This window comes from Cherax quadricarinatus, unplaced genomic scaffold, assembly GCF_038502225.1.
Source record: "Cherax quadricarinatus isolate ZL_2023a unplaced genomic scaffold, ASM3850222v1 Contig1197, whole genome shotgun sequence".
NCBI classification, from domain to species: Eukaryota; Metazoa; Arthropoda; class Malacostraca; order Decapoda; family Parastacidae; genus Cherax; species Cherax quadricarinatus.
This window is the reverse complement of record NW_027196223.1, coordinates 39,271-101,725: the sequence shown is the minus strand read 5'-3', so window position 1 is coordinate 101,725 and position 62,455 is coordinate 39,271. Positions and strand designations below refer to the sequence as shown.

Sequence of the window (62,455 nt, the reverse complement as noted above, 5' to 3'; positions counted from 1 at the left end):
ATGAATGGGAGTGAGATTTGATCTGAGGAAGGGAAGAGTACTCTAATTCCTTGTATCAAGAGCCTTTCACCAGTATCAAAGGCAGGATTTCTGTACTAGAGGGCTGAAGAGTGGCTATCTGACTGGTAGAAGGGGCTGGGGGACTTGTTTTGAAACAGTTATTATTTCTATTTTTATTGGGGGAGGGCTAGGAAGGCTAAGGGAATTTTGAGGGGTTGAGGCGCCCGTAATCTCTGTCCCCCTTGTCCACCCATGATAAAGGGACCCTTTCGTCCTTGTTGCAACTAGATTCCTCGAATATCGCACGGTCAAGCAAGATAGTTCCAGTCCTGTATAACTTACATCGTGCTCATTATCACAGCGTTTGTCAGCATAAGCAAATTTGGAATTGCTACCATTTACTAAATTCCATTGCTATCACCGAGTGTGAGTATTTGTTGGAGTATAAGGGGTTTGGAAGTTGAAGGAGTGTGGGAGTTAGTTCAAATAGTTTAAGAGAGAGTTGGATGGAGGCTGGGTATAGTTTTGAAGATTATAAGCTCAAGATGGAGGAGTGTAAGTTGATTTAGAGCTGTAAAACAATATGACCAATCGTGAGCTGCGCCCACGAGCATTTGCTAAGTATCATCACACAAATAATATTTTTTACCAAAGTATCATTAAAAAAATCACTGAGGATAATCATAAACAAACTAGCAAAGGGCACAAAGTTACAGTGTTTCTTACGCAGGAGGCGGTACTGACCCATGGTAAGGCAGTAGGCGGCTCGACCATAATAAACGGGTTGGTAGTGAGCCGCGGCAACAGACGTGACTATGATCTATGGGCAGCCATGGGTAACATCGGCTGGGACTACGTTTCTGTCCTTCCTTACTTTATCAAGTCTGAGAGCTACAGAGGTCCACCGCTGCCTGACACTGGTCCGTTGTCTTACTGTCTACTGACATTATATTCAACATCTATACACCCATCCACTTAAATTGTCTTGATTTTTTTGTTTTGTCTATAATTAATCGTACTTGCAACATAATTTTAGAATTATTAAATCTCATTCATGGGAGAAATATGGTTTAAGTATTTTTTTTTTTTTTTATGATGACAGAGAAGTACCACGGAAAGGATGGTCCCCTGGGGGTCACTGCCAACAACATGGTGCCACTTAACAAAGCTTTCGTGGAAGCAGGTCGTGAGCTGGGCTACCCCTCCCTCGACCCCAGCGGACCGGAGCAAATAGGTAACACACTTACACTTGCCGTTATCATTATTATCGTCATCATCATCACCATCATTGTATTCACAACAGCTAAACCCGAGTGGGCGCGTGTATCATTAAGGTTGCAGTTCAACTGAAGATTAGCATCAAGAATATTTTAACCCATAAACTTGGAATTAAAATCAACTCTCGGTGTCTATACATAAAACATGGTGGATATACGTCAAACATGGTGGATATACGTCAAACATGGTGGATATACGTCAAACATGGTGGATATATTTAAAACTTGGTGAATATGCATCAAATTTAGTGGACATAAACTGTTTAAAGATATTGTTTACATGTACTAGTATCAGGTCAGTAACAGTTATATGGTAAAACAACTGTTGTTACCTTCCATTTCGGTTATATATTGTTAAACATTGCGTACTTAAACTGTGTATTGTGTCTTGGATTATTTGTGATAGTATCTTTTAACGTAAAGAATATGCGAACATTATGCATACATACTTACATATGCTGTAGCATTAACAGTAATGTATATCTGAGGATGCTGAGGTTTCAGGGTAATGTATATTTGAGGATGCTGAGGCTTCACTTCAATGTATATATGAGGATGCTGAGGCTTCACTGTAATGTATATTGGAGGATGCTGAGGCTTCACTGTAATGTATATTTGAGGATGCTGAGGCTTCACTTCAATGTATATATGAGGATGCTGAGGCTTCACTGTAATGTATATTTGAGGATGCTGAGGCTTCACTTCAATGTATATATGAGGATGCTGAGGCTTCACTGTAATGTATATTGGAGGATGCTGAGGCTTCACTGTAATGTATATTTGAGGATGCTGAGGCTTCACTTCAATGTATATATGAGGATGCTGAGGCTTCACTTCAATGTATATATGAGGATGCTGAGGCTTCGCTGTAATGTATATTGGAGGATGCTGAGGCTTCACTGTAATGTATATTTGAGGATGCTGAGGCTTCACTTCAATGTATATTTGTATATATTTGAGGACTCACGGTAACGTATACTTATGTATACCTGGGGGAACCGTAATATGTATTTGTTGATGCTTCAGGATTTCCTATAAATGGCATGTATACCATTCGTGACGGTGTGCGGAGCTCCACCTCCGAGGCCTACCTCAGACCCGCCTCTTCCAGACCCAACCTCCACATCCTCCACAGTGCCACCGTCCTCCAGGTCAGTCACTGAGGCCGCTAACCTCCTTCATCCTCCTGGTCATTATTTGTAATCAATGACTTCCTCCCTCATTTCTGAAATCACTGACCTCCCTCAACCTCCATGTCAATCCTGAAGCCACCTCCCGCCCGCCCTCAATCACAAGGTCAATGACCAACAACCTTCTTCGTTATTTTAATGTCATACAATACAGACAAGTAGATGAGGCTGACACATGTGCAAAGGTTAGGTATCTTTTTTTACGAAATATTTCGCCTACACAGTGGGCTTCTTCAGTCAGATACAGAGGTTATTAAATATTTTGACAAAAGAGGCAGTGGGGAAGATAGTGTGATCAGTCTATCATGCTTGAAGACAATTACGAGGTGGTCAGTCCCTCAACACGAAGAGTTCAGCTCCATAGGGAGGGACTGACCACTGCAGAACTTCGTCTTCAAATACGATGGATTCAACTGATTAAGCCTACTATGTAGGCGAAACGTTTCGGAAATAAAGCGTACCTGTTACACATGTGTCACTCATCTATCCAAAGCTTCCTCGTTGTTTGTCAGTCCTCTTAACAGTATTAATTATACAACTTAAAACATTGTTGCCCCAAGATGTACTTTAACCAAGTGAGTATAGCAACTTATTAAAATTATTCCCTAATTTTGTCTAATTAAAAAGCGATTACTTCAATCGGAACTGAAAGATTATGAGATATGCTTAATGTAAAGTTAATTAAAATCAAGCATATAAGTCTTCAATTATTAATAATAATAATAATAATAATAATAATAATAATAATATTATTATTATTATTATTATTATTATTGTTGTTGTCATTATTATATGGAAATAATTCAAATAGCTATATTTTCCCTTTCTCATTATCTCATTTCCACTCTTCCCATCACCACCCCTCCCATCACCACCCTTCCCATCACCACCCTTCCCATCACCACCCTTCCCATCACCACCCTTCCCATCACCACCCTTCCCATCACCACCCTTCCCATCACCACCCTTCCCATCACCACCCTTCCCATCACCACCCTTAGCATCACCACCCTTCCCATCACCACCCTTCCCATCACCACCCTTCCCATCAACACCCTTCCCATCACCACTCCTCCGATCACAACTCCTCCCATCACCACTCCTCCCATCACCACTCCCTCATCACCACTCCTCCCATCACCACTCCTTCCATCACCACTCCTCCCATCACAACTCTTCCCATCACCACTCCTCCCATCACCACTCCTCCAATCACCACTCCTCCCATCACCACTCCTCCCATCACCACTCCTCCCATCACCCCTCCTGCCATCATCACTCCCATCACCACTCCTCCCATCACCACCCTTCCCATCACCACCCTTCCCATCACCACCCTTCCCATCACCACCCTTCCCATCACCACCCTTCCCATCGCCACCCTGACCATCGCCACCCTTCCCATCACCACCCTTCCCATCACCACCCCTCCCATCACCACCCTTCCCATCACCACCCATCCCATCACCACCCATCCCATCACCACCCTTAGCATCACCACCCTTCCCATCGCCACCCTTCCCATCACCACACTTCCCATCGCCACCCTGACCATCGCCACCCTGACCATCACCACCCTTCATATCACCACCCTTCCCATCGCCACCCTGACCATCGCCACCCTTCCCATCACCACCCCTCCCATCACCACCCTGACCATCGCCACCCTTCCCATCACCACCCTTCCCATCACCACCCCTCCCATCACCACCCCTCCCATCACCACCCTTCCCATCACCACCCTGACCATCGCCACCCTTCCCATCACCACCCTTCACATCTCCACCGTTCCCATCACTACCCTTCCCATCGCCACCCTTCCCATCACCACCCTTCCCATCGCCACCCTTCCCATCACCACCCTTCCCATCGCCACCCTTACCATCACCACCCTTCCCATCGTTACCCTTCCCATCGCCACACTTCCCATCACCACCCTTCCCATCGCCACCCTTCCCATCACCACCCTTCCCATCACCACCCCATCGTTACCCTTCCCATCGCCACCCTTCCCATCACCACCCTTCCCATCGCCACCCTTCCCATCACCACCCTTCCCATCACCACCCTTCCCATCGCCACCCGTCCCATCACCATCCTTCCCATCACCACCCTTCCCATCACCACCCTTCCCACCACCACCCTTCCCATCACCACCTTTCCCATCACCACCCTTCCCATCACCACCCTTCCCATCACCACCCTGACCATCACCACCCTGACCATCACAACCCTGACCATCACCACCCTTCCCATCACCACTCTGACCATCACCACCCTGACCATCACCACCCGGACCATCACCACCCTTCCCATCACCACCCTTCCTATCACCACCCTTCCCATCACCACCCTTCCCATCACCACTCTTCCCATCAACACCCTGACCACCACCACCACCCTTCCCATCACCACCCTGACCATCACCACCCTGACCATCACCACCTTGACCATCACCACCCTGACCATCACCACCCTGACCTAATATCACTACCCTTCCCATCACCACCCTTCCCATCGTTACCCTTCCCATCGCCACCCTTCCCATCACCACCCTTCCCATCGCCACCCTTCCCATCGCCACCCTTCCCATCACCACCTTTCCCATCACCACCCTTCCCATCACCACCCTTCCCATCACCTCCCTGACCATCACCACCCTGACCATCACCACCCTGACCATCACCACTCTGACCATCACCACCCTGACCATCACCACCCTGACCATCACCACCCTTCCCATCACCACCCTTCCCATCACCACCCTTCCCATCACCACCCTTACCATCACCACCCTTCCCCTCACCACCCTTCCCATCACCACCCTTCCCATCACCACCACCCTTCCCATCACCACCCTGACCATCACCCTGACCTAATATCACTACCCTTCCCATCACCACCCTTCCCATCATTACCCTTCCCATCGCCACCCTTCCCATCAGCACCTTTCCCATCACCACCCTTCCCACCACCACCCTTCCCATCACCACCTTTCCCTTCACCACTCTTCCCATCACCACTCTTCCCAATACCACTGCTCCCAGTACCACTCTTCCAGTCACCACTCGTCCCATCACCACTTCCATCACCACTCCTCCCATCACCACCACTTCCATCACCACTCCTCCCATCACCACTCCTCCGATCACCCCTCTTCCCATCACCACTCTTCCCATCACCACCCTGACCACCACCACCACCCTTCCCATCACCACCCTGACCATCACCACCCTGACCTAATATCACCACCCTTCCCATCACCACCCTTCCCATCACCACCCTGACCATCCCCACCCTGACCATCACCACCCTGACCATCACCACCCTGACCGTCACCACCCTGACCATCACCACCCTTCCCACACCACCCTCATCACACCCTGATCCCATCACCACCCTGACCATCACCACCCTGACCATCACCACCCTGACCATCACCACCCTGACCGTCACCACCCTGACCATCACCACCCTGACCATCACCACCCTGACCATCACCACCCTGACCATCACCACCCTGACCATCACCACCCTGACTGTCACCACCCTGACCGTCACCACCCTGACCGTCACCACCCTGACCATCACCACCCTGACCATCACCACCCTGATCATCACCACCCTGACCATCACCACCCTGACCGTCACCACCCTGACCATCACCACCCTGACCATCACCACCCTGACTGTCACCACCCTGACTGTCACCACCCTGACCGTCACCACCCTGACCAGCACCCTGACCATCACCACCCTGACCATCACCACCCTGACCATCACCACCCTGACCATCACCACCCTGACCATCACCACCCTGACCATCACCACCCTGACCGTCACCACCCTGACCGTCACCACCCTGACCATCACCACCCTGACCATCACCACCCTGACCATCACCACCCTGACCGTCACCACCCTGACCACCACCCTGACCATCACCACCCTGACCATCACCACCCTGACCATCACCACCCTGACCGTCACCACCCTGACCGTCACCACCCTGACCATCACCACCCTGACCATCACCACCCTGACCATCACCACCCTGACCATCACCACCCTGACCATCACCACCCTGACCATCACCACCCTGACCATCACCACCCTGACCGTCACCACCCTGACCATCACCACCCTGACCATCACCACCCTGACCATCACCACCCTGACCATCACAACCCTGACCATCACCACCCTGACCATCACCCTGACCATCACCACCCTGACCGTCACCACCCTGACCATCACCACCCTGACCATCACCACCCTGACCATCACCACCCTGACCATCACCACCCTGACCATCGCCACCCTTCCCATCACCACCCTGCCCATCGCCACCCTTCCCATCACCACCCTTACCATCGCTACCCATTCCATCACCACCCTTACCATCACCACCCTTCCCATCGTTACCCTTCCCATCGCCACCCTTCCCATCACCACCCTTCCCATCACCACTCTGACCATCACCACCCTGACCATCACCACCCTGACCATCGTTACCCTTCCCATCGCCACCCTTCCCATCACCACCCTTCCCATCGCCACCCTTCCCATCACCACCCTTCCCATCACCACCCTTCCCATCACCATCCTTCCCATCACCACCCTTCCCACCACCACCCTTCCCATCACCACCATTCCCATCACCACCCTTCCCATCACCACCCTGACCATCACCACCCTTCTCATCACCACCCTTCTCATCACCACCCTTCTCATCACCACCCTTCCCATCACCACTCTGACCATCACCACCCTGACCATCACCACCCTGACCATCACCACCCTGATCATCACCACCCGGACCATCACCACCCTTCCCATCACCACCCTTCCCATCACCACCCTTCCCATCAACACCCTGACCACCACCACCACCCTTCCCATCACCACCCTGACCATCACCACCCTGACCTAATATCACTACCCTTCCCATCACCACCCTTCCCATCGTTACCCTTCCCATCGCCACCCTTCCCATCACCACCCTTCCCATCACCACCCTTCCCATCACCACCTTTCCCATCACCACCCTTCCCACCACCACCCTTCCCATCACCACCTTTCCCATCACCACCCTTCCCATCACCACCCTTCCCATCACCACCCTTCCCATCACCACCCTTCCCATCACCACTCTGACCATCACCACCCTGACCATCACCACCCTGACCATCACCACCCTGACCATCACCACCCGGACCATCACCACCCTTCCCATCACCACTCTTCCCATCAACACTCTTCCCATCAACACCCTGACCACCACCACCACCCTTCCCATCACCACCTTGACCATCACCACCCTGACCATCACCACCTTGACCATCACCACCCTGACCATCACCACCCTGACCTAATATCACTACCCTTCCCATCACCACCCTTCCCATCGTTACCCTTCCCATCGCCACCCTTCCCATCACCACCCTTCCCATCACCACCCTTCCCATCACCTCCCTGACCATCACCACCCTGACCATCACCACCCTGACCATCACCACTCTGACCATCACCACCCTGACCATCACCACCCTGACCATCACCACCCTGACCAACACCACCCTTCCCATCACCACCCTGACCATCACCACCCTTCCCATCACCACCCTTCCCATCACCACTCTTCCCATCACCACCCTGACCACCACCACCACCACCACCACCACCCTTCCCATCACCACCCTGACCATCACCACCTTGACCATCACCACCCTGACCTAATATCACTACCCTTCCCATCACCACCCTTCCCATCGTTACCCTTCCCATCACCACCTTTCCCATCACCACCCTTCCCACCACCACCCTTCCCATCACCACCTTTCCCATCACCACCCTTCCCATCACCACCCTTCCCATCACCACTCTTCCCATCACCACCCTGACCACCACCACCACCCTTCCCATCACCACCCTTCCCATCACCACTCTTCCCATCACCACCCTGACCACCATATTACAACCCAGGATACTAAATGGCCTGTTATCCTGGGTGTAATGGGAGCAAAATAAACACAGCAGAAAAAGTTTAGACTTATATTATCCTTCACCAATTTAGAACAGGAATATGTTCACTATGTACAGTGATAAGTATAGTGCACTCCATGGTAAGCAAGGCAGAAATAGAAGCCACAAGATAGCAGACCGGGCTTCAACCAGTTCTAGAATGGAAATGACAAGGGCAGACAGGAGAGTGGTACCCACATAACCTCTGTGATTGCCAAAACCATCTTCTTATTGGCTAGAACCTGGTCACTAGTTGAACGACGGGGCCCCATCATCAACTCTTAGCAACCTGGTTCGCTGGTTGGGGGAGATAGCCTGTAAATGAGGGTGTGTACATGCGCCGAATAAAGGTTACGTACTCTTTGCATGCCACACCTCCACCCCAAGAAGGCTCAGGATTAGGCTGCCACCTCCCAGTGGTAACCGTGCCACCATGGAACAATATAATGGGACCGCCTTTCCTCTCCACCATCCAACTCTTAGATAGAGCTCAGCTTTTCTCGTGACCAAAAGCCAAACCCTAAACTTAAGAGTGAGACAGCAGTCAGTCAGGCTAGCATAGGTCCAAGATACAGGCGGACGGTAGCCCGCATCCCCTCACTAAAAAAAAAAAACCCACACCAGTGGATAAAAAAAAAGAGCATGAAAAGGGGTTACCACAAATAACATCCTAACCTAAATAAATAAAAATATTAGACTCTAGATAAAGAGTCTGCCAACATATTTTCTTTGCTTGCAATATATTTAATGGAAATACTATAGGCCTGCAGCCTTAGTGTCCAGCTTATAAGCCTTGTGTTGTGATTCTTCATGGCTTGGAGATATACTAGAGGATTGTGATCACTGTAGACTGTGACCACCTGCGATGTCTGGCCCACATAAACATCGAAATGCTCCAAAGCCAGTACCAGCGCGAGGGCTTCTTTTTCAATGGTAGAATAAGCTCTCTGATGTTGCTGGAACTTGGCTGAAAAGTATGCTACAGGCTGCAACTTCTTGTTCCCGATTTGTAATAGTACTGCCCCAACACCAGACTCACAAGCATCAACCTGTAATGAAAAAGGTTTGGAGAAGTCTGGAGACAAGAGAATGGGTGCATTACACAATAATCTTTTTGCTTTATTAAAAGCAGTGTTACAGTCTGAGGTCCAATTAAAGAGAACTTTGTGACTGGTAAGAGAGGTAAGAGGGGCTACAATATCTGAGAAATTCTTACAGAATCTTCTGTAAAATCCTATCATGCCTAGGAAACGTTGAAGAGATTTCCTATCATGAGGAACTGGATAATCTTTAATAGCAAGAACTTTAGCAAGTTTAGGTGCAACTTTACCACTACATACTTCATGGCCTAGAAAAGTGACAGTGGCCTGGCCAAAGGAAGATTTAGATAAATTAACTGTTAAATGGGAACTCTTAAAGGTCTCAAAAAGAGCCTTAAGTCTAAGTAGGTGTTGATCCCAAGTATCAGACACCACAACAATATCATCTAGGTATGCTGCCGTGCCTTCAAGTCCGTTAATAGCCTGATGGATAAGTTTCTGGAATGAAGAGGGGGAATTTTTCATTCCGAAGGGGGTAACTGTGTATTGATAATGACCTCCTGGAATTACGAAGGCAGAGATTTCTTTCGCCTTATCCGTCAAAGGTACCTGAGAGTAGCCTTTAAGGAGATCTAACTTGGATACAAAAGTAGCCTTACCCACAAAGTCAATTACGTCATCCAGACGAGGAAGAGGGTAACCATCTGTAATTGTGACCTCATTCACCTTATGGTAGTCTGTACACATACGAAACCCTCCATCAGCCTTCTTCACAAGGATGCACGGTGAAGCCCATGGACTACATGACTCCTCCACTAAACCATGCTTCAACAAAAATTCTACTTCCTGCTGAAGTAGCCTTTGCTTTTCAGGATTAGCTCTGTAGGGGGAGAGTTTAATTGGTTTAGAGTTTCCCACATCTACATCATGATAACCTAACGTACATTTTTTCGGCATATCCGAAAAAATATTAGGATATGACTGTAGAAGCTCCATTAAATTTGTTGCTTGCGTTTCAGATAATCCCTCCATTAAAGGGCTAGGATCCTTGAGGAGGACAGAATTTGAAAGTTTAATATTAATTTCAGAGATAGAGTGCAAAGAATCAGAGTCGTCCTCAGAGGTAGAGGACAGAGTCATTACTGGGACTTTTTCTGGTGTGGTAAATTTTAGTTTTTGAGGTCTTATCAATGGGAGCTACCACATAATTTACATCAGATAATCTACTTACAATCTGCATAGGTCCCGTAAATCTAGCTTTCAAGGTGTGGCCAGGTATAGGTTCCTGCACCAACACCTTGTCTCCTGGATGGAAGGAGCGGAATTTTGCACTTCTGTCATACCTCTGTTTCATCTTACTTTGAACTGTCTTTAGGTTAGCCTTGGCTAACTGACGTGCCACCTGCAACCTTGAAGACGGGTTGTAGAGTGTTGAGCTAACGTCTTCTCCCATCCATCCTTCTTTGAGTATGGGGTGCATAATAAACATATTAAACTAAACCTTCTTTGAGCACCCGAAGAGGACCTCGTACATTGTGCCCAAAGATCAGCTCAAACGGACTATACCCTATAGACTCTTGCACCATCTCTCGTACTGAGAACAGCAACAAAGGTAGTGATTCATCCCAGTCTGTAGGAAAGTGCATGCAAAAAGTTCTCATCATAGTTTTTAACGTCTGATGGAATCTTTCCAAGGCGCCTTGGGACTGAGGATGATAGGCAGTGGATAAGTTGTGGATTATCCCTAACCTAGTTAATACTTCCCTAAATGCTTTGGCAGTAAAGTTACTACCTTGATCACTTTGAATAGTTTTAGGAATGCCAAAACAAGAAATGAATTTTGTTAAAGCTTTGAGAATAGCTTTAGTATTAATACTATGCATGGGAATTGCTTCAGGGTATCTGGTTACTTTATCCATAATCGTACATAAATATTGATTTCCAGACCTTGACCTAGGTAGTGGACCTACACAATCTATAATTAAATCTGCAAAAGGTTCTCCATCAGCAGGTATAGGTTGGAGAGGTGCAGGTTTAATGGAATGTCCAGGTTTCCCTACTTGCTGACATTCTCGGCAACACCTAATATGATTCTTCACATCTTTCTTTAATTTTGGCCAATAAAATTCTTTTGTGATTCTATACAAGGTTTTTGTAATTCCTAAGTGTCCTCCTAATGACGTATTATGAGCTATATTTAATATTTGAGGTCTATACTTTGTTGGAACTACTAACCTGTTAAACAATTGCCGGCCCTCTATCTCCTTACCAGTCTCAGTGCAGATCAAATAATTGTTTTTAACTTCATACTTGACTGGATGACCCAAAGAGAATTTACCCATGGCTGCCTGAAAAGCGAATTTTAAAGAAGGGTCCTTTCGTTGTTCCTCCCGTAAGGACAGTCCCTCGGGCATGGAAACAGAGACATCTGGCAATCCTGCAACCTCGGAATAGGAAGGATGATCGGGGTCTGTTCACTTGATTTACGAGGCTCCGGCCGGTGTGCCTCATAAAACAACGTGGCTATTCCGAGATCGGAGTCGTCCAAGGATAGGTCAACATTCTCTCCAGACCCACTGATCAGATCAGATAGACTGGTCCGAACCCTTGACTGGTCCGAACCCTTGACTGGTCCGAACCCTTGACTGGTCCGAACCCTTAACTGGTCCGAACCCTTGACTGGTCCGAACCCTTGACTGGTCCGAACCCTTGACTGGTCCGAACCCTGGACTGGTTTCAAACGGTTTCGTTGTGCACTACCTAGCAGGTTATTAATAGAATATTCAAGAGGTTGCTAGTAGAATTGCAGTAAATCAACCATTCAAATCATTATGAAGCTGTGTGTAGTCTGTGGTCAGTCAAACAAACGGGCTTCCACATGCATAAATTGTCATTTTTGTGGAAATTGGTGTCACGCCCCTTGTGCAGATATCCAAGAACTAGCTACAAGCAGTATTAAAACAGGGAAGTGTTTTTGGGTATGCCCAAATGAGATAAATCTGTGGACTAAAATCACAAGGGTATTAAAAGAGGTCAACATCAAAGCTGCTTTCATAGAAAACCTGGAAGCTTTCTACAACAGATGGGAACATAAAAAGTCTGGGCTGAATGGTACTGCCCTTGATACTGGCCATGTAGTCAGAAACTGTAAGGCTGGAGATGATGTCCTGGTAGTCAGTAAATGGGGGGTTGATAGTGCTGTCCTGGGAGACAGTAATGGTGAAGCTGGAGGTGCTGTCCTGGGAGACAGTAATGGTGAAGCTGGAGGTGCTGTCCTGGGAGACAGTAATGGTGAAGCTGGAGATTTTGTCCAGGTAGTCGGGAATTATACGCAGGAAGGAATACATATAAATGACCTCATAGGGGACAGGAGCCATAGTAGGGAAACAAGTGTAGTCAAAGATAAGATAAAACCAATATTGCAAACTAGAAATACCGCAGGAAATAGCAAACAAGAGGACTCCACTAGCAATAGTGAGGATATATTACCAAAAACAACTGGTGGGAGCTCCATTGTTGGTGCTAGGGAGGATAGAAGTAAGACAGGGAAACATGCACCAACAGGGAATACAGTCACAGAAACCCAAGGCAAACGGAAACCAAGCCTGTGCACATACTATGCACTCGGTATCTGCTGGCATGGGAAATCTGGAAAAACAGATGGGACGTGCAACTATGACCACCCTAGAAAATGCCATGCCCATATGACAACAGGAAAATGCAAACTCCCTTCCTGTAAGCTTTTTCACCCTGAACTGTGTACCTCCTCAGTACAGGAAAGACTGTGCTATAACTTAAATTGCCAGGCATACCATCTAAAGGGGACAAAAAGATACAAAACATCCAGGCCATGGGAAAACCTGGGTAGCCACAGCCACTCAAGAGGGAGAGGTTTTTTAGTGCCAGGAAGGAAAAAAAACTGGCAGGAAATGGCAGAAATCGTACACCAAATCCAGTCATTCCTGGAGTGGAACCACAGTCGATGGCCTCCACTCCAAACCAACAGATACAGATACTAATGCCGGAAAAAAATCCCCCCCCCCAGTACCAACAATACCACCAGTCCGATAACATTCTTCTTTGCAAATATACAGGGTCTAAAGCCAGCAACAAACAACAAAATACCTTTCATCCGTGGACTGCTTGCAGAGGCAAAGGCAATGTTCGCGGCTTTCACTGAGACCCACATAAAGGATCACTTGGACAACGAAATATGGATCCCAGGTTACAACCTATACAGATGTGACAGAGTGAACAGGCAAAGGGGGGGGGGGGGGCCGGTACATTGCAGAGTTGGCCTGTACATTGCAGAGTCACTTGTTTGCACAGAACTGCTAAATGCCTCAAATGATGTAGTGGAAGTTTTAGCAGTAAAGGTCGAGAACCAAAACCTAGTCATTGTGGTAGTCTACAAGCCTCCGGATGCAACATCCCAGCAATTCCAGGAACAGCTGTTAAAAATTGACCACTGTCTGGAAAACCTTCCAGCTCCTGCACCCAACATCTTGCTCCTGGGGGATTTCAACTTAAGGCACCTAAAATGGAGGAATATAGCAAATAATATTGTTGCAGTAATAACACCAGGAGGCAGCTCTGATGAAAACTCACACTCACACGAGCTTTTAAATCTCTGCACAAAATTCAATTTAAACCAGCAAATAATAGAGCCTACTAGACTGGAGAATACACTAGACCTCATCTTCACTAACAATGATGATCTGATAAGAAATGTCACCATATCAAAAACAATATACTCAGATCACAACATAATTGAGGTTCAGTCATGTATGCGCGGAGCCCCAGACCGACATAATGAGATTAGTCACGAGGGAGCATTCACCAAATTCAACTTCAATAACAAAAACATAAAGTGGGACCAAGTAAACCAAGTCCTAACCGATATAAGCTGGGAAGATATACTAAGCAACACAGACCCCAACTTATGCCTAGAACAGATTAACTCGGTGGCACTCGATGTATGCACAAGGCTTATTCCTCTAAGAAAAAGGAGGAGTAGATGTAAAACAGAAAGAGACAGGCGCTCCCTTTACAGGCGACGGAAAAGAATAACAGAGCGGCTAAAAGAGGTCAATATATCTGAAATGCGTAGGGAGACACTGGTCAGAGAAATAGCAAGCATCGAACTTAAGCTAAAAGAATCCTTTAGGAGTCAAGAATCGCGGGAAGAACTAAAAGCCATAAATGAAATCGAAAGAAACCCAAAGTATTTCTTCACCTATGCCAAATCAAAATCGAGAACAACGTCCAGTATTGGGCCCCTACTTAAACAAGATGGGTCCTACACAGATGACAGCAAGGAAATGAGTGAGCTACTCAAGTCCCAATATGACTCAGTTTTTAGCAAGCCGCTAACCAGACTGAGAGTCGAAGATCAAAATGAATTTTTTATGAGAGAGCCACAAAATTTGATTAACACATGCCTATCCGATGTTATCCTGACGCCAAATGACTTCGAACAGGCGATAAATGACATGCCCATGCACTCTGCCCCAGGGCCAGACTCATGGAACTCTGTGTTCATCAAGAACTGCAAGAAGCCCCTATCACGAGCCTTTTCCATCCTATGGAGAGGGAGCATGGACACGGGGGTCGTCCCACAGTTACTAAAAACAACAGACATAGCCCCACTCCACAAAGGGGGCAGTAAAGCAACAGCAAAGAACTACAGACCAATAGCACTAACATCCCATATCATAAAAATCTTTGAAAGGGTCCTAAGAAGCAAGATCACCACCCATCTAGAAACCCATCAGTTACACAACCCAGGGCAACATGGGTTTAGAACAGGTCGCTCCTGTCTGTCTCAACTATTGGATCACTACGACAAGGTCCTAAATGCACTAGAAGACAAAAAGAATGCAGATGTAATATATACAGACTTTGCAAAAGCCTTCGACAAGTGTGACCATGGCGTAATAGCGCACAAAATGCGTGCTAAAGGAATAACAGGAAAAGTCGGTCGATGGATCTATAATTTCCTCACTAACAGAACACAGAGAGTAGTCGTCAACAGAGTAAAGTCCGAGGCAGCTACGGTGAAAAGCTCTGTTCCACAAGGCACAGTACTCGCTCCCATCTTGTTCCTCATCCTCATATCCGACATAGACAAGGATGTCAGCCACAGCACCGTGTCTTCCTTTGCAGATGACACCCGAATCTGCATGACAGTGTCTTCCATTGCAGACACTGCAAAGCTCCAGGCGGACATCAACCAAATCTTTCAGTGGGCTGCAGAAAACAATATGAAGTTCAACGATGAGAAATTTCAATTACTCAGATATGGTAAACATGAGGAAATTAAATCTTCATCAGAGTACAAAACAAATTCTGGCCACAAAATAGAGCGAAACACCAACGTCAAAGACCTGGGAGTGATCATGTCGGAGGATCTCACCTTCAAGGACCATAACATTGTATCAATCGCATCTGCTAGAAAAATGACAGGATGGATAATGAGAACCTTCAAAACTAGGGAGGCCAAGCCCATGATGACACTCTTCAGGTCACTTGTTCTATCTAGGCTGGAATATTGCTGCACACTAACAGCACCTTTCAAGGCAGGTGAAATTGCCGACCTAGAAAATGTACAGAGAACTTTCACGGCGCGCATAACGGAGATAAAACACCTCAATTATTGGGAGCGCTTGAGGTTCCTAAACCTGTATTCCCTGGAACGCAGGAGGGAGAGATACATGATTATATACACCTGGAAAATCCTAGAGGGACTAGTACCGAACTTGCACACGAAAATCACTCACTACGAAAGCAAAAGACTTGGCAGACGATGCTCCATCCCCCCAATGAAAAGCAGGGGTGTCACTAGCACGTTAAGAGACCATACAATAAGTGTCAGGGGCCCGAGACTGTTCAACTGCCTCCCAGCACACATAAGGGGGATTACCAACAGACCCCTGGCAGTCTTCAAGCTGGCACTGGACAAGCACCTAAAGTCAGTTCCGATCAGCCGGGCTGTGGCTCGTACGTTGGTTTGCGTGCAGCCAGCAGCAACAGCCTGGTTGATCAGGCTCTGATCCACCAGGAGGCCTGGTCACAGACCGGGCCGCGGGGGCGTTGACCCCCGGAACTCTCTCCAGGTAAACTCCAGGTAAACTGTACATAAATTTTATGCAAAGGGACAGAATATATAGCTCCTCCAAATGCTTCCAATAAAACAGAGGAATTCAAGGAAGTGTTCTCTGAAAGGGGTAACATTCCTTCTCTTACAAGTGAGCAATATGCTCCAGTATCTCTAAAGGTATTTACTTCAGTTGTTTCTGAGTTTTCCTGAAGGGAAATAAGACTCGTGCAATAATAAGGGGCCATACCTTTTTCTACTTCTCTAGGGGACATGTTACTAGGGATATTAGAGACTTTCCCAATGGGTTGGGGTTTATGGGGGCAGTTGGGACGGATATGACCTACTTTATTGCACAGGAAGCAGACGACAGGCTTGCCATTTACTCCCTGCTGACGTTGCAAATGGTGTCGTTCTGGCTGGTGTCTCTCTGGATACTGTTGTCGAGATGCACCATGAGTAGTTTGCCTCTCCGCAGGTGGACCACATGTTGAGAAGCGTGGCTCACCAGGTGACTTAGTTGGCTGACGTAGACGTTTCCCTCAGGCTGGCACTTCATTCTCCAAGGTTGACGATCTCTGCTAATGCCAGGCTGTTGAAAAGAGAGACGGGACCCCTCGGACAAGGAGCGGTTAGTTTCGAAGGTATCAGCCAACCTGGCTGCCTCCAATGCAGTGGTTAAGTCACGATCCTGCAGAAAGACTCGAACCTCTGGTCCCACAGACTCCAGCAGGTTATCAATCAGAACAAGCTGTACCAGCTCCTCAAAGGTAGACACACCACTTGCTTTATACCAGCTGGTAAAAGCTTTGGTTTGCTGTCTCACAAAGTCCACTAGGGATTGACCAAGCTGTCGTCTGCTCAGCTTGAAAATCTTTCTATATTTGGCTGGGATACATGTATATGCTCCCAACACTGTGGTCTTTACTACTTAATAATCAGAAAATTCAGCGTCATTTAATACTGACGTAAATTCCTGTGCCTTACCCAATAATGCTGTATGAACCAACGATGCCCAATGCTGTTCTGGCCACCTCAAGGCTCGAGCCTGATTTTCGAAGCTTTCGAAAAATTGTTCTGGTTCGGCGTCATTGAAGCGGGGAACAAGCTGTACTGCTTTTTGCAAACTAAAATCATTTACAGAATGCGAAAACTGCCTCCTTTCTCTTTCCCTATCAAATTCTTCCCTTGCGAATACTCTCTGTTCCCTAGTTTGCTCAAGATTAATTTTTGCCAGCTCAAGTGCCAACGACACTGATTCACCTTGAGACAACCCAGCTGCACTATACTGACCATTTTGTTCCGTAGGTGTATCATCTTCCTCCTGCGAAAACATAGTTTTTGCCCTAGCTCCCGTAGAGGGAGGAGTCTGATGTGCCATCTCTTCTTCTATAAGTTTGTCAGCAATCAGTGAACGCAGTTGCACAGCTGTGAGAGCGCGTTTGTATTTAATGCCAATGGAACGAGCAATTTGCCAACAACACTGTAGGGACAATTTAGGTAGGTTATGCAAAGTATATGCCGACACCAGACGTCTGACTCGTCTAGGTGGCATAAGTTATTCGCTATGCACAGTACGATTGCAGAATACCCCAACGTAACACGTTAATTTGCAGAACACGCTTAGCTATGCACAGTACGATTGCAGAATACGCATACAAGCAAAGCTGACTGCAAAATTCTCCACACCGAACAGGCTAGTAACAACTGACACGCAAAATTTGTAAAGCAATGCCAGACAGCTACACTGTTCTAGAAGATTGACCGTAGCGAAGCGAGCACACCGAACAAGCTAGTAGTGAGCTGTTGAACGATCACACAATAGCAAGGCTGACCATAACAAAACTGACACGCAAAATCTGTAAAGCATAGGCAAAGCTAATGCAATGCCAGACAGCAAGCTGCACAATGTTCCTGCTACGAGCTTCACCCTAAGCTCAACCATTTCTCTAAGTCCAGCTTCAGCTCTCGGACAGGCTACCCATATTACAACCCAGGATTCCAAATGGCCTGTTATCCCGGGTGTAATGGGAGCAAAATAAACACAGCAGAAAAAGTTTAGACTTATATTATCCTTCACCAATTTAGAACAGCAATATGTACACTATGTACAGTGATAAGTATAGTGCACTCCACGGTAAGCAAGGCAGAAACAGAAGCCACAAGATAGCAGACTGTGCTTCAACCAGCTCTAGAATGGGAATGACAAGGGCAGACAGGAGAGTGGTACCCACATAACCTCTGCGATTGCCAAAACCATCTTCTTATTGGCTAGAACCTGGTCACTAGTTGAACGATGGGGCCCCAACATCAACTCTTAGCAACCTGGCTCGCTGGTTGGGGGAGATAACCTGTAAATGAGGGTGTGTACATGCGCCGAATAAAGGTTACGTACTCTTTGCATGCCACACCACCCTGACCATCACCACCCAGACCATCACCATCCTGACCATCACCACCCTGACCATCACCACCCTGACTGTCACCACCCTGACCAACACCACCCTGACCATCACCACCCTGACCATCACCACCCTGACCATCACCACCCTGACCATCACCACCCTGACCATCACCACCCTGACCATCACCACCCTGACTGTCACCACCCTGACCATCTCCACCCTGACCATCACCACCCTGACTGTCACCACCCTGACTGTCACCACCCTGACCGTCACCACCCTGACCATCACCACCCTGACCATCACCACCCTGACTTTCACCACCCTGACCATCATCACCCTGACCATCACCACCCTGACTGTCACCACCCTGACCATCACCACCCTGACCATCACCACCCTGACCATCACCACCCTGACTGTCACCACCCTGACCAACACCACCCTGACCATCACCACCCTGACCATCACCACCCTGACCATCACCACCCTGACCATCACCACCCTGACCATCACCACCCTGACCATCACCACCCTGACCATCACCACCCTGACCATCACCTCCCTGACCATCACCACCCTGACCATCACCACCCTGACCATCACCACCCTGACCATCACCACCCTGACCATCACCACCCTGACTGTCACCACCCTGACTGTCACCACCCTGACCATCACCACCCTGACCATCACCACCCTGACCATCACCTCCCTGACCATCACCACCCTGACCATCACCACCCTGACCCTGACCATCACCACCCTGACCATCACCACCCTGACCATCACCACCCTGACCATCACCACCCTGACCATCACCACCCTGACCATCACCACCCTGACCATCACCACCCTGACCATCACCACCCTGACTGTCACCACCCTGACCATGACCGTCACCACCCTGACCGTCACCACCCTGACCATCACCACCCTGACCATCACCACCCTGACCATCACCACCCTGACCATCACCACCCTGACCATCACCACCCTGACCATCACCACCCTGACTGTCACCACCCTGACCAACACCACCCTGACCATCACCACCCCATCACCACCCTGACCATCACCACCCTGACTTTCACCACTCTGACCACACCACCCTGACCATCACCACCCTGACCATCACCACCCTGACCATCACCACCCTGACCATCACCACCCTGACCATCACCACCCTGACCATCACCACCCTGACACCACCCTGACCATCACCACCCTGACCATCACCACCCTGACCATCACCACCCTGACCATCACCACCCTGACCATCACCACCCTGACCATCACCACCCTGACCATCACCACCCTGACCGTCACCACCCTGACCATCACCACCCTGACCATCACCACCCTGACCAACACCACCCTGACTGTCACCACCCTGACTGTCACAACCCTGACCATCACCACCCTGACCATCACCACCCTGACCATGACCATCACCACCCTCACCACCCTGACCATCACCACCCTGACCATCACCACCCTGACCATCACCACCCTGACCATCACCACCCTGACCATCACCACCCTGACTTTCACCACTCTGACCATCACCACCCTGACCATCACCACCCTGACCATCACCACCCTGACCATCACCACCCTGACTGTCACCACCCTGACTGTCACCACCCTGACCATCACCACCCTGACCATCACCACCCTGACCATCACCACCCTGACCATCACCACCCTGACCATCACCACCCTGACCATCACCACCCTGACCATCACCACCCTGACTGTCACCACTCTGACCAACCTTGCAGAGAGAAAAAATAACCAAGCGTAACTAATATAATCCTCACTCATTTTTTTGTTTTTTTTTTTGCCATTTTCTTCCTCAGGTCGTATTTGACGAGCACAAGCGAGCCTCCGGCGTCAAATTGGAACACAAGGGAAAGGTAACTTATTTTTTTTTTTATTTACTGAGATCAGTTTTCCAGGATAAAAGATATTATCCAACCTCAGCTCATTTCAAAAGCCAGCCCCTCAAGGAAGGTTCCTTGATGCTGGTGAGGGGCTCTTGATCTAGAGAATTGGATCTGTGCTCCAGTTTTCTGAATTAAACCTGAATACCTTCCACATCCTCCCTCAGGCGCTGTATAATCCTACGGGTTTAGCGCTTCCCCCTTGATTATAATAATAATAATAATCAAAGCCCAGCCCTGTCTAAGGTACAATACCATTCTTGCTCGATAGTTTGACTCGTTACAGCCGCTCCAGCGTTGATGAGAAAAATATATGAAGCATTAAGAGGCACATCAGTTCCCCCGTCTTCTAATAATATATTTTTTCCCCTGTAATCTACCTTGTCCATAATTACTATCGCATTTGCTTTGCCTGCTTTTGTAAGGTGAAGTCCAGGATCTTTCCTTAATTCATGGTATAACTTAACAAATCTTTGATGACAATTTTGTTGCAGAAATCTGAACTTCGCTCAGACCCCTGCAACACTATTGTTCTTAAAGATTTGTTAAGTTATACCATGAATTAAGGAAAGATCCTGGACTTCACCTTACGAAAGCAGACAAAGTAAATGGGATATTAATTATGGACAAGGTAGATTATAGGGGGAAAATAAATATGATATTAGGATACAGGGTTAATGGGTTATTGCAAGTTTCTTATGAATGTTTTTTTTTGTAATAATCGTGGGTGTAGCACTAAATTCGTGTGAGTCATTCAGTGCGTGTGGAATAGCGGGTAACCAGTTTTGATCCAAAAAAAGAGGATGGCATCTCCAATTCCTCGGATCACTGAGCTTTCCCTAAAGTATGTAAAGTCTCCTAGATTCATAGTTTTTGCGTATTTCTTTGAGATTACTGTATATAACTGACATCTGGCACTATAACAACTTTTTACACATACTGAGAAGTATATCTCTCTTGATGACGGAGTATATACACCGAGAAGTATGTATCTCTCATTGCATATATGTTGAGAGTTTACTTTAATCCTTATATGCTGGACATAGCTTATAGGGGTCCAAGAGCTAGCACAGTCTCATACTATTATGTTAGAGCACACACACACACACACCCCAGGAGCTGTGACTCGACCCCTGAAACCACAATTAGGTGAGTACACAATCGGCCAATAACTCAGTACAAATCATTGTAAAGTAACTTGTGTTGTGACAGGTGATGACAATTGGAGCCCGGAAGGAGGTAGTGTTGTCTGCCGGAGCAATACGGTCGCCCCATCTGCTGTTGGTGTCAGGGGTCGGACCACAAGACCATCTGCAGCGTCACGAGGTAAGGAACCACAACACCTGAAGCAGTGCCGGATGTAAGTGGTGAGGGGTCCAGTTTGGTGGGGGGCCCCTTGCATTAAAAAGATGTAACTCTAATGGATAGAAGACTTAAAGTTTCTCCTTGGAAAACTTTCGCCATTCTCATTATACGTACTATCCTCTTAGATGAAGAAATGAAACAATAAATTTGGTTCATTTGCAAGTGTAACTCAAAGGTAATGTACAGACTTATGAGGTGTTATCTTCAATCAGATAAAATATTATAAGCCAGGTACATCCCATGTTTTTCTGAGGGAGAAGTCTCTGATGACTCCATCAAAATCCAACGAGCGCAGGATATCAGATTCTATCCTCATGACCGTTAGGTTCAAAAGCCGCTCTTGTTTCATGCTCGTTCGTAGCCGTTTCTCATTACCACACTGTTGTTCACATACTGACCATGATCAAGCAGTCATACTGCAGTGCCCTGCACACCCAGGATGATGTGCTGTGAGTCATCCTCGCGTCATGCAGCTGACGACACGCTCGCACCGATGATGTAACATCTACTCAACTTGACAATCCCACCACAATTCAAACTCTTGCATACACTTTCTCTTTTTGCGATCTAGTCAGTTCTCAGTATAATGTATGTCATAATATTTTTCACCATTTGGTGGGGAAGGGGGCCTTCTGGTTGAGGCCTTGGGGGTCCCTCCCTTAAATCCGGCCCTGACCTGAGGTGCTACAAGGTAAGACCAGCTCATCCTGCAATGATATTTTTATGGTGCACACTGTGTGCACTACAGAATTTATATATGAAAGTGAAGATATTTACATAAGTTTTCCTTAATCTTCTCTCCGTTTCTTGAAACTGGATAACTGCAAAACCTGGATTCAGTTCTCATCAGCTTTACAAAACAACTTACATATCTTGACTGACTGTGGACTTAACAAGGCTATCCATTTACAGGCATGTTAAATTAAAGACGATACTTCTTGATCTATAGCCACTCTTTATATACGGGCGGTGTTGCATAGAGATAATGTGTTCAAATACTCCAGTCTGTGATATACCTTAGTCTTTTTTACGTGGGATGGAATTCCTACCATCCCATGATGTGACCATTAATATTTTAAGAGGGGCAGAGCTAGAAGAAGGCCTCGGTCATATGACCAATGGTTCTGACCCGCGCCAGAAGATATTTTCGGAATTTCCCCACCCCACTTGTTCTATCTAGGCTGGAATATTGCTTCACTCTAACAGCACCTTTCAAGGCAGGTGAAATTGCCGACCTAGAAAATGTACAGAGAACTTTCACGGCGCGCATAACGGAGATAAAACACCTCAATTACTGGGAGCGCTTGAGGTTTCTAAACCTGTATTCCCTGGAACGCAGGAGGGAGAGATACATGATTATATACACCTGGAAAATCCTAGAGGGACTAGTACCGAACTTGCACACGAAAATCACTCACTACGAAAGCAAAAGACTTGGCAGACGATGCACCATCCCCCCAATGAAAAGCAGGGGTGTCACTAGCACGTTAAGAGACCATACAATAAGTGTCAGGGGCCCGAGACTGTTCAACTGCCTCCCAGCACACATAAGGGGGATTACCAACAGACCCCTGGCAGTCTTCAAGCTGGCACTGGACAAGCACCTAAAGTCAGTTCCTGATCAGCCGGGCTGTGGCTCGTACGTTGGTTTGCGTGCAGCCAGCAGCAACAGCCTGGTTGATCAGGCGCTGATCCACCAGGAGGCCTGGTCACAGACCGGGCCGCGGGGGCGTTGACCCCCGAAACTCTCTCCAGGTAAACCCCAGTTAAACAGCACTAAGAGGTAGAAGACTAATTATATTGATGTCATTAAAAGTGGCACTGGTAGTGTCATGATGATATGAGAGTAAAATTTGACTACCAGCGCTTATGTGTTTTGTCAAACATTTGTTATATACACTAGTGAACAATGAACAGGTAAATATTTGTGAAGATAATTATGTTAGCACAAGTAAGGTAAGCCTGAGTGCAGAACTAAGGGACAGGTTACACTAATAAGTTACTTGTGGTACACGCAGGTAGAGATTGTGGCAGATGTACCGGGAGTGGGCCAGAATCTGCATGACCACGTCTGTGTGCACGGCCTCAGCTGGACCACCAGGAAGGGTGTCACGTCTAGCACACTCTGGAACACCCTCAACTTTGCTTCCATCAAGCAGTACGTTAACAACAGGGGAGGTGAGTTCTCATTTTCACTATTACATCATGGTCCCACCTGTCGAAAGCTTTCGGAAAGTCTATGTATACTACATCTGCATTTTATTTATCCTCTAGAGCATCCAGGACCTTGTCATTGTGGTCCAATAGTTGGGACAGGCAGGAGCGACCTGCTCTAAACCCATGTTGCCCTGGGTCGTGTAACTGATGAGTGGCAATCTTGCTAGCGCTATCGGTCTGTAGTTATTTACAATTGCTAAGCTACCACCTTTGTGGAGTGGGGCTATGTCTGTTGTTTTTAGTGACTGTGGGACGACCCCTGTGTCCATGCTCCCTCTCCATAGAATGCTTAAAGCATGTGACAGGGACTTCTTTCAGTTCCTGATGAGCTCGGAGTTCCACGAGTCTAGGCCTGGGGTAGAGTCATATTGCCCTTTCGAAGTTTATGGTGCTAGGATAATATCAGAGATTTTTGAAATGACCGAATTTTGAGTCTTGGTCATAAAAAATCATTTAGATTGTCAACCCTTAGTCTGATTAATGATTCACTAAACACTGAGTCATATTGGGACTTTAGCATCTCATTTCTTTGCTGTCATCTGTTTTTAAGTCCCATCTCGTTTAAGCAGGGGTCCAATACTGGAAGTTGTTTTCACCTTAAATTTGGCATAAGAAAAGAAGTATTTCGGGTTTCTTTCTGTTTCATTTATGGCTTTAAGTTCTTCCTGAGATCCTTGTCTCCTGTAAAATTCCTTAAGCTTATGTTCAATATTTGCTATTTCCCTGACCAGTGCCTCCCTTCGTACTCAATATATATTGGCCCCTCTCAGCAGCTCTGCGATTCTTTGCCTTCGCCTGTATAGAGAGCGTCTCTCTCTCTAGTTTAGAGGAATATGCCTTGAGCATATCTCAAGTGCCACATAGTTAATTCTTTCTAGGCAAAGGTTCGGATCCATGTTGTTTAGGATATCTTAACAGCACATTTCATTTAGGACATGGTTGACTTGTTCCCACTATATGTTTTTGTTACTGAAGTTGAATTTGGTGAACGCTCTCTCATAACTGATCACATTTTGCTGGTGGAAGCCCTGCACATACGTTTGTACCTCTATTATTATTTCGTATTAGATCATCATTGTTAGTAAAGATGAGGTCCAGTGTATTTTCTAGTCTTGTAGGCTCTATTATTTGCTGGTTTAAAGTGAATTTGGTGCAGAGATTTAATAGACCGTGTGTGTGTGAATTTTCATCTGAGCTGCCTCCTGGGGTAATCTCTGCTAAAACATTATTTGCTACATTTCTCCATTTTAGGTGTCTCAAGTTGAAATCCCCCATTAGCAAGATGTTTGGGGCAGGAGTTGGGAGAGTTTCCAGACAGTGGTCAATTTTCACAAGCTGTTCCTGGAATTGCTAGGAAGTTGCATCTGGAGGCATATATACAACCACAATGACAAGGTTTTGGTTTCCGATCTTTACTGCTAAAATTTCAAATACATCATTTGAGGTGTTTAGTACTTCTGAGCAAATGAGCCACTCTGTGACGTACAGGCCAACCCCTCCTTGTTGCCCGTTTAATCTGTCGCATCTGAATAGGTTATAACCTGGAATCCATATTTCGTTGTCAAAGTGATCCTTTATGTTGGTCTCTGTGAAATCCGCAAACAATGCGTTTCACTCTGCGAACAGTCCCTTGATGAAAGGTATTTTGTTGTTTGTTGATGTTTACGAAGATAAATGTCGTTATATTGATGGAATGTAGGGGGGCTTTGTTTGCTGGCATTAGTATCTGTTATCCTGGAGTGGAGACCAATGACTGCTCCTTCACTCGAGAAGTGTTTTCAGTTGTTATAAGATTTGTCATTTCTTGCCAATCTTTTTTCTTCCTGGAACTAAAAAAAACCTTCCGTCTCTGGAGTGGTTTTGGCTCCCCTCTTTTGAGTCCCATGGTCTGGTTGATCTGTATCTTCTAGTTCCCTTTAGATGATGTGCTTGACAATATATGTTGCATCTTTGTCTTTCTTGGACTGACAAGTGACATTTCCGGGTGAAATAAGTTACATGAAGAGGAGCTGCACCCTCTTGTTGTCAAGTGGGCGCGGCATTTTTGGGGATGACCAAAAATGCACGTCCCACCTGTTTTTCCTGATATTCCATGTCTGCAGATACCCAAGGTATAGAATTTGCATAAATTGGATTTCTGTTTGCCAGGATTTTTTGTGGCTGTGTTCCCTACTGGTGCATTTTTCTGTCTCCTTACTGCCTAGAGCCCTTGTACTAACTTCAGTGTTTCCACCAGTTTTTACTAGTGTGTCAACACTATTAACAGAAGCATCAACCCCTTTTATTCCATCTCCATCGGTATTGCTACTTTGTACCTCTGGACATTGAATAATGTTGTCTTTACCTGTTTCATCACCAGGGCCACTGTCTCCTTCTGGTGCACTGTCCTCCAAGACAGCCCCATACGACCCACTCCTTTTATTTTCCCAGCTGTTATACAAGATTGTCATGTTTTCTAGGAAGGATATTTGTTGCTGGTGGTCCTGTCTTTTAGTATAGATGTAATTTTCTCCCACAGGTGTCTCTCACTTGGGCAGACCCATATGCATTTTCCTGATTTTATATCAATAGTGGTTGATATAAACGACCCATTGGGACATTTACCACAGAGATTGCATGCAATCCAAGCGTGACTTCGTTTGTTACTCTTGCTGCAGATTACACAGATTTTCATGATGGTAGTAGTTTTGTATCCCAATCTTTTTGTCTGCAAGCCTGCAAGAGTGACAAAAAAATCCAAATGTTATCCTTCTACACAATAGGTAAACTACTGCTAAAACTTCCCGTATTTTGCATTAACAGGTGGTTTAGGAGACACACTAGCAGGTGTGCACGATGCCTGGGTGAAGGTGTCTAATGAAGGAGACCCTCTCTGGCCAGACATACAGCTGCTCTTCACACCTGTCTCACACGCCTTCGATTTTGGTATTTTCACTCCTGGAATTCACGGTGCTGATCAAATCGTGAGTGAATTTTTTAAATAGTTTATTTTGCAGGCTAAGAGATATTACCCTGCCTCAATTTATTTCAGAACAGAGGTCAACTATCTCTTCATAGATCTAAACTTACTCCCTGTTCAGTACATCCACATTTACTTACTACTGTTAAACTCCAATATTAACCTTGCAAAACGCTCTACATCTACAGGAAAGCCTTCAAACTCGATTCAATATTTCCTTACACCTTGACCTAGCAAAATAGGTACGGGTGTTAGTCGACTTTCGCATTGATAGGACCCCAATTGTGACAGTCCTCGATGACGCACTGACTTTCTTGGGTTATCCTGGGTGGCTAACCCTCCGGGGTTAAAAATCCGAACAAAATCTTATCTTATCTTATCTAACACCAGACACAAACATCTCTACGACATTCCCCGTGTCCGACTAAACCTTTACAAAAATACAATGTATGTCAAAGGCCCTAAAATCTGGAACACCGTACCTGAAAACTCTAGAACTGCAGACACATTCATCACCTTCAAAACTACCATTAGAAAACATCTTATCTCCCTGATACACCCCGTCAACTAACTACACGAATACTACCTGGTGGTTCACACTTACACTCACTCACCCATTTGACTATAAACAGAAATATTAATCTCAATCTTAAAATAATGAATCCTAACTAGTCATAAGTTGGCCTGTGATACTCCAATACTGAAACTATGTACTGTGCCAAAACAAAAGCATTCACATTGCTAAACTCACAAACTAGTATTTAGTCACTTAGCCATAATACCAACTTACCTCATAATTTGTAATATTTTAAAATTAAGAATTAAACTAAGTCTGCCCGAAATGCCTAGCCATGCTAGGTGTTCTAGTGGTACACTCTGTAATTATTATTTTACATGTAAACCACACAATAACCAAATTCTGTAAACTCAGCATTGTAATCCTTATAGAGAATAAACTTTGAATTTGAATTTGAATTTGAATTTGAAGGTATTCTACTGTTCACCCTCAGGATGCAACCTGCAACAATCAAATAAAATCCTGGTACTTATTTACCGAAGATGTTAGGAAACTTTCCTTTTGTCTTGGTCCGCCGGAAATCAAACCCAGAACCTTCCAGTTGAGCCTAAAGCTCCACCTAATTGTTATTGCAGAGAGCGAGTCTCAGCACCAGGCCATGCCTCTCGGCTCGCTTCTACTGGGTTCACTGCCCTAGCTGTGTGATCCCTGTCATATCTAATGTTAAAACTATGCATGGATTCTGCCTCTACTTCTCTATCTAGGCCGTTCCACTTCTTGGCCACTCTAATATAGATATCAGAGAAGTTTTGTGGCATTGTATTAATAATCTAGATATTGTCTATCACTTGACTTTCTTCACAGTGATGAGAACAAAATTCTGAACTAATTACAGTGTCTTAAAATTTAGTCGACGACAACAACTTAAGCATCGGCATAGTTTTAAGATGCTCTTTATAAGCCACTGACTGGGGCATATTTCCAAGACACACAGTGAAAAACGACAGTTAAAATTTATTTTATTTAAAATAAAACCGATCTGACAAATTAACTAGCAAGAACCACCCTCTCTGGTTACCAGCGTCACTTGATTTCACATTACAGAGGTGGAAAGGGTATATGCAGGAAATCTACGGCATGGACGGGTTCGGCATGAGACCTATCCTTCTCCGTCCTAAGAGTCGAGGGACCATCACCCTTAAATCTGGAGATCCCAGACAACTACCCAAAATTGACCCAAACTACCTCCATCACCCGGATGACCTCCAAACCCTTGCTGATGGTTAGTACTTAAGTCAGATTCAGATTATTTATTTAATTTAAAGTAAATATAACATATGGTGGGGACGAGGTAACAGATTCGTGAAGGAAAAGATGATATTAAAAAAAATCTGATATTCATTATGTATAATTATTTCTTGTAACAATATGGATAGTGTAATTAGTACTGTTTGCGGCAGTTCCCAGTAAATGTACAGTATATAAAAAACTTATCACCAGCCTTACCTTAAAAAATATAATACAGGAATTAGTATTCATTATGCACAGCGACTGATTACTGTTAAAGTTAATTAAAACCTTTCGAATGCACGTGACTCATTAAGAACACAGTTCACCTCTATACTAATTTAAAAAATATTTTAATCACTAAAATAACGATTTAACTTAGTGCATGTACACTAAGGAAAAAACTTACAGGGTTCAGCGTCCATACCACTGCAGTGACTGCAGTATATTTAGGGTCTGATCCAGCGCATTAACTGTCCATTACAAAAGTGAGCAGGTATTGTGTTTGTTAAAACAATGCTTAGTTCATATCTCCTGAAGATTGCCTCTTTCTTCCCAAAGAAAAACGATTAACGAAATTTATGCATCTTTCAAACGCCAATTTTTAATTCTGCACCAATACTAACCTAGCCTAACTTTGCTAAAATTTACGTACTAGTTATAATATTTAAACCTTTTTAAAACATTACACAACTTTAGTTAATGACTTTCCTTTGGAAGAAAAGGATGGGGGATTATAAGGTTTGAGAATCTTTCGGTTACCTTTAGGTACTAAATTGTTCTATGAAAGATTATGATAATAGTTACTTACTAATACTCAGTGGAACTCGGTCATTATGTTCTAGTTTACAACACACACACCTAACCTATTCACATAAGCACAGGAACAGGAGCTGATTGAGACGCTTGTGCAATTATTTCTTGTAGCCAGTGGCTTTTTTTTCGATTTAGACCTGGAGACATAAGGAAAATGAGTACTTCTATTGTGGTAGTACAGGACACAGGAGCTGATTAATGAGACGCTTGTGCAACATTTGGGTATTCTTTATTCTGGAAATGTTTCGCCAGCCAGTGGCTTCTTCGGTGCAATGCAGAGAAAGGTGACAAGTCGATTAGACACTAGGCCTGTTGTATGTGTGTTTGTGTTTATAACTCATTACAATTGTGACCAGGTGTGGACGTATCAGTGGCTCATTACTTCGTAATTTGTTCATGATTGTAACCATGTATAGGAGTGAGGATGATTCATTACCTTTGTAACTTGCCATGACTGTGACCAGATCTACCTGGAGTTCATTACCTTTGTAACTAGTTTAGCTGTCATACCTTTGGGGTCCAGTTCCTGGACCCATTATGTACCTCTGTAATCTTTTGACTACCGCCCACAGGATGGGTATGGGGTGCATAATAAAGATATTAAACTTAACTCCCTATCGTGGGAGTGTCACAAACCAATGTCTGCCATGGAAGCAGGTACAAGTACCTCCCTATCTTCTGGGACTAGCTGTCCCCAGGCCTAGCTTCATTCCCCGCCCCCACGGGTCTCGGAGGGAGAAGCTGGGCACCTTGGGCTGCCACAAACCCCGCCCACACTGGGCTCGAAGGGTGTGGCAGCTGCATAGAAACAGACGATGTCAAGAGGTTTGGGGTCCAGTCCCTGGACCCATTATGTACCTCTGTAATCTGTTGACTACCCACAGGATGGGTATGGAGTACATAATAAAGATATTAAACTAACTGTGCGTGTTGCTGCTACTTCTACTTCACTTGTCCGTTGCACTCTGAGTCCATCAATCTTCTCACTCCTGCCCTAATGTAAAAAAAAAAAAAATAATTTCTAGTGATGGAATTTCAAGGCTAAGTTGCGAAACTTAACCAAACATAACCTATTCTAACATTAGCAAAACATAACCTAACCTAACATTAGCTAAACATAACCTATCCTAACATTAGCTAAACATAACCTAACCTAACATTAGCTAAACAACCTATCCTAACATTAGCCAAACATAACCTAACCTAACATTAGCTAAACATAACCTATCCTAACATTAGCTAAACATAACCTATCCTAACATTAGCTAAACATAACCTAAGCTAACATTAGCTAAACATAACCTAACCTAACATTAGCTAAACATAACCTATCCTAACATTAGCTAAACATAACCTATCCTAACATTAGCTAAACATAACCTAACCTAACATTAGCTAAACATAACCTATCCTAACATTAGCTAAACATAACCTACTCTAACATTAGCTAAACATAACATAACCTACCGTTAGCTGAACCTAACCTAAGGAGTTTACCTGGAGAGAGTTCCGGGGGTCAACGCCCCCGCGGCCCGGTCTGTGACCAGGCCTCCTGGTGGATCAGAGCCTGATCAACCAGGCTGTTGCTGCTGGCTGCACGCAAACCAACGTACGAGCCACAGCCCGGCTGGTCAGGAACCGACTTTAGGTGCTTGTCCAGTGCCAGCTTGAAGACTGCCAGGGGTCTGTTGGTAATCCCCCTTATGTATGCTGGGAGGCAGTTGAACAGTCTCGGGCCCCTGACACTTATTGTATGGTCTCTTAACGTGCTAGTGACACCCCTGCTTTTCATTGGGGGGATGTTGCATCGTCTGCCAAGTCTTTTGCTTTCGTAGTGAGTGATTTTCGTGTGCAAGTTCGGTACTAGTCCCTCTAGGATTTTCCAGGTGTATATAATCATGTATCTCTCCCGCCTGCGTTCCAGGGAATACAGGTTCAGGAACCTCAAGCGCTCCCAGTAATTGAGGTGTTTTATCTCCGTTATGCGCGCCGTGAAGGTTCTCTGTACATTTTCTAGGTCAGCAATTTCACCTGCCTTGAAAGGTGCTGTTAGTGTGCAGCAATATTCCAGCCTAGATAGAACAAGTGACCTGAAGAGTGTCATCATGGGCTTGGCCTCCCTAGTTTTGAAGGTTCTCATTATCCATCCTGTCATTTTTCTAGCAGATGCGATTGATACAATGTTATGGTCCTTGAAGGTGAGATCCTCCGACATGATCACTCCCAGGTCTTTGACGTTGGTGTTTCGCTCTATTTTGTGGCCAGAATTTGTTTTGTACTCTGATGAAGATTTAATTTCCTCGTGTTTACCATATCTGAGTAATTGAAATTTCTCATCGTTGAACTTCATATTGTTTTCTGCAGCCCACTGAAAGATTCGGTTGATGTCCGCCTGGAGCCTTGCAGTGTCTGCAATGGAAGACACTGTCATGCAGATTCGGGTGTCATCTGCAAAGGAAGACACGGTGCTGTGGCTGACATCCTTGTCTATGTCGGATATGAGGATGAGGAACAAGATGGGAGCGAGTACTGTGCCTTGTGGAACAGAGCTTTTCACCGTAGCTGCCTCGGACTTTACTCTGTTGACGACTACTCTCTGTGTTCTGTTAGTGAGGAAATTATAGATCCATCGACCGACTTTTCCTGTTATCCCTTTAGCACGCATTTTGTGCGCTATTACGCCATGGTCACACTTGTCGAAGGCTTTTGCAAAGTCTGTATATATTACATCTGCATTCTTTTTATCTTCTAGTGCATTTAGGACCTTGTCGTAGTGATCCAATAGTTGAGACAGACAGGAGCGACCTGTTCTAAACCCATGTTGCCCTGGGTTGTGTAACTGATGGGTTTCTAGATGGGTGGTGATCTTGCTTCTTAGGACCCTTTCAAAGATTTTTATGATATGGGATGTTAGTGCTATCGGTCTGTAGTTCTTTGCTGTTGCTTTACTGCCCCCTTTGTGGAGTGGGGCTATGTCTGTTGTTTTTAGTAACTGTGGGACGACCCCCGTGTCCATGCTCCCTCTCCATAGGATGGAAAAGGCTCGTGATAGGGGCTTCTTGCAGTTCTTGATGAACACGGAGTTCCATGAGTCTGGCCCTGGGGCAGAGTGCATGGGCATGTCATTTATCGCCTGTTCGAAGTCATTTGGCGTCAGGATAACATCGGATAGGCTTGTGTTAACCAAATTTTGTGGCTCTCTCATAAAAAATTCGTTTTGATCTTCGACTCTCAGTCTGGTTAGCGGCTTGCTAAAAACTGAGTCATATTGGGACTTGAGTAGCTCACTCATTTCCTTGCTGTCATCTGTGTAGGACCCATCTTGTTTAAGTAGGGGCCCAATACTGGATGTTGTTCTCGACTTTGATTTGGCATAGGAGAAGAAATACTTTGGGTTTCTTTCGATTTCATTTATGGCTTTTAGTTCTTCCCGCGATTCCTGACTCCTATAAGATTCCTTTAGCTTGAGTTCGATGCTTGCTATTTCTCTGACCAGTGTCTCCCTACGCATTTCAGATATATTGACCTCTTTTAGCCGCTCTGTTATTCTTTTCCGTCGCCTGTAAAGGGAGCGCCTGTCTCTTTCTATTTTACATCTACTCCTCCTTTTTCTTAGAGGAATAAGCCTTGTGCATACATCGAGTGCCACCAAGTTAATCTGTTCTAGGCATACGTTGGGGTCTGTGTTGCTTAGTATATCTTCCCAGCTTATATCGGTTAGGACTTGGTTTACTTGGTCCCACTTTATGTTTTTGTTATTGAAGTTGAATTTGGTGAATGCTCCCTCGTGACTAGTCTCATTATGTCGGTCTGGGGCTCCACGCATACATGTCTGAACCTCAATTATGTTGTGATCTGAGTATATTGTTTTTGATATGGTGACATTTCTTATCAGATCATCATTGTTAGTGAAGATGAGGTCTAGTGTATTCTCCAGTCTAGTAGGCTCTATTATTTGCTGGTTTAAATTGAATTTTGTGCAGAGATTTAAAAGCTCGTGTGAGTGTGAGTTTTCATCAGAGCTGCCTCCTGGTGTTATTACTGCAACAATATTATTTGCTATATTCCTCCATTTTAGGTGCCTTAAGTTGAAATCCCCCAGGAGCAAGATGTTGGGTGCAGGAGCTGGAAGATTTTCCAGACAGTGGTCAATTTTTAACAGCTGTTCCTGGAATTGCTGGGATGTTGCATCCGGAGGCTTGTAGACTACCACAATGACTAGGTTTTGGTTCTCGACCTTTACTGCTAAAACTTCCACTACATCATTTGAGGCATTTAGCAGTTCTGTGCAAACAAGTGACTCTGCAATGTACAGGCCAACCCCCCCCCCCCCTTTTGCCTGTTCACTCTGTCACATCTGTATAGGTTGTAACCTGGGATCCATATTTCGTTGTCCAAGTGATCCTTTATGTGGGTCTCAGTGAAAGCCGCGAACATTGCCTTTGCCTCTGCAAGCAGTCCACGGATGAAAGGTATTTTGTTGTTTAAATCTTAAATGGGCTATAAAATCGACCAGAGGGGGCACCTGCACGTGCCAATAGCTGGTTGAATCTTTCCCCTGGTTACTGTAAACTACCACTCAAAATTTGAAACTTATAGGATCAGGCATTCTCAAGTTATAAATGATAAACCATACCACGGGCGGGGATAGAACCTGCGATCAGAGTCTCAGAACTCCAGACAGTCGCGTTAGCCACTGGACCAGCTAGCCACAATAAGATTCGTCCAACTAGGTATATTTCTACACCATAGGAAGGTTAGCATAGGCGGGTTCTATCCCCGCCCGTGGTATGGTTTGTTTGCAATCGTGTCATTACGATTTCGTGAGTCAAGTTATAAATGATAACCCTGGAGAAAACTGTCAACTAATTAAAGGTATTCCTTCGGGGATACTTAATGAGTTTTCAGTCGAGATATGAATGGTCGCTTCAAAAGGGTGCAGCTAGAGTGAAACCACTGATGGCGGCTGCCCGTCTTGTGGTTTAATAAATACCTCTGAAGTTTTTCTAGTTCGGAATCTTGAGCATATAGGCTATTGTACGTATACGTATTAATGTAAGTTTCAGAACAGCCCCTGTTTTATTTTGCATGCGCATATTTGTCTACACTGTACGAGGACAGCCACTGCCGCAGTGTGCAGGGGAAGTACCTAACAGCAACGCCTACTGGACTTGCTTAGTTACTCACCTGTCATCCACCTACCTTCACCTGGCTGGCAGTTGCAAGATGGCTCCTCCCTCTGATCCCCTAGGCGTGCTCGACTCCCACCTGAGGTAGGTATACTGGATGCTACGTTACTAGGTGCAGCATGAATTGAAAGAGAAGTTGAGGCTGAAATTGTCGTATTTGTGGGGAAGCGCTAAACCAATAGAGATCATACAGAGCCTGGGGAATGAGAAACAATAATTTTAGATCCAAGGAACCGTGAAACAGGTCTAATTTCTTGAATTAAGCGCCTCTCCCCAACATCTAAGAGCTTCCCTTGAGACCTCATAGGGGACAGGAGCCGTAGTGGGGAAACAAGTGTAGTCAAAGATAAGATAAAACCAATATTGCAAACTAGAAATACCACAGGAAATAGCAAACAAGAGGACTCCACTAGCAATAGTGAGGATATATTACCAAAAACAACTGGTGGGAGCTCCATTGTTGGTGCTAGGGAGGATAGGAATAAGACAGGGAAACATGCACCAACAGGGAATACAGTCACAGAAACCCAAGGCAAACGGAAACCAAGCCTGTGCACATACTATGCACTTGGTATCTGCAGACATGGGAAATCTGGAAAAACAGACGGGACGTGCAACTATGACCACCCTAGAAAATGCCATGCCCATATGACAACAGGAAAATGCAAACTCCCTTCCTGTAAGCTTTTTCACCCTGAAATGTGTACCTCTTCAGTACAGGAAAGACTGTGCTATAACTTAAATTGCCAGGCACACCATCTAAAGGGGACAAAAAGATACAAAACATCCAGGCCATGGGAAAACCTGGGTAGCCACAGCCACTCAAGAGGGAGAGGTTTTTTAGTGCCAGGAAGGAAAAAAAACTGGCAGGAAATGGCAGAAATCGTACACCAAATCCAGTCATTCCTGGAGTGGAACCACAGTCGATGGCCTCCACTCCAAACCAACAGATACAGATACTAATGCCGGAAAAAAAATCCCCCCCCCCCAGTACCAACAATACCACCAGTCCGATGACATTCTTCTTTGCAAATATACAGGGTCTAAAGCCAGCAACAAACAACAAAATACCTTTCATCCGTGGACTGCTTGCAGAGGCAAAGGCAATGTTCGCGGCTTTCACTGAGACCCACATAAAGGATCACTTGGACAACGAAATATGGATCCCAGGTTACAACCTATACAGATGTGACAGAGTGAACAGGCAAAAGGGGGGGGGGGGGGTTGGCCTGTACATTGCAGAGTCACTTGTTTGCACAGAACTGCTAAATGCCTCAAATGATGTAGTGGAAGTTTTAGCAGTAAAGGTCGAGAACCAAAACCTAGTCATTGTGGTAGTCTACAAGCCTCCGGATGCAACATCCCAGCAATTCCAGGAACAGCTGTTAAAAATTGACCACTGTCTGGAAAATCTTCCAGCTCCTGCACCCAACATCTTGCTCCTGGGGGATTTCAACTTAAGGCACCTAAAATGGAGGAATATAGCAAATAATATTGTTGCAGTAATAACACCAGGAGGCAGCTCTGATGAAAACTCACACTCACACGAGCTTTTAAATCTCTGCACAAAATTCAATTTAAACCAGCAAATAATAGAGCCTACTAGACTGGAGAATACACTAGACCTCATCTTCACTAACAATGATGATCTGATAAGAAATGTCACCATATCAAAAACAATATACTCAGATCACAACATAATTGAGGTTCAGACATGTATGCGTGGAGCCCCAGACCGACATAATGAGACTAGTCACGAGGGAGCATTCACCAAATTCAACTTCAATAACAAAAACATAAAGTGGGACCAAGTAAACCAAGTCCTAACCGATATAAGCTGGGAAGATATACTAAGCAACACAGACCCCAACTTATGCCTAGAACAGATTAACTTGGTGGCACTCGATGTATGCACAAGGCTTATTCCTCTAAGAAAAAGGAGGAGTAGATGTAAAATAGAAAGAGACAGGCGCTCCCTTTACAGGCGACGGAAAAGAATAACAGAGCGGCTAAAAGAGGTCAATATATCTGAAATGCGTAGGGAGACACTGGTCAGAGAAATAGCAAGCATCGAACTTAAGCTAAAGGAATCTTATAGGAGTCAGGAATCGCGGGAAGAACTAAAAGCCATAAATGAAATCGAAAGAAACCCAAAGTATTTCTTCTCCTATGCCAAATCAAAGTCGAGAACAACGTCCAGTATTGGGCCCCTACTTAAACAAGATGGGTCCTACACAGATGACAGCAAGGAAATGAGTGAGCTACTCAAGTCCCAATATGACTCAGTTTTTAGCAAGCCGCTAACCAGACTGAGAGTCGAAGATCAAAATGAATTTTTTATGAGAGAGCCACAAAATTTGGTTAACACAAGCCTATCCGATGTTATCCTGACGCCAAATGACTTCGAACAGGCGATAAATGACATGCCCATGCACTCTGCCCCAGGGCCAGACTCATGGAACTCCGTGTTCATCAAGAACTGCAAGAAGCCCCTATCACGAGCCTTTTCCATCCTATGGAGAGGGAGCATGGACACGGGGGTCGTCCCACAGTTACTAAAAACAACAGACATAGCCCCACTCCACAAAGGGGGCAGTAAAGCAACAGCAAAGAACTACAGACCGATAGCACTAACATCCCATATCATAAAAATCTTTGAAAGGGTCCTAAGAAGCAAGATCACCACCCATCTAGAAACCCATCAGTTACACAACCCAGGGCAACATGGGTTTAGAACAGGTCGCTCCTGTCTGTCTCAACTATTGGATCACTACGACAAGGTCCTAAATGCACTAGAAGATAAAAAGAATGCAGATGTAATATATACAGACTTTGCAAAAGCCTTCGACAAGTGTGACCATGGCGTAATAGCGCACAAAATGCGTGCTAAAGGAATAACAGGAAAAGTCGGTCGATGGATCTATAATTTCCTCACTAACAGAACACAGAGAGTAGTCGTCAACAGAGTAAAGTCCGAGGCAGCTACGGTGAAAAGCTCTGTTCCACAAGGCACAGTACTCGCTCCCATCTTGTTCCTCATCCTCATATCCGACATAGACAAGGATGTCAGCCACAGCACCGTGTCTTCCTTTGCAGATGACACCCGAATCTGCATGACAGTGTCTTCCATTGCAGACACTGCAAGGCTCCAGGCGGACATCAACCGAATCTTTCAGTGGGCTGCAGAAAACAATATGAAGTTCAACGATGAGAAATTTCAATTACTCAGATATGGTAAACACGAGGAAATTAAATCTTCATCAGAGTACAAAACAAATTCTGGCCACAAAATAGAGCGAAACACCAACGTCAAAGACCTGGGAGTGATCATGTCGGAGGATCTCACCTTCAAGGACCATAACATTGTATCAATCGCATCTGCTAGAAAAATGACAGGATGGATAATGAGAACCTTCAAAACTAGGGAGGCCAAGCCCATGATGACACTCTTCAGGTCACTTGTTCTATCTAGGCTGGAATATTGCTGCACACTAACAGCACCTTTCAAGGCAGGTGAAATTGCTGACCTAGAAAATGTACAGAGAACCTTCACGGCGCGCATAACGGAGATAAAACACCTCAATTACTGGGAGCGCTTGAGGTTCCTAAACCTGTATTCCCTGGAACGCAGGCGGGAGAGATACATGATTATATACACCTGGAAAATCCTAGAGGGACTAGTACCGAACTTGCACACGAAAATCACTCACTACGAAAGCAAAAGACTTGGCAGACGATGCAACATCCCCCCAATGAAAAGCAGGGGTGTCACTAGCACGTTAAGAGACCATACAATAAGTGTCAGGGGCCCGAGACTGTTCAACTGCCTCCCAGCATACATAAGGGGGATTACCAACAGACCCCTGGCAGTCTTCAAGCTGGCACTGGACAAGCACCTAAAGTCGGTTCCTGACCAGCCGGGCTGTGGCTCGTACGTTGGTTTGCGTGCAGCCAGCAGCAACAGCCTGGTTGATCAGGCTCTGATCCACCAGGAGGCCTGGTCACAGACCGGGCCGCGGGGGCGTTGACCCCCGGAACTCTCTCCAGGTAAACTCCAGGTAATATCCAGAAGAGAACCCTTGCTACAGCTTGATACCCAGCCAAAAGGGAGCCCCGATCACTAACAGCCAACAATACCTAGAGCCTAGCAAACCGCCCCGACGGGATCACCATCTATCCTCGGAAGAATGGCAAGCTCTTAGCATGGGACTATACATGTGTGTCCACACTGGCTGACACCTATATCCATCACAGTGTTGAGCGACAGGGAGGAGCTGCTGACCACAGGGAGGAGTACAAGATCAGCAAGTACAGGGACATAAGGCAACAGTATCAATTTGTCCCAATGGGATCAGAGACCTTGGGATCATGGGGAAAACATGCCATATGTTTCCTTAAAGAATTGGGTTCCAGACTCATCAACACCACCAAGGAGTCAAGGGCAGCCACTTTCATGTTCCAGCGCCTCAGCATAGTAGCCATCCAGAGGGGAAATGCTTGCTGCATACTTGGCTCGCGTCTGGCTTCGGAGGAGCTGGAGGAAATTCATAATCTTTAATATATTGTACCACTGTATTCATGTTTGTGTTTTCTGTAAATGTATTCTTTCTATTAATAAATTTTCCCATAGAATATAAAATATAGGGGGTGGTAGGAGAAGAAAATATTCATACAGCTCTGGGGAGAACCTTGAGTTTTCCCTGAGGTACGTTTATTGTCTTCTCTGAGGATGAGGGTCCCCAGTCCAGCTATAGAGGTGGTACCTCCCTCTATTATATTAATATATATATATATATATATATATATATATATATATATATATATATATATATATATATATATATATATATATATGTCGTGCCGAATATGTAAAACTGGTCAATTAGCAAGAACTCATTTAAAATTAAGTCCTTTCTGAAATTTTCTCTTATACGTTTAAAGATATATTTTTTTCATTAATGTTAATGTATTTTTTTTTAAATTTGCACCAAAAGAATCTTAGAAAACTTACCTAACCTTATTATAACAAGAGCAATTTATTTTAGCCTAACCAAACTAAATATATTTTAGATTTGTTTACATGATTATATACACCTGGAAAATCCTTGAGGGACTAGTACCGAACTTGCACACGAAAATCACTCACTACGAAAGCAAAAGACTTGGCAGACGATGCACCATCCCCCCAATGAAAAGCAGGGGTGTCACTAGCACGTTAAGAGACCATACAATAAGTGTCAGGGGCCCGAGACTGTTCAACTGCCTCCCAGCACACATAAGGGGGATTACCAACAGACCCCTGGCAGTCTTCAAGCTGGCACTGGACAAGCACCTAAAGTCAGTTCCTGATCAGCCGGGTTGTGGCTCGTACGTTGGTTTGCGTGCAGCCAGCAGCAACAGCCTGGTTGATCAGGCGCTGATCCACCAGGAGGCCTGGTCACAGACCGGGCCGCGGGGGCATTGACCCCCGAAACTCTCTCCAGGTAAACACTGATTTAATACTGAACAAACACATTGAAATATATTTTTTTCGTTAAGTTCAGAATGATTTTTGCGAAATTATTGCATACACAAATTTTCGCTTGTCCTATATGGCAAGATGAGCGTTGCTATTTAAGCCAAGATTGCTTAAATAGCAACGTTCATCTTGCCATATAGAACAAGTGAAAATTTGTGTATGCAATAATTTCGCAAAAATCATTCTGAACTTAACGAAAAAAATATATTTCAATGTGTTTGTTCAGTATTAAATCAGTGTAAACAAATCTAAAATATATTTAGTTTGGTTAGGCTAAAATAAATTGCTCTTGTTATAATAAGGTTAGGTAAGTTTTCTAAGATTCTTTTGGTGCAAATTTAAAAAAAAATACATTAACATTAATGAAAAAAATATATCTTTAAACGTATAAGAAAAAATTTCAGAAAGGACTTAATTTTAAATGAGTTCTTGCTAATTGACCAGTTTTACATATTCGGCACGACATATATATATATATATATATATATATATATATATATATATATATATATATATATATATCTATATATATCTATATATATATATATATATATATCTATATGTATATATATATATATATATATATATATATATATATATATATATATGTATATATATACACACACACAAGAGAGAGAGAACGCAGTAAGGTACATCGTATAAAATACATGCAAGAACTCTGTCTAACCCGTGTAGAACCATACTAGCAGTGACAAGTGAAGTGTGGCTAGATATGTCCCAGGCCAGCAGTTCGTGCACGTTACTACAAAACCAAGTACGTACATGTATATTATAGGTTGACTACATCTTTGATACTTCCAGTCGACTGTTCATGTACTCGAAAGTACAACTTGCAAAATAGATGGTATGAACCTAAATATATTCACTTAAAATCAGCTAAATAATTCACAAAAGAGATTTTTATATACACTATTCCGTTGAGATATTAAGTCATTATAGACAGTGACAAAGAACCTAGACCAGCATGAAAAAAGCAAACTGTTGAATTACACTTGGATATCCCTATATATTGTTAAAAACTATTATTCTTAATACGTAATATCTAGCAGTTAGTTTAATATGTTTATTATGCACCCCATACCCATGGTGTGGGTGGTAATCAAAAGATTACAGAGGTACATAATGGGTCCAGGGACTGGACTCCAAAGTTATGATAGCTGAACTAGTTACAAAGGTAATGAATATATGAATGCATTTTAATTTTAACCATAGGGAAACGTTAAACCCGTAAGGGTCCCATAGTGCCTGGGGGATGGGATGATTTAGGTTCGATCCAAGGGACGACATAAGTCCAGCTCTTTTGATCGATAACCCCTCGCACGTAACTGTCAGTATTAGAGTAGCATATTTTATTTACGGTAAACAGCCAAACTCTTAATTAAGATGTAAACTGTTAAATCTTGCAAAGGATAAAAATATACAAGTATTAGAGATTTCACAAACTATTGCCATGAAAGCTTAACATTAGCCTGGTGGCTAATGCTCCCGTTTCACACACTGAGAGCCCGGGTTCGATTCCCGGCGGGTGGAAAGATTCGACGCGTTTCCTTACACCTGTTGTCCTGTTCACCTAGCAGCAAATAGGTACCTGAGTATTAAGTCGACTGGTGTGGGTCACATCCTGTGGGACAAGATTTAGGACCACATAAGAAATAAGTTAGACAGTCCTCGATGACGCACTGACTTTCTTGGGTTATCCTGGGTGGCTAACCCTCTGGGGTTAAAAATCAGAACGAAATCTTATCTCTCTTATCTCACGGAATCAGTGATTATTCTAAAACACCACAAACCTATGGATGGCGAACCAACCACTAACTTCTCACATAAGTTATGACAGTTCCTGAACAATGGTGTAAACCTTTCTGGAGACTGTACTAGGTTCATTACAAAAAAAAAAAAAGTAAAATAAACTAACTAGAAAGATACTACAGGAATTAATGCACCGAGATCAATTCTATTTAAGGATATTAACACAGACAATGTTAATACTATTGTTGAATGGTCCATACGTGCAAGCTTCAAGCCATCAATTTTATCCCTCTATCAAAAGCTTGAGTGTTGTTTGGACACTTAGGCAGCTCCAGAGTTATTCTAGAACATAATCAGTAATGCTGAGTATAGATTATGCATTTTTAACATATTGTCTGCTACATCAATAAAGTATTATACAATGAAATCCTCTGAAGGGAGGAGTGTTGATTCACGTGAGGGGCTTTTGTTCTGAGGAATTGGACTGTACTCCAGTTCCTTGAATTGAGCCTGAATGCCTTTCATTTCCCCTGGTGCTATATGACCCCTATGGGTTTAGTGCTCCCGTGAATGTAATAATGATAAATCAGACACGCGTGCAACTTGTCAGTCCTCTGAACCACTAATCTACAATACAAAGGTGCTACTTTGGCTTGTTATCTACGTGTCATGAATCTACTTTGGGATGATATCTACACTTACATTGCGATCTACATATCATGAATCTACTTTGTTATGCGATCTACACCTTATATTGCAATCAACACCGTATATAACCTAACCTAACCTAGGTTAGGTTAGGTACAGTCTTGATTGCAATATAAGGTGTAGATCGCAATGTAAGTGTAGATATCATTTTCCTTGTAGATAACAAGCCAAAGCAACACCGATTTGCCTTCAGCATTCCCTCCGGTATCTTCGATGTATACCAGGAGATGGTGTCGGGGGTCAACGCCCCCGCGGCTCGGTCTGTGACCAAATATCCTTAACCTACCTCTCGACTGTCTCCAGAATTACAATCCATCGCTGTATTTGACTGGTGAAGTCCGCAGCGCAAGCAAAACGTTACATCAGTAAAGACATCTAGTGTTGCACATGTCTTACTTACCTAGCCTGATCTAACACAGTAATAATATGACACGTATCTACCGGAATTTGTATTAATATTGGTAGAATTACCTACAATATGTTAGGTAAGAGGACACATGTGCAGTAAAAGTGGCATTTTATTGTGGCAACATTTCGTTCTCCAGGAGCTTTATGCACAAACTACTGGAATCTAAGTTTTCTACAATAACGAGTTTCCCGTTTTCATAACCTAATGAGTTAGTAACCTTTTTTTCTAAGAAACTAAAAAAAAAAATCTGCCTTTACGGAGATACCATATACAAAATCACTTTAAACAGCTTCCATTTTGTGTATATCAATGAGAAAGTCTGCAATTTAGATTCTAAATTAACACAACATGGGGGATCAGCAAGATACGCCTAGGAAATTTTAGCTGTCTTGTAACATAAAGATCTTGGCTGAAGTATTGTATAGTGTTAGTAAGTTTATTCAAATATACACAAATACACAAATATACACAAGTACAGAAATTGTACACCAAATCCAGTCATCCAGTGCTGTCCTGGGAGACAGTAATGGTCAAGCTGGAGGTGCTGTCCTGGGAGACAGTAATGGTGAAGCTGGAGGTGCTGTCCTGGGAGACAGTAATGGTGAAGCTGGAGATGCTGTCCTGGGAGACAGAAATGGTGAAGCTGAAGATTTTGTCCAGGTAGTCGGGAACTATACGCAGGAAGGAATACATATAAATGACCTCATAGGGGACAGGAGCACTAGAAATACCACAGGAAATAGCAAACAAGAGGACTCCACTAGCAATAGTGAGGATATATTACCAAAAACAAATGGTGGGAGCTCCATTGTTGGTGCTAGGGAGGATAGAAGTAAGACAGGGAAACATGCACCAACAGGGAATACAGTCACAGAAACCCAAGGCAAACGGAAACCAAGCCTGTGCACATACTATGCACTTGGTATCTGCTGGCATGGGAAATCTGGAAAAACAGACGGGACGTGCAACTATGACCACCCTAGAAAATGCCATGCCCATATGACAACAGGAAAATGCAAACTCCCTTCCTGTAAGCTTTTTCACCCTGAACTGTGTACCTCTTCAGTACAGGAAAGACTGTGCTATAACTTAAATTGCCAGGCATACCATCTAAAGGGGACAAAAAGATACAAAACATCCAGGCCATGGGAAAACCTGGGTAGCCACAGCCACTCAAGAGGGAGAGGTTTTTTAGTGCCAGGAAGGAAAAAAAACTGGCAGGAAATGGCAGAAATCGTACACCAAATCCAGGCATTCCTGGAGTGGAACCACAGTCGATGGCCTCCACTCCAAACCAACAGATACAGATACTAATGCCGGAAAAAAAATCCCCCCCCAGTACCAACAATACCACCAGTCCGATAACATTCTTCTTTGCAAATATACAGGGTCTAAAGCCAGCAACAAACAACAAAATACCTTTCATCCGTGGACTGCTTGCAGAGGCAAAGGCAATGTTCACGGCTTTCACTGAGACCCACATAAAGGATCACTTGGACAACGAAATATGGATCCCAGGTTACAACCTATACAGATGTGACAGAGTGAACAGGCAAAAGGGGGGGGGGTTGGCCTGTACATTGCAGAGTCACTTGTTTGCACAGAACTGCTTAATGCCTCAAATGATGTAGTGGAAGTTTTAGCAGTAAAGGTCGAGAACCAAAACCTAGTCATTGTGGTAGTCTACAAGCCTCCGGATGCAACATCCCAGCAATTCCAGGAACAGCTGTTAAAAATTGACCACTGTCTGGAAAATCTTCCAGCTCCTGCACCCAACATCTTGCTCCTGGGGGATTTCAACTTAAGGCACCTAAAATGGAGGAATATAGCAAATAATATTGTTGCAGTAATATTCCCGGCGGGTGGAAATTCACACGTTTCCTTAGGAGGCAGCTCTGATGAAAGATTAAGGACTCAGTCACTCATCCTGGGTGGCTAACGAGAACTTTATCTTAACCAGGAGGCAGCTCTCTGCACAAATCTCTGCACAAAATTCAATTTAAACCAGCAAATAATAGAGCCTACTAGACTGGAGAATACACTAGACCTCATCTTCACTAACAATGATGATCTGATAAGAAATGTCACCATATCAAAAACAATATACTCAGATCACAACATAATTGAGGTTCAGACATGTATGCGTGGAGCCCCAGACCGACATAATGAGACTAGTCACGAGGGAGCATTCACCAAATTCAACTTCAATAACAAAAACATAAAGTGGGACCAAGTAAACCAAGTCCTAACCGATATAAGCTGGGAAGATATACTAAGCAACACAGACCCCAACTTATGCCTAGAACAGATTAACTAGGTGGCACTCGATGTATGCACAAGACTTATTCCTCTAAGAAAAAGGAGGAGTAGATGTAAAATAGAAAGAGACAGGCGCTCTCTTTACAGGCGACGGAAAAGAATAACAGAGCGGCTAAAAGAGGTCAATATATCTGAAATGCGTAGGGAGACACTGGTCAGAGAAATAGCAAACATCGAACTTAAGCTAAAGGAATCTTATAGGAGTCAGGAATCGCGGGAAGAACTAAAAGCCATAAATGAAATCGAAAGAAACCCAAAGTATTTCTTCTCCTATGCCAAATCAAAGTCGAGAACAACGTCCAGTATTGGGCCCCTACTTAAACAAGATGGGTCCTACACAGATGACAGCAAGGAAATGAGTGAGCTACTCAAGTCCCAATATGACTCAGTTTTTAGCAAGCCGCTAACCAGACTGAGAGTCGAAGATCAAAATTAATTTTTTATGAGAGAGCCACAAAATTTGGTTAACACAAGCCTATCTGATGTTATCCTGACGCCAAATGACTTCGAACAGGCGATAAATGACATGCCCATGCACTCTGCCCCAGGGCCAGACTCATGGAACTCTGTGTTCATCAAGAACTGCAAGAAGCCCCTATCACGAGCCTTTACCATCCTATGGAGAGGGAGCATGGACACGGGGGTCGTCCCTCAGTTACTAAAAACAACAGACATAGCCCCACTCCACAAAGGGGGCAGTAAAGCAACAGCAAAGAACTACAGACCAATAGCACTAACATCCCATATCATAAAAATCTTTGAAAGGGTCCTAAGAAGCAAGATCACCACCCATCTAGAAACCCATCAGTTACACAACCCAGGGCAACATGGGTTTAGAACAGGTCGCTCCTGTCTGTCTCAACTATTGGATCACTACGACAAGGTCCTAGATGCACTAGAAGACAAAAAGAATGCAGATGTAATATATACAGACTTTGCAAAAGCCTTCGACAAGTGTGACCATGGCGTAATAGCGCACAAAATGCGTGCTAAAGGAATAACAGGAAAAGTCGGTCGATGGATCTATAATTTCCTCACTAACAGAACACAGAGAGTAGTCGTCAACAGAGTAAAGTCCGAGGCAGCTACGGTGAAAAGCTCTGTTCCACAAGGCACAGTACTCGCTCCCATCTTGTTCCTCATCCTCATATCCGACATAGACAAGGATGTCAGCCACAGCACCGTGTCTTCCTTTGCAGATGACACCCGAATCTGCATGACAGTGTCTTCCATTGCAGACACTGCAAGGCTCCAGGCAGGACATCAACCAAATCTTTCAGTGGGCTGCAGAAAACAATATGAAGTTCAACGATGAGAAATTTCAATTACTCAGATATGGTAAACACGAGGAAATTAAATCTTCATCAGAGTACAAAACAAATTCTGGCCACAAAATAGAGCGAAACACCAACGTCAAAGACCTGGGAGTGATCATGTCGGAGGATCTCACCTTCAAGGACCATAACATTGTATCAATCGCATCTGCTAGAAAAATGACAGGATGGATAATGAGAACCTTCAAAACTAGGGAGGCCAAGCCCATGATGACACTCTTCAGGTCACTTGTTCTATCTAGGCTGGAATATTGCTGCACACTAACAGCACCTTTCAAGGCAGGTGAAATTGCTGACCTAGAAAATGTACAGAGAACTTTCACGGCGCGCATAACGGAGATAAAACACCTCAATTACTGGGAGCGCTTGAGGTTCCTAAACCTGTATTCCCTGGAACGCAGGAGGGAGAGATACATGATTATATACACCTGGAAAATCCTAGAGGGACTAGTACCGAACTTGCACACGAAAATCACTCACTACGAAAGCAAAAGACTTGGCAGACGATGCAACATCCCCCCAATGAAAAGCAGGGGTGTCACTAGCACGTTAAGAGACCATACAATAAGTGTCAGGGGCCCGAGACTGTTCAACTGCCTCCCAGCATACATAAGGGGGATTACCAACAGACCCCTGGCAGTCTTCAAGCTGGCACTGGACAAGCACCTAAAGTCGGTTCCTGATCAGCCGGGCTGTGGCTCGTACGTTGGTTTGCGTGCAGCCAGCAGCAACAGCCTGGTTGATCAGGCTCTGATCCACCAGTAGGCCTGGTCACAGACCGGGCCGCGGGGGCGTTGACCCCCGGAACTCTAGCAGTGACAAGTGAAGTGTGGCTAGATATGTCCCAGGCCAGCAGTTCGTGCACGTTACTACAAAACCAAGTACGTACATGTATATTATAGGTTGACTACATGTTTGATACTTCCAGTCGTCTGTTCATGTACTCGAAAGTACAACTTGCAAAATAGATGGTATGAACCTAAATATATTCACTTAAAATCAGCTAAATAATTCACAAAAGAGATTTTTATATACACTATTCCGTTGAGATATTAAGTCATTATAGACAGTGACAAAGAACCTAGACCAGCATGAAAAAAGCAAACTGTTGAATTACACTTGGATATCCCTATATATTGTTAAAAACTATTATTCTTAATACGTAATATCTAGCAGTTAGTTTAATATGTTTATTATGCACCCCATACCCATGGTGTGGGTGGTAGTCAAAAGATTACAGAGGTACATAATGGGTCCAGGGACTGGACTCCAAAGTTATGATAGCTGAACTAGTTACAAAGGCATTTTAATTTTAACCATAGGGAAACGTTAAACCCGTAAGGGTCCCATAGTGCCTGGGGGATGGGATGATTTAGGTTCGATCCAAGGGACGACATAAGTCCAGCTCTTTTGATCGATAACCCCTCGCACGTAACTGTCAGTATTAGAGTAGCATATTTTATTTACGGTAAACAGCCAAACTCTTAATTAAGATGTAAACTGTTAAATCTTGCAAAGGATAAAAATATACAAGTATTAGAGATTTCACAAACTATTGCCATGAAAGCTTAACATTAGCCTGGTGGCTAATGCTCCCGTTTCACACACTGAGAGCCCGGGTTCGATTCCCGGCGGGTGGAAAGATTCGACGCGTTTCCTTACACCTGTTGTCCTGTTCACCTAGCAGCAAATAGGTACCTGAGTATTAAGTCGACTGGTGTGGGTCACATCCTGTGGGACAAGATTGAGGACCACATAAGAAATAAGTTAGACAGTCCTCGATGACGCACTGACTTTCTTGGGTTATCCTGGGTGGCTAACCCTCTGGGGTTAAAAATCAGAACGAAATCTTATCTCTCTTATCTCACGGAATCAGTGATTATTCTAAAACACCACAAACCTATGGATGGCGAACCAACCACTAACTTCTCACATAAGTTATGACAGTTCCTGAACAATGGTGTAAACCTTTCTGGAGACTGTACTAGGTTCATTACAAAAAAAAAAAAAGTAAAATAAACTAACTAGAAAGATACTACAGGAATTAATGCACCGAGATCAATTCTATTTAAGGATATTAACACAGACAATGTTAATACTATTGTTGAATGGTCCATACGTGCAAGCTTCAAGCCATCAATTTTATCCCTCTATCAAAAGCTTGAGTGTTGTTTGGACACTTAGGCAGCTCCAGAGTTATTCTAGAACATAATCAGTAATGCTGAGTATAGATTATGCATTTTTAACATATTGTCTGCTACATCAATAAAGTATTATACAATGAAATCCTCTGAAGGGAGGAGTGTTGATTCACGTGAGGGGCTTTTGTTCTGAGGAATTGGACTGTACTCCAGTTCCTTGAATTGAGCCTGAATGCCTTTCATTTCCCCTGGTGCTATATGACCCCTATGGGTTTAGTGCTCCCGTGAATGTAATAATGATAAATCAGACACGCGTGCAACTTGTCAGTCCTCTGAACCACTAATCTACAATACAAAGGTGCTACTTTGGCTTGTTATCTACGTGTCATGAATCTACTTTGGGATGATATCTACACTTACATTGCGATCTACATATCATGAATCTACTTTGTTATGCGATCTACACCTTATATTGCAATCAACACCGTATATAACCTAACCTAACCTAGGTTAGGTTAGGTACAGTCTTGATTGCAATATAAGGTGTAGATCGCAATGTAAGTGTAGATATCATTTTCCTTGTAGATAACAAGCCAAAGCAACACCGATTTGCCTTCAGCATTCCCTCCGGTATCTTCGATGTATACCAGGAGATGGTGTCGGGGGTCAACGCCCCCGCGGCTCGGTCTGTGACCAAATATCCTTAACCTACCTCTCGACTGTCTCCAGAATTACAATCCATCGCTGTATTTGACTGGTGAAGTCCGCAGCGCAAGCAAAACGTTACATCAGTAAAGACATCTAGTGTTGCACATGTCTTACTTACCTAGCCTGATCTAACACAGTAATAATATGACACGTATCTACCGGAATTTGTATTAATATTGGTAGAATTACCTACAATATGTTAGGTAAGAGGACACATGTGCAGTAAAAGTGGCATTTTATTGTGGCAACATTTCGTTCTCCAGGAGCTTTATGCACAAACTACTGGAATCTAAGTTTTCTACAATAACGAGTTTCCCGTTTTCATAACCTAATGAGTTAGTAACCTTTTTTTCTAAGAAACTAAAAAAAAAATCTGCCTTTACGGAGATACCATATACAAAATCACTTTAAACAGCTTCCATTTTGTGTATATCAATGAGAAAGTCTGCAATTTAGATTCTAAATTAACACAACATGGGGGATCAGCAAGATACGCCTAGGAAATTTTAGCTGTCTTGTAACATAAAGATCTTGGCTGAAGTATTGTATAGTGTTAGTAAGTTTATTCAAATATACACAAATACACAAATATACACAAGTACAGAAATTGTACACCAAATCCAGTCATCCAGTGCTGTCCTGGGAGACAGTAATGGTGAAGCTGGAGGTGCTGTCCTGGGAGACAGTAATGGTGAAGCTGGAGGTGCTGTCCTGGGAGACAGTAATGGTGAAGCTGGAGATGCTGTCCTGGGAGACAGAAATGGTGAAGCTGAAGATTTTGTCCAGGTAGTCGGGAACTATACGCAGGAAGGAATACATATAAATGACCTCATAGGGGACAGGAGCCATAGTAGGGAAACAAGTGTAGTCAAAGATAAGATAAAACCAATATTGCAAACTAGAAATACCGCAGGAAATAGCAAACAAGAGGACTCCACTAGCAATAGTGAGGATATATTACCAAAAACAACTGGTGGGAGCTCCATTGTTGGTGCTAGGGAGGATAGAAGTAAGACAGGGAAACATGCACCAACAGGGAATACAGTCACAGAAACCCAAGGCAAACGGAAACCAAGCCTGTGCACATACTATGCACGTGGTATCTGCTGGCATGGGAAATCTGGAAAAACAGATGGGACGTGCAACTATGACCACCCTAGAAAATGCCATGCCCATATGACAACAGGAAAATGCAAACTCCCTTCCTGTAAGCTTTTTCACCCTGAACTGTGTACCTCTTCAGTACAGGAAAGACTGTGCTATAACTTAAATTGCCAGGCATACCATCTAAAGTGGACAAAAAGATACAAAACATTCAGGCCATAGGAAAACCTGGGTAGCCACAGCCACTCAAGAGGGAGAGGTTTTTTAGTGCCAGGAAGGAAAAAAAACTGGCAGGAAATGGCAGAAATCGTACACCAAATCCAGTCATTCCTGGAGTGGAACCACAGTCGATGGCCTCCACTCCAAACCAACAGATACAGATACTAATGCCGGAAAAAAAATCCCCCCCCCCCCAGTACCAACAATACCACCAGTCCGATAACATTCTTCTTTGCAAATATACAGGGTCTAAAGCCAGCAACAAACAACAAAATACCTTTCATCCGTGGACTGCTTGCAGAGGCAAAGGCAATGTTCGCGGCTTTCACTGAGACCCACATAAAGGATCACTTGGACAACGAAATATGGATCCCAGGTTACAACCTATACAGATGTGACAGAGTGAACAGGCAAAAGGGGGGGGGGTTGGCCTGTACATTGCAGAGTCACTTGTTTGCACAGAACTGCTAAATGCCTCAAATGATGTAGTGGAAGTTTTAGCAGTAAAGGTCGAGAACCAAAACCTAGTCATTGTGGTAGTCTACAAGCCTCCGGATGCAACATCCCAGCAATTCCAGGAACAGCTGTTAAAAATTGACCACTGTCTGGAAAATCTTCCAGCTCCTGCACCCAACATCTTGCTCCTGGGGGATTTCAACTTAAGGCACCTAAAATGGAGGAATATAGCAAATAATATTGTTGCAGTAATAACACCAGGAGGCAGCTCTGATGAAAACTCACACTCACACGAGCTTTTAAATCTCTGCACAAAAGTCAATTTAAACCAGCAAATAATAGAGCCTACTAGACTGGAGAATACACTAGACCTCATCTTCACTAACAATGATGATCTGATAAGAAATGTCACCATATCAAAAACAATATACTCAGATCACAACATAATTGAGGTTCAAACATGTATGCGCAGAGCCCCAGACCGACAAAATGAGATTAGTCACGAGGGAGCATTCACCAAATTCAACTTCAATAACAAAAACATAAAGTGGGACCAAGTAAACCAAGTCCTAACCGATATAAGCTGGGAAGATATACTAAGCAACACTGACCCCAACTTATGCCTAGAACAGATTAACTTGGTGGCACTCGATGTATGCACAAGACTTATTCCTCTAAGAAAAAGGAGGAGTAGATGTAAAATAGAAAGAGACAGGCGCTCTCTTTACAGGCGACGGAAAAGAATAACAGAGCGGCTAAAAGAGGTCAATATATCTGAAAAACGTAGAGAGACACTGGTCAGAGAAATAGCAAACATCGAACTTAAGCTAAAGGAATCTTATAGGAGTCAGGAATCGCGGGAAGAACTAAAAGCCATAAATGAAATCGAAAGAAACCCAAAGTATTTCTTCTCCTATGCCAAATCAAAGTCGAGAACAACGTCCAGTATTGGGCCCCTACTTAAACAAGATGGGTCCTACACAGATGACAGCAAGGAAATGAGTGAGCTACTCAATTCCCAATATGACTCAGTTTTTAGTAAGCCACTAACCAGACTGAGAGTCGAAGATCAAAATGAATTTTTTATGAGAGAACCACAAAATTTGGTTAACACAAGCCTATCTGATGTTATCCTGACGCCAAATGACTTCGAACAGGCGATAAATGACATGCCCATGCACTCTGCCCCAGGGCCAGACTCATGGAACTCCGTGTTCATCAAGAACTGCAAGAAGCCCCTATCACGAGCCTTTACCATCCTATGGAGAGGGAGCATGGACACGGGGGTCGTCCCTCAGTTACTAAAAACAACAGACATAGCCCCACTCCACAAAGGGGGCAGTAAAGCAACAGCAAAGAACTACAGACCGATAGCACTAACATCCCATATAAAAATCTTTGAAAGAGTCCTAAGAAGCAAGATCACCACCCATCTAGAAACCCATCAGTTACACAACCCAGGGCAACATGGGTTTAGAGCAGGTCGCTCCTGTCTGTCTCAACTATTGGATCACTACGACAAGGTCCTAGATGCACTAGAAGATAAAAAGAATGCAGATGTAATATATACAGACTTTGCAAAAGCCTTCGACAAGTGTGACCATGGCGTAATAGCGCACAAAATGCGTGCTAAAGGAATAACAGGAAAAGTCGGTCGATGGATCTATAATTTTCTCACTAACAGAACACAGAGAGTAGTAGTCAACAGAGTAAAGTCCGAGGCAGCTACGGTGAAAAGCTCTGTTCCACAAGGCACAGTACTCGCTCCCATCTTGTTCCTCATCCTCATATCTGACATAGACAAGGATGTCAGCCACAGCACCGTGTCTTCCTTTGCAGATGACACCCGAATCTGCATGACAGTGTCTTCCATTGCAGACACTGCAAGGCTCCAGGCGGACATCAACCAAATCTTTCAGTGGGCTGCAGAAAACAATATGAAGTTCAACGATGAGAAATTTCAATTACTCAGATATGGTAAACACGAGGAAATTAAATCTTCATCAGAGTACAAAACAAATTCTGGCCACAAAATAGAGCGAAACACCAACGTCAAAGACCTGGGAGTGATCATGTCGGAGGATCTCACCTTCAAGGACCATAACATTGTATCAATCGCATCTGCTAGAAAAATGACAGGATGGATAATGAGAACCTTCAAAACGAGGGATGCCATGCCCATGATGACACTCTTCAGGTCACTTGTTCTATCTAGGCTGGAATATTGCTGCACACTAACAGCACCTTTCAAGGCAGGTGAAATTGCTGACCTAGAAAATGTACAGAGAACCTTCACGGCGCGCATAACGGAGATAAAGCACCTCAATTACTGGGAGCGCTTGAGGTTCCTGAACCTGTATTCCCTGGAACGCAGGAGGGAGAGATACATGATTATATACACCTGGAAAATCCTAGAGGGACTAGTACCGAACTTGCACACGAAAATCACTCACTACGAAAGCAAAAGACTTGGCAGACGATGCAACATCCCCCCAATGAAAAGCAGGGGTGTCACTAGCACGTTAAGAGACCATACAATAAGTGTCAGGGGCCCGAGACTGTTCAACTGCCTCCCAGCATACATAAGGGGGATTACCAACAGACCCCTGGCAGTCTTCAAGCTGGCACTGGACAAGCACCTATAGTCGGTTCCTGATCAGCCGGGCTGTGGCTCGTACGTTGGTTTGCGTGCAGCAAGCAGTGCCTGGTTGATCAGGCTCTGATCCACCAGGAGGGTCAGACCTTCCACTAGGGAGCGGCGGATTTGAGAGGGACCTGACCTAACAGCCTGGTTGATCAGGCTCTGATCCACCAGGAGTCCTGATACCTAACTGTCACAGTCGGTACCATTTTAATGGGCTGCAACACAAGGGTATCTTGGTACAGACCTGCAGTCAACTTCGACAACTTCCACTAGTGAGAGCGGCTGGATTTGAGAGGGACCTGACCTCTCAACATCTGAGTTCTTACCTCTTCTAGTGACCTACGTCTCACCTCTTGGCAATATATAAGGCTCCATCCTGTCACTTCATCTCCATATTGTTTCATACTATGGAACAATGCTCTTCTCCAGACTGAGGGACTGACCACCTCAAAACTTTAAGGGTGATGGACTGATTACATCGTCTTCAAGTATCTTCTGCTTCTATCAACTTTTCTGTACTCGACTGAAGAAGCCTACTGTGTAGGCGAAACGTTTCATAATAAAGATACCTAACTGTTGCATATGTGTCTTACCTAACTTGGGTATCTTTACTGAGGAAACTTTTCGCCACACAGTAATACTGGTGATTTCTTTTACATGCACATCTCATAACAGGGAAGCAACAGAGACAGGGATTATGTCAGCCAGTCTTTTTTTTTTTTTTATCATTTTACATAAATACAGAATATTAATTTGAAGGGCTCATAATATGCAAATACTGCCAAAGGTAAATATTTCCCTTGCAAACACTTGGAGAAAGAATATGTAGGAGAAACAGAAAGAAGTTTGATAAATGCATGTTTGGACACAGGTAATGTAAGTACAAAACAGCAATGAATTACCCCATGGGTTTAATGTATTTTTTATATAAATATGAAGATAATTATTACCGTATGCCCTGTACATATATGACCAGTAATTTTACAATGGAGTTATTTGGAAATCACATTTCTTCTCTTCAACCGCCCACAGGATGGGTATGGGATGCATAATAGAGATATTAAACAACTAAACATTGGGTTATCCCAAGTTTAATTTTGCCTAATTTACTATATATAAGCATTGTAAAAGCTTAAAATAATCTTATGCTTACATAAAAAAAAACTTCCTTCAGGGGAGGTTCCACCAGAGAGGTGCTCTTGATGCAAGGAATTAGGTTTGATTTCTCCTTTTAATCGAACCTGAGTGCCTCTCATCTTCCCACCAGGCGCCTTATTATCCCTATGGGGGTTCCCTCTCCCCTAAACATAACAATAATAACAAATTTTAAACATATTTTAAAGGGAAAGCGAGTCAAGGAACCAGAAGAGCAATATTCGGTGTTAAGACGACAAAGGACGTTTCGCGAGGTCAGACGCCACAACAAAACAATTTTGGGAAGGTGTGGGATATCTTTTCCAGCTGATTACTCTAGACTGTTCACCATGGCACGAGAAGGAGCATTATGGATGGGTGATGTAAGCTCTCTTAAATCTTGTTAGTAGAACTGAAGCCAGTATATCGCGTAATGACTATTAACGTGTTGATTCCTGTGTGCAATATTGACAAATCATGGAGGTGCTTATGAAAACGGATTTTTGTATATTGTATCAGTTATTAACTAATTACAATGTATGTGACAGTTAAGGTTCAAAGTGGGACTATTTAGTTGAAATATTCATTACCATGCTTTATTTCCATATACACTCGTATGTTTTCTTGCTTTTTATTGTTTTCTCTATTCAACATAAAATAACATGTAACATGTTTTGATACTTTCTTAAGTAAGTATGGCTGCTGATAGAAAACTTTCCATGTATGTATGTATCACTATGTGGCAAAATGTTTCCTCATTAAAGATACCCAAGTGTTGGACATGTATCTAATTTATCAACTTGTCGGTTGTAAGAACATAAGAACATAAGAACGAAGGAACACTGCAGAAGGCCTACTGGCCCATGCGAGGCAGGTCCAAGTCTCCTACCGGCTTAAGCCAATGCACCCAACCTAGACAGGTCAGGTCACATTGACTTAAGGGAGGAACACGGCAATCGACCTGTTAGCACAAGCTATCAGGTCTAACTCACACCCACCCACATCTACTCATGTATTTATCCAACCTATTCTTAAAGCTACACAACGTTCTGGCCTCTATAACGGTACTTGGGAGTTTGTTCCACTCATCCACAACTCTATTACCAAACCAGTACTTTCCTATATCCTTCCTGAATCTGAATTTTTCCAACTTAAAACCATTGCTGCGAGTCCTGTCTAGGCTAGATATTTTCAGCACACTATTTACATCCCCTTTATTTATTCCTGTCTTCCACTTATACACCTCAATCATATCCCCCCTAATTCTACGTCTTTCTAGAGAGTGCAGTTTCAGGGCCCTCAGTCTATCCTCATAGGGAAGGTTTCTGATACATGGGATCATCTTTGTCATCCTCCTTTGTACATTTTCCAGAGAATTTATATCCATTCTGTAATACGGTGACCAAAACTGTGCAGCATAATCTAAATGAGGCCTAACCAAGGATGTATAGAGTTGAAGAACAACCTGAGGACTCCTATTATTTATGCTTCTTGATATGAAGCCAAGGATTCTATTAGCTTTATTGCGAACACTTATGCACTGTTGTCTTGGTTTCAGATTACTGCTAACCAGAACTCCTAAATCTTTTTCGCAATCCGTAATATTAAGATCTACATTATTTAGTTTATATGTGGCATGGTGTTGTCTGAATCATTCATCTACATTTCGGGCAAATTAGGTTCTTGTCCCAGGATGCTACCCACACCAGTCGACTAACTCCTAGGTACCCATTTTACCTACATGCTAAATGTTACTACCTGCCCTGGGAATCGAATGCAGACTCTCGCCATGTAAAGCAAGAGCTTTAGCAATCAGGCCGCGGGAATACGAATGCATGCAATCTCGCCGAGATCTCCAATATTTTCCATCTAGCAAAGCGTTCTCTTATATGTAAATTCAGTAAAACTATTGGCAAACGCTAACCAGAAATAACCTAAATCTAATTTATGTTGTTGGATAACCTTTTATTTTTTTTAATTTTAATACTTAGCTTAGTTGTCACCTAGGTGTCCAGTAGCTCGATTGCTAGCACACTCAGTTCACACACTAAGATCCGGGGTTCGAATCTCCTCCAGTATGGCTGGAAAACATTAGGGACGTGTTTCCATAAGACACCTGCTGTCCCTGTCCCTGTTCACTCGTCATTTTAAAATGGGTACCTGGGTGTTAGTTGACTGGTGTGGGTCACATCCTGGGACAAAAACTGACCTAATTTGCCCGAAATGCTCAGCATAACAAGTGGCTTTCTATGTAATAGTAGGTCATTGATGTCAGCTAGGCCTGTATACTATGTACATGTACTTGTAGTAAATAAAGATATTATGTTATTATTATTAACAACTTGCTGAAGTGAAAAGTTGAAGATTTTACTTAATACTGTTTGTGAGAGTAGAAGGTTGGGAGAATTCACTAGTGGTTACATATTGGTCAGTGGCATATTCTCATACATACAGTGTACAGTACCTGTAGTAAAACTGCATTTTCTTGTATGTACACTAGGTACTGTTGGCTGGTTATAAGAGGTTTTGTACCTTTATTATAACTAAATTTCCTTTTACTGTTTAGTTTGATTTCAGACATAACTGAGAATTATTATTATTATTATTATAATCAAGGGGGAAGCGCTAAACCCGGAGGATTATACAGCGCCTGGGGGGGGGGATGTGGAAGGCATTCAGGCTTAATTCGGGGAACTGGAGCACAGATCCAATTCCCTAAATCAAGAGCCCCTCACCAACATCAAGGAGCCTTCCTTGAGGGGAGCAACATAACTGAGAAACTTTTGGAAATGTTTCAGCATTGCAAGTTAGACAGCTGTTTTCTGCAATTAAATAGGGCTTGGCTTTTGCATTATAAACTGACAATAAACAGTCGATTCTTAAGTGTGATTATAAAAAATTTTATTGCTGGTAATTCATTGATGGCTATTCATAAACTTATATATTTATAATGTTGGATATCTTGCTGATGTAGAGTATTGGCTTCATATCAAGATGTAGAAAAAATAATAGTCCTAAAACTTATGCTTAAGTTTTATGTACACATTATCTTTGGTAAGGCCCCATTTAGATCATTCTGCTAAGTTTTGGTTTCCATATTAAAGAATGGATATAAATGCATTTCTGTATAAGAACCCTATCCTATAATGAGCTGAAGGCATGGAATTTGCTCTCTGGAAAGATGTTAAATTAGGGGAGATACAGTTGAAGTGTACATTACAAATGAAATATATACAGGAATAAATAAAGGAGATATAAATAATACACTGAAAGTATCTAACCAAGATAGGACTCACAGCAGTAGATTAAAGTTGGAGAAATTTACATTAGAGAGGTCATAGGGAAGTATGGGTTTGGCAGTAGCATTGTAGATGAGTGGAACAAACTCCCATTGGATTAATAACTTTAGTAGCATTAACTATAGGTTGGGCAGGTACACAAGTAGATGTTGTTGGGTATAGGTCAGACCTACCTAGCATGGGGGCAACAGGCCTGCTGCTGTGTTCCTTCATTCTTATATTTTTATATTCGTTAACTATGTTTACCTCTAAAGTGTGCTTAGTAAATTGTGAATTTGATAACAGTATAGACAGACATACATTTATTAGTTACTGTATTTTGAATAAATGTTATACTGTGTGCCATCTTTAAATAATACTGGTGGATGTTAAGATATACAGTACAATGCATATACGTACTGTAGTTGATGTCAAGATGAGATAAAGAACATAAGAGCCCATATTGAAATAAATTCTTTTGAGGAATTATAGTGATATCCCAGGTTGTTTACAAGTCATTTCTGTTTTTCTATAACTTGTAGGTTTATGTAATATGCAATAAGAGTCAAATATAAATAAATATTAAGTACTTAGTGGTGCTGTAATAACTTTGAAACTGATCTGAAGAAGTATACAAATTACATTCAGCATAATGTCTGATTACTTTTAATAACAAATACAGTATAGTATTGTATTAATAAATTAATATGCATCTCTTGTACTTTTGATGTAAAAAGTTTCATATTACACATGTAATACATTTTTCCCACAGCTGGCAGACTACATGGATGAAAACTTCATTATTGCTGCTTTCAGAGCCCTGGGTGAAGAAAATGTACAGAATGTAAAGGTAAAGTATTTTTTCCTAGAGTAAAATTGTTTTGTAATACTTTTTTTGGGATCAAGGTAGACTATCACACCGGCCGATTCCCACCAAGGCAGGGTGGCCCGAAAAAGAAAAAGACTTTCACCATCATTCACTCCATCACTGTCTTGCCAGAAGGGTGCTTTACACTACAGTTTTTAAACTGCAACATTAACACCCCTCCTTCAGAGTGCAGGCACTGTACTTCCCATCTCCAGGACTCAAGTCCGGCCTGCCGGTTTCCCTGAATCCCTTCATAAATGTTACTTTGCTCACACTCCAACAGCACGTCAAGTATTAAAAACCATTTGTCTCCATTCACTCCTATCAAACACGCTCACGCATGCCTGCTGGAAGTCCAAGCCCCTCGCACACAAAACCTCCTTTACCCCCTCCCTCCAACCCTTCCTAGGCCGACCCCTACCCCGCCTTCCTTCCACTACAGACTGATACACTCTTGAAGTCATTCTGTTTCGCTCCATTCTCTCTACATGTCCGAACCACCTCAACAACCCTTCCTCAGCCCTCTGGACAACAGTTTTGGTAATCCCGCACCTCCTCCTAACTTCCAAACTACGAATTCTCTGCATTATATTCACACCACACATTGCCCTCAGACATGACATCTCCACTGCCTCCAGCCTTCTCCTCGCTGCAACATTCATCACCCACGCTTCACACCCATATAAGAGCGTTGGTAAAACTATACTCTCATACATTCCCCTCTTTGCCTCCAAGGACAAAGTTCTTTGTCTCCACAGACTCCTAAGTGCACCACTCACTCTTTTTCCCTCATCAATTCTATGATTCACCTCATCTTTCATAGACCCATCCGCTGACACGTCCACTCCCAAATATCTGAATACGTTCACCTCCTCCATACTCTCTCCCTCCAATCTGATATTCAATCTTTCATCACCTAATCTTTTTGTTATCCTCATAACCTTACTCTTTCCTGTATTCACCTTTAATTTTCTTCTTTTGCACACCCTACCAAATTCATCCACCAATCTCTGCAACTTCTCTTCAGAATCTCCCAAGAGCACAGTGTCATCAGCAAAGAGCAGCTGTGACAACTCCCACTTTGTGTGTGATTCTTTATCTTTTAACTCCACGCCTCTTGCCAAGACCCTCGCATTTACTTCTCTTACAACCCCATCTATAAATATATTAAACAACCACGGTGACATCACACATCCTTGTCTAAGGCCTACTTTTACTGGGACAACGTTTCCCTCTTTCCTACATACTCTAACTTGAGCCTCACTATCCTCGTAAAAACTCTTCACTGCTTTCAGTAACCTACCTCCTACACCATACACTTGCAACATCTGCCACATTGCCCCCCTATCCACCCTGTCATACGCCTTTTCCAAATCCATAAATGCCACAAAGACCTCTTTAGCCTTATCTAAATACTGTTCACTTATATGTTTCACTGTAAACACCTGGTCCACACACCCCCTACCTTTCCTAAAGCCTCCTTGTTCATCTGCTATCCTATTCTCCGTCTTACTCTTAATTCTTTCAATTATAACTCTACCATACACTTTACCAGGTACACTCAACAGACTTATCCCCCTATAATTTTTGCACTCTCTTTTATCCCCTTTGCCTTTATACAAAGGAACTATGCATGCTCTCTGCCAATCCCTAGGTACCTTACCCTCTTCCATACATTTATTAAATAATTGCACCAACCACTCCAAAACTATATCCCCACCTGCTTTTAACATTTCTATCTTTATCCCATCAATCCCAGCTGCCTTACCCCCTTTCATTTTACCTACTGCCTCACGAACTTCCCCCACACTCACAACTGGCTCTTCCTCACTCCTACAAGATGTTATTCCTCCTTGCCCTATACACGAAATCACAGCTTCCCTATCTTCATCAACATTTAACAATTCCTCAAAATATTCCTTCCATCTTCCCAATACCTCTAACTCTCCATTTAATAACTCTCCTCTCCTATTTTTAACTGACAAATCCATTTGTTCTCTAGGCTTTCTTAACTTGTTAATCTCACTCCAAAACTTTTTCTTATTTTCAACAAAATTTGTTGATAACATCTCACCCACTCTCTCATTTGCTCTCTTTTTACATTGCTTCACCACTCTCTTAACTTCTCTCTTTTTCTCCATATACTCTTCCCTCCTTGCATCACTTCTACTTTGTAAAAACTTCTCATATGCTAACTTTTTCTCCCTTACTACTCTCTTTACATCATCATTCCACCAATCGCTCCTCTTCCCTCCTGCACCCACTTTCCTGTAACCACAAACTTCTGCTGAACACTCTAACACTACATTTTTAAACCTACCCCATACCTCTTCGACCCCATTGCCTATGCTCTCATTAGCCCATCTATCCTCCAATAGCTGTTTATATCTTACCCTAACTGCCTCCTCTTTTAGTTTATAAACCTTCACCTCTCTCTTCCCTGATGCTTCTATTCTCCTTGTATCCCATCTACCTTTTACTCTCAGTGTAGCTACAACTAGAAAGTGATCTGATATA

The 62,455-nt window shown here is 43.8% G+C and overlaps 2 protein-coding genes across 3 annotated transcripts in view; both read left to right on the top strand.

Moving 5' to 3' along the window:
- The first annotated feature begins 2,307 nt into the window (after positions 1-2,307).
- On the top strand, positions 2,308-29,323 carry LOC128705911 (glucose dehydrogenase [FAD, quinone]-like). The gene is made up of 6 exons (XM_070080893.1): positions 2,308-2,428; positions 20,895-20,951; positions 22,191-22,304; positions 24,362-24,521; positions 27,363-27,523; positions 29,141-29,323. The coding sequence occupies exons 1-6, from the start codon at positions 2,321-2,323 to the stop codon at positions 29,321-29,323; spliced, it is 783 nt and encodes a 260-aa protein (XP_069936994.1). The 5' UTR covers positions 2,308-2,320.
- A 26,694-nt stretch (positions 29,324-56,017) lies between these two features.
- The window catches only part of LOC138850997 (tRNA selenocysteine 1-associated protein 1-like), a 42,306-nt gene continuing 35,868 nt past the window's right edge, over positions 56,018-62,455 (top strand). For both annotated transcript variants that reach the window (XM_070080892.1, XM_070080891.1), the window contains exons 1-2: positions 56,018-56,175; positions 59,843-59,920. In XM_070080892.1, coding sequence (XP_069936993.1) covers positions 56,143-56,175; positions 59,843-59,920 — 111 coding nt within the window. In that variant the 5' untranslated portion in view covers positions 56,018-56,142. The remainder of the gene's footprint in view (positions 56,176-59,842; positions 59,921-62,455) is intronic.

Coding starts and splice junctions, on each gene's coding strand:
- LOC128705911 (XM_070080893.1), top strand. CDS start 2,321: ATGTATACCATTCGTGACGGTGTGCGGAGCTCCACCTCCGAGGCCTAC. Junction 24,522..27,362: donor GTACGTTAACAACAGGGGAG/GTGAGTTCTCAT, acceptor TTGCATTAACAG/GTGGTTTAGGAGACACACTA. Junction 27,524..29,140: donor TTCACGGTGCTGATCAAATC/GTGAGTGAATTT, acceptor TTCACATTACAG/AGGTGGAAAGGGTATATGCA.